The sequence below is a fragment of the Theropithecus gelada genome, chromosome 1, assembly GCF_003255815.1.
Source record: "Theropithecus gelada isolate Dixy chromosome 1, Tgel_1.0, whole genome shotgun sequence".
NCBI lineage: Eukaryota > Metazoa > Chordata > Mammalia > Primates > Cercopithecidae > Theropithecus > Theropithecus gelada.
This window is the reverse complement of record NC_037668.1, coordinates 221,723,115-221,795,203: the sequence shown is the minus strand read 5'-3', so window position 1 is coordinate 221,795,203 and position 72,089 is coordinate 221,723,115. Positions and strand designations below refer to the sequence as shown.

At 38.3% G+C, this 72,089-nt stretch overlaps 3 protein-coding genes and 1 pseudogene across 4 annotated transcripts; all 4 read right to left on the bottom strand.

Annotated features, from left to right (window-relative positions):
* Nucleotides 1-1,260: 1,260 nt before the first annotated feature.
* Nucleotides 1,261-4,222, bottom strand: LOC112635377 (annotated as a pseudogene). Its single transcript, XR_003121901.1, has 3 exons — nt 3,901-4,222; nt 2,958-3,809; nt 1,261-2,439 (listed from the first exon to the last, which is right to left on the bottom strand). The product of XR_003121901.1 is annotated as a bromodomain-containing protein 2-like (transcript).
* A 37,225-nt stretch (nt 4,223-41,447) lies between these two features.
* On the bottom strand, nt 41,448-42,422 carry LOC112614293 (olfactory receptor 2AJ1). Its single transcript, XM_025370715.1, has one exon. The coding sequence runs from the start codon at nt 42,420-42,422 to the stop codon at nt 41,481-41,483; it is 942 nt and encodes a 313-aa protein (XP_025226500.1). The 3' UTR covers nt 41,448-41,480.
* A 12,079-nt stretch (nt 42,423-54,501) lies between these two features.
* LOC112612205 (olfactory receptor 2T8) lies at nt 54,502-56,199 on the bottom strand. Its single transcript, XM_025366415.1, has 2 exons — nt 55,932-56,199; nt 54,502-55,460 (listed from the first exon to the last, which is right to left on the bottom strand). The coding sequence occupies exon 2, from the start codon at nt 55,438-55,440 to the stop codon at nt 54,502-54,504; it is 939 nt and encodes a 312-aa protein (XP_025222200.1). The 5' UTR covers nt 55,441-55,460; nt 55,932-56,199.
* A 14,320-nt stretch (nt 56,200-70,519) lies between these two features.
* On the bottom strand, nt 70,520-71,485 carry LOC112604765 (olfactory receptor 2AK2). The gene has a single exon (XM_025354220.1). The coding sequence runs from the start codon at nt 71,483-71,485 to the stop codon at nt 70,520-70,522; it is 966 nt and encodes a 321-aa protein (XP_025210005.1).
* Nucleotides 71,486-72,089: the final 604 nt, after the last annotated feature.

Here is a 72,089-nt window from a genome sequence, read left to right as displayed (position 1 = left end):
CAAAAAATAAAGAACCCCATTCAAAAGTGGGCAAATAACATGAATAGATGCTTTTCAAAAGAAGACATATATGTGGCCAACAAGCATATTAAAAAATGCTCAATATCACTAACCATTAGATAAACTCAAATAAAAACCTCAGTGAGATACCAACTCACCCCAGTCAGAATGCCTACTATTAAAAAATCTAAATATAACAGATGCTGGCAACGTTTCAGAGGAAAGGGATTGCTTATACACTGCTGGTGGGGATGTGAATTAGTCCAGACATTGTGTAAAGCTGTGTGGTAATTTATCAAAAAACTTAAAACGGAAGTAGCATTCAACCCAGCAATCCCATTATTGGCTATGTACCCAAAGAAATATAAATTTTTCTACCATAAAGACACATTACACATTTGTTCACTGCAGCATTATTCACAATAGCAAAGACATGGAATCAACCTAAATGCCCATCAGTGGTAGACTGGATAAAGGAAATGTGGTACATATACACCATGTAATACTACGCAGCCATAAAAAAAGAAGAAGATAACGTCCTTTGTAGTAACATGGATAGACCTGGAGGCCACTATCCTGACTGAACTAATACAGGAACAGAAAGCCAAATACCACATGCTCTCACTTATAAGTGGTAGCTAATCATTTAGTACACAAGAACACAAGGAAGGGAACAGACACCAGGGCCTACTTGAGGGTGAAGGCTAGGAGAAGTGAGAGGATCAAAAGACTACCTATCAGGTGCTATGCTTATTACCTGAGTTATGATGTAGTCTGTACACCAAACCCCCATGACATACCCGTATAACAAACCTGCACATGTACCCATTAACCTGTATAACAAATCTGCAGATGTATTCATGAACCTAAAAGTTGAAAAAAATTAAAATTTGAAAAAAATGAACAAAAGAATATATCCACACATATTTGAATGAATAGAGATGACTGCCTGCCCTTCATAATTCATGTCTCAATAATATTTAAAAATGTATTTGCCCTGCCCCAGTCATTTTGAATGGGGGCTCTGTGTTCCAAGAGATCACTCCCCAATGGGGCTGGGGATTCAATATTATTTTGTCCATGTCCCTCCTTCAGTAAATGTCCCTGCATCCCTCCCTGACTGCAGAGCCAGCTCTCCTAGTGGGGGGCAAGGGGGTGAGATGAAGAAGTGTCACAGCAAAGGAGGAAAGGGGCGTGTGGGACAGGGTGGTCTAGGGGTCCCGTCCTGTGGAGCCTTCCTGCCCTATCTGACCTGACCCCTTAGCCTGAGTCTGAATCACTGGTGTCTGAAGAAGGGGACGATGAGGAGGAGGAGCTGGAATCTGAGCTGGAGCTAAGGCATGACACTGCTACTTGCTGTGCAGAGGATGACTCTGTTTTCTCACTCACTTTCTTTGGGGGACTTTTTAGGGGAATTGCGTTGTCCACTGACATCTTGTAACCACTTTTCTAATTCCTGCTTTTTCTCCAAAGCGAGTTCCTCCTTTGTCCGTCCCACAGACTTCTTAATGGTATAGGGCCTCTGGGGTTTCTTATGTATGCAGGAAAGGATATAGAACTCAAGCTTTCTAAGTGTGGATGGCTTGAGTGTTTCAGAACCAATCTCAATCTCTTCTGAGTTTCAACCACGTAAAGAGGGCTCCCTGGCTTGGATTATATGCACAACTCAGCCCAGCTTCTCCCCAGGTAATTCGTTGCTGTCCAGGCTCAGCTGCCGCTTCTCATTGTAAGTCATGGGACTGCTCTCTTCCTCCTCCTCTGAATCATAACCCTTAGGCAGGGCAGGTGGGGTTGACTTTGTGGCCTTTTTGGGGAGCTTGGTGCCACTTCCTCCAGAAGGTCCAAAGCCAGGAGGGCCTAAAGCAGCACTGCCACCCCCACTACCACTTGCTTTCTTGGACTTCTTGGGCTAAGGTGGGCGGGATGCCCAAGGCCCCTTGTCATCTTCATCAGCCCCAGCTCCGTCTCAATGCTTCCCTGCCTTTTGTTTCTTATTTTTCTCTTTTTTCTCTTTTGCTCTTGGGCTTGGATATTGGATCCTGACACAGACCAACCAGTTGTTCATGTACTGCCCAAAGCTGTTCCTGTAGTTCTGCTAAGCCATGAGCCCTTTCTTCCTTTAAGTCTGAGCTTTAGCTCTCTTCTTCTTCCTCCTCCTCTTCCTCAGAGGAGCTCTCACTGCTACTTTCCTCACTGGAGGACTCTGAAGATGATTTGGCCAAGCCAAGGGGCATGGCAGTAGAGACTGGTAAAGGCCCTGGTTCCAGTGGTTCATCTGGCATCTTGGCATAACGGAAACAAATACATCCTGTAGCTTTCGTGCCACTGCCACGAAATCTGGGGGTGATCTGGGGGGCTGTACTTATAGCAGTTGGAAAACATAAGCAGTACATCAGCAGCAAACTCCTGTGCATCTGGGTAATCAGGGTTCTCCATTTTCTGCCACAGAAGGAGGCAGCATCAGAAGCTGCACAGGCAGGAAGACTCACCTTTCCCTGCTAACCTCAGACACCACAAAGAGGAGCCCTCTCTTGAGAGCACAGTGGGGATGACCTTAAGGATCTGTGCCCTGGGGTTCAAGTTTGAGGTCAAAGGAATTTGGGTGGGTTAAAGAAATATTTATGTCTAGAAAACGAAGTAATTTCTAAGCAACAAGGGAGGAGGGGAGGTCTATGACTGTTTTTCCACCCCATAACTTCCTTAACCCAACACTGCCACATCATTAGTACTTAATTGTAGATAGATAGTATTGTTCTCAAGACAAAGAAACCCCACCGTATTGTTTCAAACTCCAGGAAATATGAATTCTCAAACACCAGACCTTCTGTCCCACTACTATTTTATAAAAGTAAAATACCAAGAACCAAAGACTGCTGTGTGCCTACATGAGACTTACTGTTTTGCACCTAGGTTCCCATCACTGCCTGAGCATCCCATCTGCCCCATGCAGCGGGTACCTTGACATTGCTGAGGTCCATGGGGTGCCTCATGATGTCGTGGTAGTTACGCAGGCCAAGTGCAGAAGCATCCACTGGTTTATACAAAGGCCAAGCATAGGCTGCATGCTTCTTAGAGAGCAACTCCTTCAATATGCCATTGCAATGTTTTAATTGTTCTGAAAGCTTTCCTTTCTTAGAGCTCTGGTCTTGTTGCTGATATGTCAGGCAAGTCTTTGCGTGCGGGCTTGATGGGGGCATGCGGGAAGCCGTGCTACCTTATGCTCAAGACTCCCAGGATGGCTAGCTGGGGAACCAGGAGCCAGGATGGCTGTAGGTGTAGGGGTGGTAGTAACTGCTTTCCGCTTTATACCTTTTTTCTTGGCAAGGGGTTGAGCTGGAGGAGCTGCAGTAACAGCAAGGAGAGGGGTTTCAGCAGAGTGCAGGGACTTGAAAAGTGGAGAGGAAATGACTGATGAGTGGGGAATGTTGAGGACCATGGTAGGTATCTCAGGTGGGGGAGTATACAGGGCTGTGTGTGACACAGAAGAGATGGCAGGCACCTGATGAGCACGAGTAACACTGTCCTGGAGTGCTGCCAACTTGGCCCCCTTCTTGTGGCTGTTATTAGGGATGGTCACCACCAGTTCTTGTTCTTCTTGTGGCATTGATGGAACTTTCTGTAGGAAGATCTTTTCCAGCGTTTGTGCCATTAGCACAATATTATCAGTGGGCTTGTTGTAAATGTAACAGTTGGTGAACATGGTATTTAAATCTTCCATACACTCTGAGGTAGCCCAATAATAACTGTTTTCAAGTCTCCTCTTAATAGTACCCACGTCCACAGGCTGTTTTATAATTTTGTGATAATCCTCTGGGGCTGGCTATCCATGGGCTGCATGAGGGAAAGGAAAAAGCTAAGAATTTTGGCCAGGTGGTCCTCTCCCAGCCCAAGGTGGGAATTGGTAGACCCAGTTTGACAGCATCCACAGGCTGCCGGAACTGTGTGAACTGATGTTTCCACAGAGCCTCCATCACTACCTTGTGTAGGTATTGCAGCTGGTTGGTAACTCCTTCTGGCTTTTTGGGATTGGGCAAATCCTGGGGTAGCGGGTTGGCAGGGGTCAGTTGCAAAGCAGGTACCAAAGCTATTATGTGGCTCTCAAATCATTCACACAAGAGGGAGAGTTTTCGAATCCTTTTCCCTGGTGCTACTGCTTCTGGGCCCAGCCCCAGCAACCCTCTTCCCCAGGGAGTTTGTTGTGCAGAGCCGTGTTTTGCAGCATCTTGACCGCACGGAACCGGCGCTGCTCTCAGCAGTGGAACGTCTGGGTGGCCTCGACTTCCCTCACCGCAGCTCCAGCATAACCCGGTAAGCAGGGGGAGGCCGTTGCTCTTGGGCCTCCAAGCCACAAACCCCCTGCCCTGCCGGAAGGAAAGCAGTCTCTTCCGGGACCTCCTGGAGAGCTCCGGGAAGGTTGGCTCTGCAGATGGCGGACAGCCAGAAAATGGTGGCGGCCTCAGCTGAGGAGGGCGACTGAGGAGGGACTGACTCTGCACACCAAAAGACGGTCCCTGATCTCAGACACCGTCATCAACATAGCCTGCTGTTGGTCTGCAGGGATCCCCTCTTCTTGTTGGGGACCCTACAGAGTGGAGGAGGTTCCGTTTAGATCTCGGACGGAGGCGGATGCACACGAAAACTGGTTTCAGAAGCCCCGGCTTCCATTTCTGAAATCCTCTTGTGGGCAGAGTAGACAGGGTGCACAGACTCCGAGGACTGGGTGGGCCCAAAACACGGGAGCTTAAAGGGCTTCTATGGGGTCTGTACTGTCCACTGGGAGCTGTCACAGGCCGGCAGGAAGGCCGTTTCCAAGCAGATGGAAGGGGATTGCAATGGCGCCCGGACTACTCCAAGGCTCTGTATAGGTAGGCAGAATTCTCCAGCTCACTCTAGAGGATGCTCCACTGCAGCGCGAAATGGCGCCCCGAGCCCCCCGCCAGCCCTTTATATATAAGCGGAGAGGAGGAGCTTCCCCTCATGCTACACGGGGCTCGAGATTTCCCTCATCCCCTCTGCCACCGCCGCTGGCTGGTGCGTTAAGAAGCTGAGTCTAAGGGGGAGGAACACCGCCCCACGGGAGCTTTTTCTATTGGCCAGCCACAGCGATGACGTCATAAACTTCATTTCCAAGGTGACAGTCCCCTGGCAGAAGAGTGCAACAGAGACCCACAGAGAAGTGCCAGCCCGCCACATCTCCAAGCCAGTTGGCTGAGCTATGGTTCTGGACTCCAGGGAAAGAGGGCGGTTGGAAGGGGTGCAGAAGCCTCCAGCACCCTCTCCCCGCCTCCCCTTCCAACAAAGTCTTCCCAGGCTTCCATGCACAGGGCAACTGGAGACTGCCAAGCTTGGCCAAGTCGTTCCATTCGTAGCTCCTCTGTTGGCCAGACCAGTAGGGAAACGGGAGGGGTCAGGTGGGACCCCTGCCTGGGGCCCGCCAGGGGTGTGGCTGCAAGACGCTGGGCTGGTGGTGGTTCTGGGAGGTAAGGCGGCTGCAGCAAAGAATTCTTAAATCTGGCCGGGCGTGGTCGCTCAGGCCTGTAATCCCAGCACTTTGGGAGGCAGAAGCGGGCATATCACAAGGTCAGGAGATTGAGACCATCCTGGCTAACACGGTGAAACCCCATCTCTACTAAAAATACAAAAAATTAGCCGGGCGTGGTGGCGGCACCTGTAGTCCCAGCTTCTCCGGAGGCTGAGGCAGGAGAACGGTGTGAACCCAGAAGGCGGAGCTTGCAGTGAGCCAAGATTGCACCACTGCACTCCAGGCTGGGTGAAAGTGCAAGACTCCGTCTCAAAAAAAAAAAAAAAGAATTCCTAAGTCTTCCTCGTAATTTGGTTATCTAAATAAGGGTGCAGACTCTGGATCCTAAAGCCTTCCAGGGGGCCTCCAAAATTGCCCTCGGTTTGGTACTGGGTGTGTAATTCCGGGTGTCAACCCCCCGCCCCAAAGCGAAGCCGTGTTGAGGGAGGGGGCATAGCCCCAGCCCTTCCCTTCCCGACTGGGCTAGGGGAATGGGGAGAGCATCGGGCGTGCGGCCACATCAGCAGCACCCAGACTGGGTGACTGGGGTCACGTCCCTGCTGCTCCTGCCCTTTCCCCCAGCTGGAGAACCAGTTTTCCAAAGGTTCCTGAGGGTTGCTAAAGGGGCCAAGGGGGCCGCATGGCCCCAGCCTATGTCCCAAAACCCAGAGCGCTAAAATGCTGCTGCTCCTCCATATCCCCAGCTTCCTATCCCACAGTCGTCACTCTGTCCCGCTACCTCACCTCTCCCTACGGGTTCAGCACGGCTGCTGTGGTGCTCGTTTTTATCTAAAGAGAATAGAGAGTCCAGATGGGAAGAAATATCAGATGAAGAATTTCAGCACATTGTTTGATGATGGTATTTGGATGGTGGAATAGTTTTTCAATGGGCGAAAGGTCTGGAAATCTTTAGAGCCCGTAGGAGTAAGAAGAAATTCTATTTTAAAGGAAGGTGTATCAGCAGACAAATTTTGACATCCTGCCACATCAGTGGGCTATCAAATGTCCTGGTTTGCCATAACTAAAAGGGTTCCTGGAATATGGCTCTTTCAGTTTTAAGTCCAGAAAGGAAAAACTTGAAGGAGCTAACTAGCCTATGACTCAAATAAAATGCTAAAGCCATCGGTTACTCGAATTTTAGGAAGGCACCATAAATGAGGATGAGATTCAAATTCACATATAGAAAACACTGAGGAAGAAAATGAAAAATATAGTTTAAAATAAGTAACATCTTCAGAGATACATTAGATATTAAATCCACAAAAGTAAGAAGTGCTGTTGCATATGAAAAGTTTTAGTTAATATAAATGATGCATTCAGAATGTTAAAAAACAAATCTCAAAAAATGACCCAATAAGTATAATTGACCTTAACTAAAAGTCAAATAAGCAATAGAAAGTATAACCAAAAGTAAAAAAAACAAACAAACAAAAAACAGAGAGACATTAAGAAAGAAAAGATAGGAAACTGGGAAATTGAGGCAAGAATACCAATGTACGTTTAGGGTAGTTTCTACAAATATGTAGTTTCTACAAATATGTAGAAAAGATAGAGAAGATGAAATTGTTAAACTATTTCTCAACAAGACAGAAAGTTAACAAGGATATCCAGGAATTGAACTCAACTCTGCAAAAAGCGGACCTAACAGACATCTACAGAACTCTCCACCCCAAATCAACAGAATATACATTCTTTTCAGCACCACATCAGACTTATTCCAAAATTGACCACATAGTTGGAAGTAAAGCACTCCTCAGCAAATATAAAAGAACAGAAATTATAACAAACTGTCTCTCAGACCACACAATCAAACGAGAACTCAGGACTAAGAAACTCAGTCAAAACCACTCAACTACGTGGAAACTGAACAACCTGCTCCTGAATGACTACTGGGTACATAACGAAATGAAGGTAGAAATAAAGATGTTCTTTGAAACCAATGAGAACAAAGATACAACATACCAGAATCTCTGGGACACATTTAAAGCAGTGTGTAGAGGGAAATTTATAGCACTAAATGCCCACAATAGAAAGCAGGAAACATCTAAAATTGACACTCTAACATCACAATTAAAAGAACTAGAGAAGCAAGTGCAAACACATTCATAAGTTAGCAGAAGGCAAGAAATAACTAAGATTAGAGCAGAACTGAAGGAGACAGAGACACAAAAACCTTCCAAAAAAATCAATGAATCCAGGAGCTGGTTTTTTGAAAAGATCAACAAAATTGACAGACCACTAGCAAGACTAATAAAGAAGAAAAGAGAGAAGAATCAAATAGACGCAATAAAAAATGATAAAGGGGATATCACCACTGACCCCACAGAAATACTACCATCAGAGAATACTATAAACACCTCTATGCAAATAAACTAGAAAACCTATAAGAAATGGATAATTTCCTGGACACTTACACTCTTCCAAGACTAAACCAGGAAGAAGTTGAATCCCTGAATAGACCAATAGCAGGCTCTGAAATTGAGGCAATAATTAATAGCCTACCACCAAAAAAAGTCCAGGACCAGATGGATTCCCAGCCGAATTCTACCAGAGGTACCAGGAGGAGTTGGTACCATTCCTTCTGAAACTATTCCAATCAATAGAAAAACAGGGAATCCTCCCTAACTCATTTTATGAGGCCAACATCATCCTGATACAAAAGCCTGGCAGAGACACAACAAAAAAAGAGAATTTTAGACCAGTATCCCTGATGAACATCGATGCAAAAATCCTCAATAAAATACTGGCAAACCAAATCCAGCAGCACATCAAAAAGCTTATTCACCACGATCAAGTCGGCTTCATCCCTGGGATGCAAGACTGGTTCAACATACGCAAATCAATAAACGTAATCCAGCATATAAACAGAACTAAAGACAAAAACCACAAGATTATCTCAATAGATGCAGAAAAGGCCTTTGACAAAATTCAACAGCCCTTCATGCTAAAACTGCTCAATAAATTCGGTATTGATGGAACGTATCTCAAAATAATAAGAGCTATTTATGACAAACCCACAGTCAATATCATACTGAATGGGAAAAACTGGAAGCATTCCCTTTGAAAAGTGGCACAAGACAGGGATGCCCTCTCACCACTCCTATTCAACACAGTGCTGGAAGTTCTGGCTAGGGCAATCAGGCAAGAGAAAGAAATCAAGGGTAGTCAGTTAGGAAAAGAGGAAGTCAAATTGTCCCTGTTTGCAGATGACATGATTGTATATTCAGAAAACCCCATTGTCTCAGCCCCAAATCTCCTTAAGCTGATAAGAAACTTCAGCAAAGTCTCAGGATACAAAATCAATGTGCAAAAATCACAAGCATTCTTATACACCAGTAACAGACAAACAGAGAGCCAAATCACGAATGAACTTCCATTCACAATAGCTTCAAAGAGAATAAAATACCTAGGAATCCAACTTACAAGGGATGTAAAGGACTTCTTCAAGGAGAACTACAAACCACGCTCAACGAAATAAAAGAAGACACAAACAAATGGAAGAGCATACCATGCTCATGGATAGGAAGAATCAATATTGTGAAAATGGCCATACTGCCCAAGGTAATTTATACATTCAGTGCCATCCCCAGTAAGCTACCAATGACTTTCTTCACAGAATTGGAAAAAACTGCTTTAAAGTTCATATGGAACCAAACCGCATCGCCAAGACCATCTTAAGCCAAAAGAACAAAGCCAGAGGCATCATACTACCTGACTTCAAACTACACTACAAGGCTACAGTAACCAAAACAGCATGGTACTGGTACCAAAACAGGGATACAGACCAATGGAACAGAACACAGCCCTCAGAAATAATACCAGACATCTACAGCCATCTGATCTTTGACAAACCTGACAAAAACAAGAAATGGGGAAAGGATTCCCTGTTTAATAAATGCTGCTGGGAAATTTGCTAGCCATAAGTAGAAAGCTGAAACTGGATCCATTCCTTACTCCTTATACGAAAATTAATTCAAGATGGATTAGAGACTTAAATGTTAGACCTAAAACCATAAAAACCCTAGAAGAAAACCTAGGTAATACCATTCAGGACATAGGCATGGGCAAGGACTTCATGTCTAAAACACCAAAAGCAACGGCAACAGAAGCCAAAATTGACAAATGGGATCTAATTAAACTAAAGAGCTTCTGCACAGCAAAAGAAACTACCATCAGAGTGAACAGGCAACCTACAGAATGGGAGAAAATTTTTGCAATCTACTCATCTGACAAAGGGCTAATATCCAGAACCTATTAAGAACTCAATCATATTTATAAGAAAAAAACAAACAACCCCATCAAAAAGCGGGCAAAGGATATGAACAGACACTTCTCAAAAGAAGACATTCATACAGCCAACAGACACATGAAAAAATGGTCATCATCAGTCGCCATCAGAGAAATGCAAGTCAAAACCACAATGAGATACCATCTCACACCAGTTAGAATGGCGATCATTAAAAAGTCAGGAAACAACTGGTGCTGGAGAGGATGTGGAGAAATAGGAACACTTTTACACTGTTGGTGGGACCGTAAACTAGTTCAACCATTGTGGAAGACAGTGTGGCGATTCCTCAAGGATCTAGAACTAGAAATACCATTTGACCCAGCCATCCCATTACTGGGGACATACCCAAAGGATTACAAGTCATGCTGCTATAAAGACACATGCACACATATGTTTATTGCGGCACTATTCACAATAGCAAAGACTTGGAATCAACCCAAATGTCCATCAGTGACAGACTGGATTAAGAAAATGTGGCACATATACACCATGGAATACCGTGTAGCCATAAAAAAAGGATGAGTTCGTGTCCTCTGTAGGGACATGGATGCAGCTGGAAACCATCATTGTCAGCAAACTATCGCAAGAACAGAAAACCAAATACCACATGTTCTCACTCATAGGTGGGAATTGAACAATGAGATCACTTGGACACAGTAAGGGGAACATCACACTTCAGGTCCTATTGTGGGGAAGGGGGAGAGGGGAAGGATAGCATGAGGAGATATACCTAATGTAAATGACGAGTTAACGGGTGCAGCACACCAATATGGCACATGTATACATATGTAACAAACCTGCATGTTGTGCACATGTACCCTAGAACTTAAAGTATAATAAAGAAAAAAAGAAAAGAAAAAAAAAGAAAAACAAACAAAGAAAAAACAACAATAACAAAAACCCCACAAAAACCTCATCCAAAAGCCAGCAACCTCAAAGATCGAAGGTAGATAAGCCCACAAAGATGAGAAAGAATCAATGCAAAAACGCTGAAAACTCAAAAAGCCAGAGTGCCCCTTTTGCTCCAGATGACCACAGCACCTTTCCAGCAAGGGGTCAGAACTCAGCTGATTGTGAGATGACTAAAATGTCAGAAGTAGGCTTCAGAAGGTGGGTAATAACAAACTTTACTGAGCTAAAGGATCATGTTATAACCCAATGCAAAGAAGCTAAGAATCATGATAAAATAGTACAGGAGCTGACAGCCAAATAGCCAGTTTACAGAGGAACATAACCAACCCGTTAGAGCTGAAAAACACACTATAATAAATCCAAAATGCAATGACAAGTGTTAATGCAAATTAACAATGATATTCAGGACCTGAACTCAGCTCTGGATCAAGTGGACCTGATAGATATCTACAGAACTCTCCACCAAGAAACAAGAGAATATATATTCTTTTCATACATTCTATTCATTAATAGCAGAATAGACTAAGTGGAGAAAAGAATCTTAGAGCTTGAAGACTACTTTCTGAAATAAGACAGGCAGATGAGAATGGAGAAAAAACTGAAAAAAAAATGAAAAAAATGTCTAAAAAATTAGGAATTATATAAAGAGACTGAATCTATTACTGATTTGGGTACCTGAAACATATGGGGAAAATGGAACCAAATTGAAAAACATATTTCAGGATATTATGCAGAAGAAATTCCCCAACCTCTCAAGACAGGCTAACATTCAAATTCAAGAAATGCAGAGAACTGCAGTAAGATACTCCACAAGAAGAACATCCCCAAGATCACTTGGACATGGGAAGGGGAACATCACACACCGGGGCCTATTACGGGGAGTGGGGAGAGGGGAGGGATGGCACTGGGAGTTATAACTGATGTAAATGACGAGTTGATGGGTGCTGATGAGTTGATGGGTGCAGCACACCAACATGGCACATGTATACATATGTAACAAACCTGCACGTTGTGCACAGGCACCCTAGAACTTAAAGTATAAAAAAAAGAAAGAAAGAAAGAAAGAAAAAAAAAAAAAAAAGAACATCCCCAAGACACATAATCTTCAGATTCTACAAGGTCAAAATAAAAGAAAAAAATGTTAAATGCAGCCAGAGAGAAAGGGCAGGTCACCTACAAAAAGAAACCCATTAGACTAACACTGGAACTCTCAGTGGAAACACTACAAGCCAGAAGAGATTGGGAGCCAATGATCAACATTCTTAAAGAATTTCCAGCCCAGAATTTTATATCCTTCCAAACTAAGTTTCATAAGCGAAGGAGCAATAAGATCATTTTCAGACAAGCAAATGCTGAGCAAATTCTTTACCACCAGACCTGAATTGCAAGAGCTCCCAAAGAAAACACTAAATATGGAAAGGAAAAAAATGTTACAGCCTCTACAAAAACACACTGAAGTACACAAACCAGTGACACTACAGAGCAACCACATAAACAAGTCTACAAAGTAACTAGCTAGTGTCACAATGACAGGATCAATTTCACACATAACAATACTATCCTTAAATGTAAATGAGCTAAATGCTCCAATTAAAAGACATAATATGGCAAGCCAGATAAAGAGCCAAGACCCACCAGTATGCTGTCTTCCAGAGACCCCTTTCACATGCAAAGACACTCTTAGGCTCAAAATAAAGGAATGGAGGAAAATTAACCAAGCAAATGAAAAACAGAAAAAAAAAGCAAAGGTTGAAATCCGAGTTTCTGACCAAACATACTTTAAATCAACAAAGACAAAGAAGGGCACTACATAATGGTAAAAGATTCAATTAACAAGAAGAGCTAACTATCCTAAATATCTATGCAACAAATAGGCACGAAGATTTATAAAGCAAGTACTTAGAGACCTTCAAAGAGATGTAGACTCCCAGACAGTAATAGTGGGAGACTTTAACACCCCACTGACAATATTAGGCAGATCATGGAGACAGAAAATTAACAGGAGGTAGAGGTTGCAGTGAGCTGAGATCATGCCACTGCACTCTAGCATGGGCTGGGTGACAGAGTGAGACTGCATCTCAAAACAAAAACAAAAACAAAAAATAATACTGTAAATAGCTCTATGCACATAAGCTAGAAAATCTAGAAGAAACTGATAAAGAAAAGCCATTTTTTTTACATGAGAAAACAAACTAGTATTAAATTATTTTACTACTTTTTTTCAGTTTCTCACCACTGAAATAACAATTAACTTATGTATAGTCCATTTACCAAAGCTTCCCCCTGCAATACTTTCAGTCCTCTGTAAACATGAAGTATCAGCATTAATTTTACTACAAACAGGAAAAATTATAACAGAAAACTATTTGTTTACTGTTACTTAATGAGAGAGAGAAAGCAAGCATTGCTCCTGGGTCATTTTCATATAGGGGAGGCAGGATTCAGGTATAAACTTTGACACACCAACTCCACCAGCATCCCAGACAGGCACCAGGAAGGGTGCCAACCTGACAAGTTCCTGAGGTTGGTATCACCATCTATACTTGATAAGTGACGAACCGACATTCACAAATTTTAAGGGGTTTCCCTGTACCTGGAGATTATACCATAATAACATACTCTTATTCTTCACTTCATGAGAAACGAATAGGCATTCAAAAAGTCTAAGGGCCATTAGAAAAGTCTTTAAAGTAGCTATTTAAACATAAATTCATTTATTTCATTATTTTCAAAATTTATTGTTAATATTATTTTTGATTTGCAAATGTAGTTGTATACATTTATGGGATGCAATGTGATGTTTTGCTATATGCATACAATGTGAGGTGATTAAATAAAGCTAATTAACATATCTACTCTTGATTTATCCATCCTTTTTAAGGTTAATCATCTGAAATGTATTCTCTTAGTTATTTTGAAAAATACAATAATTATTGTCAATAGTCACCTAGGTATGCAATAGTCTCAAAAACTATTCCTTCTGTCTATCTGAAACTTTGTACCTTTGATCAACAACTCCCCGTTTTCTCCCTTTCTATAATCCCAGACTCGTAGCCATCATTCTACTTTCTACTTCTCTAGGTTAAACTTTATTAGATTCCACATGTGAGATCATGTGGAATTTGTGTTTCTGTCTGGCTGATTTCACTTGGCACAATGTCCTCCAGATTCATATGTTGTTGCAAATGACAGGATTTCCACCTCCCACCCTTTTTAAAGCTTTGTGATATTAATATTAGTATTCCATTGTGTCACTTCTTTATCCATTTGTCTATTGATGGTTGTTTCCCTATCTTGGCTGTTGTGAATAATGCAGCAATGAACATGGGAGTGTGGACATCCCTAGGACATACTGGTTTCAGGTTCTTTGTATATATACTCAGAAGTGGATTACTGGATTGTATGGTAGGTCTATTCCTAGGTTTTTGAGGAAGTTCCATAGTGTTTATCATCATGGCTGCACTAATTTACCACCAGCAATGCATAAGAGTTCCGTTTTCTAGATTTCATAAACATGAATTCTTTATTTACGCTAGATAGTAGATGGTGCAATTGTATTTGAAAGTTATTTTATGGTACATGCAATACAATTGTTTCAGGACTTAAAGCTTACACAATTCAGCATCTTCTCCATAGAGTCATGTTTCCTAAGTTCTCCTGGTTTTGCTATGTTCTCAGTGTTTCCCTGCAGCAACCTAGTATTCCACATCCAACCTCTAAAAATTGGTGGAGAGGAGCCTTCACCACATCATTCTCAGCTAAATAATAGTATTTCATGACTCATGGCCTCTAAATGAAGTTCAAATCATGTGTAGTTTTCAAAAGAGTGTCCCTATCTAGGAGGATGTGCAGGTGAATTTGCCCTCCCCCATGGACATTTGGCAATATCCACAGATAGTTTGGATTTTCACAACTGGGGGATGCTATCTGCATTTACTGGGTAGGAGCCAGGGATGCTGCTAAATATTCTACAGTGCACAGGAAAATATCCACAGAACAAAGAAATATCAATGTCAAAAATGTCCATTTTGCAGATGTTGAGAAACTCTTAATTAATACTATGTTTTATTTTCTCCTTTTTTGGTCTTCATCATGTTTACATGCCCTGTCTTCATCTAATAAAATTAGAAAGTGGTAAAGTTTTCTTTAATTTTTTGTCACAAGTTGCCATTTGGTTCTCACAAGAGCACTGTGAGGTTCTCAGTGTAAGTATCATTTTGCCTGTTTCACTAAAGGTTTAGTGAGTGCACAAGGCAAAACAGCAAGTAAGAGCAAGAAGATGAAGCCTCGGGCATCACACAGCAACTTTCTTCTCATGGGCAAAACCATACACAGGAAAAAAACACACTGTCATCTTTTTTGAGGACTTGACTCTCAGTGCTATCTTTGTTCTCCAGATCTTCTGAGCAACCCAGGTGACTTCAGTTCTCACACAGGTAAACCCTGCACAAACCTGTTCCAACAGGTCTCATCCTGACCCTCACCTCTCCACTGGTTCAGAAATCATGTCTGTGCATTAGTTTGGAAAACAAACAAAATACACCCAGACTGTTGTCTGTGCTTCTCCTGCAGGCATTCTGCTGAACACTGCAGTAAATCAAGCAGAGTCAGTCCCATCACCCCACTTCTAATCTAATTTGAAATTCTACATATCTTCAAATTGACCACCTAAAGTACAGCATCATTTCCTTCCAGATTGACAGCCACACTATGAGATGAGTAATTTAAAATGGAAGTAAAATGTCCATGACTATATAATTCACCTATACGGAAACATCTCCAGGTCTTAGAGCAGAAACTCCATTTGAATAACACCAAGTTGTGAACATTCTCCAATTTGCTGCTACCTGCTCCTCTATTCAGAGATTCTGTAGCTGGCTCCTCACATGTTATACCATGTAAAAAATCTCCTTTACCTCTAGTCCTGGAATTCCCTTTCCTGCGTAGTACAATGCCTTAAACCCTATTTGTCTTTTAAGTCTCTTCTTGAATACACTTTGATACATAAATTTCCTTGATTGGGCCTAATAAACTCTTCTGCCATTTGTGGTTCTACGTTATTTTAGCATTCATCACCCACTGTCAAGTTGAATATGTCTGTATTTCACGAATGTGGGACTATTAAGGGCAGATTCTGTCTTATTCCTCGTATTTCAGGTAAGAATTTAATTTAATGCCTCACATCAACCACTTCTAATACAGATGATTTTTTATTAGAAAACAGATTTGAAGGCAAGGTATGTTTTAGGCACAAAGAAATATTTATGTTTTAAAAGGTTCGCAAATGGCCATCTCGTTCCTTATTTTTGAAGAACAGTATGTGACAATGTAGTGCATATTAAACACCAGTGGAGTGAATCAATGAGATGTGGAAATCATCAGTCACTTTTTCCAGTACTTGCTAAAAGGCAATATTCTATTAATTGTAATCAAAGTTCTACTAAAGCATTTGCATGTTTCTTCCTAAAAACAAAGTTAGATTCAATATCTTATCAGCTTGCTAATCTCTGGGCAGTGTCACACGCCCCAGTCAGCAAGTTTGCAAGAGGACTTTCTGTAGAAAAGCGCACACTCACCCCTCAATACTGCACTGGATATTTCAGGCACATCGGTGGAGACACACCTGCACCCATGGCTCTAGGCTTCTCTATGTGGAGGTGAACTCCTGTATGTGTTGTTTTGTTTGTGTTCACCTGGCAAAGCTCCCTGAGACTAGGGCAATAGAGGGAGAGTCAAAAATAGTCCCGGACAGCCTAAGGCCAGTGTGGGGAGAGGTCTGGGGAACCTCCAGATATTTTCACGGATTTGGTCATCATCAGTTCATTGGGAAAAGAGTGGAATGCTATTTATCTGGACTCCTAAAAGTATCATTTTCTTGATGTGTTCTATATTTCTATATTGTGTAAACTAATATTGAGCAAGTGCATAGTTACAATGTGCCTACAAATAGTATTCAATTTGCTAGTTTTTATTAATCTGCCTAACATATCTAATAAAATTAAATGGGATGAATTAAAGACACATACACACACATACCTATGTAACAGACACATACACATATCTAACTGATTTTTTTATTTTTAATGTTTATATAATATATACATTATGGATTTGGCTGAAATATTTAATCTTTTGCACAATTTGAGTGGCATCTTTAAAATTTTTAGTATAAGGTATTATATCTTTTTCTCATTTTTCTGGAAATTTCTGATAAAAAAATGTCTATTAACAAAAGTGAGCATTATTCCCTACAATATGTGTCATTTTGAAAATGCATGCTAATAAAATATTTATTCCAGGTCATAACTCTTTGCTCTTACTGTCTACACATCCCCCATAATTGAATTAATGGTAATGTGGAACCTGTGTCAAAGTTTTGAACTAGAAAATGTTTCAACTCCCTGGCAAAGAAAATTATCTCAAACTAAAAGTTCATAGAACTGTTCATTCCAAGACACTCAAAAGTGTATTCTTATTCGAAAATAAACATTTGGTTTTCCACATTAAAAAACAAAGCTTTGAAGATGCAAACCACGGTCCTTATTTTATCTTTCTTAGAGGACAAAAAGTGTCTGTGATGAAAGAGTGATTGAGAACCTTTATTTGGCCTGTGAAGGGCAGTAGCAAAAACATTCTAAAGGAAAGTAAGACATTTTAGACCCCGCCTGACAACACCCTTGAATCTTTACAGTCACACTTCAGAACGTAATAACACTTCCACAGGATTTTTCCCAGGGCCCCCATTACATCCTTATTTCGAAGACTGTAGATCACGGGGTTGAGCATGGGTGTCACAATGGTATAGAAGACAGACACCACTTTATCTTGGCCTGAAGCATGGGAAGAGATTGGCCTCATATACATAAAAATGATGGCACCATAATATAAGCTGACCACTGTCAAATGAGATGAGCAGGTGGAGAATGCTTTCTTCTGGCCCTCAGCAGAAGTCATTTGGATAATGGTGACCAGGATAAGTGTGTAGGAGGACAGGATGACCAGGAATGGAATAAGAAGCAGAATGGTGGTACTGACCAATATCCCTGTCTCATAAGTCAGGGTGTCTTCACAGGAGAGATGCAAGACACTGGGAAGTTCACAGTAGAAATGATGGATTTCTCTGGGTCCACAGAAGGGGAATCTCAAGGTGTAGACAGTATGTAGCGTGGCATTGAAAGCACCACTCATCCATGAGCCAACAGCCATCTGCCTGCAGAGGGACCAGTTCATGAGGAGTGGGTAGTGTAGAGGCTTGCAGACGGCAACATATCGGTCATAGGACATGAGGCCCAGGAGGATACACTCAGTTCCACCTAGAGCCAATCCCAGGAAAATTTGGGTCCCACAGCCAGGAACAGAGATGATGGTGTTGTGCAGAAGGTAGTCAGACACCATCTTAGGGACAATGGCAAGTGTGAACAGGATGTCAATGAGAGACAGCTGCCAAAGGAAAAAATACATCGGGGTGTGAAGATGAGGATCAGCCAGGATGAGCAGGATCAGGAGGCTGTTTCCAGCCAGTGTGGCAAGAAGCATCGTGGTGATAAGTGCAAAGAGACAGAAGTGAGTTGGGGTGTATTGCAGCAGACCCAGGAGAATGAATTCAGTGACGGTGTGGTTCTCCAAACTTGTCATCACTGGAATCTTCAGAGGTAAAATTGTAAAAGCATGTAAATAAAAACCATTGAACAATTCAGACAGCTATTTGGAAGTTAGCCCATTAACAACATCGTCCATCACATATGAAAATTTCTGAACAAACGGTGACTTCATTAGACTTAAATTGATCAAATGATATTTCTCTTGTTTGATTTAATGTTACACGATGTAAAATAATCAGACAAATTTTTCCAACCTCTAAATATATGCTGGATACAGGCCCTTCTGTGTAAAACAGGTTGAAAAGAAAGATCACTTCATTAGCGGTTTACCAGCACTTTCAGTGATGACTTCCCAGTGAAAGAGAACTAATTAGACGGAATTTCTTGCTCCATCTCTGCACCTTCCCATTGACTTCAGAACTTTTATCTCTAGAACACAGCAAAGCTCTGGAAGCAAGTCTGTTTAAATGATAAGAACTGATCACGGACACATTACTATAGACATGTGTGAATGGGCTTTGTGTTGGTTAGTAGAAGCTAATTCTAAATTGATTTTGTATTTTTAGCTATTTTTCTTGCTTTATATACCTACAATTTTCAATATATAGCAAACATTTTACCTATAATTTCCCCACAAATATTATTAGCATCCATTCTTTGGGCCTTCCCTCAACTTTCAAGAATGGGGAGATGGAGAATATCCATGTGATTATTGACTCCTGGTGATGACGATGCCCTGGGTCGCAGTGTTTTCTCCAGAAATTCTCTCCTGCTACTGTCCCACATAGTGATGGGCACCTTCATCTCAAAACAGGAAAGGCTTTGTTCAAATATGCAACCACCTATGTCCTCTATCACTTGATGAGTTCTTCAGCATGAGAAAAACATTCCTTCAAGAAATGGTCTCGATCCTTCTCTTGAAAAGTATGGGGAATCAAAATGTCGTATTAAAGCATTAAAGAATTTTTTTCTTATTAAGCCAACCTACTATTTAGTACAGTTAGTCAAATTACTGATTCCTAGGTTTCTTTTCAAATATTTTGTGATTTAATATCATCAGCTCTTTTCCAGTAATCTGTACATCATAAAGGTCATATAAAAAAATGATGTTCTGATGGTTTATAAACTGATCAGGGTGGTGGTTACTAGTGAATGCTAAGTTAAGAATATATTTTCATGTTAAAGTTTCAAGAATAATGTGTTCCACAAACTAAGTGTACTTCCATTTAAACATTTAACATAATACTTTGGATAATCAATACGGAGAAACACACCATTGGACAGTAGAGTAAATCAGTAGATATGCATTCTCATTATAAATATTACAAAAAGAAAATGGAAAAATAAAAACAATAGCAGCAGGGTTTAACTACATTAATCTAAACAGCTGAGTATGTGGACACTAAAATAAAATAGCAACATGCTCCTTAGTTCATGACATCCAACAGCTTTATCCTTAGCATGTGTGGCAATTCTTGATTAACTGGAATTAAAACAAACAATAGCACCTGCGGTGCAAATACTATTTTTATGTGAATACTTTGTTAAAAATCTCATGCTGTAAGATAAATGTCTGAATTTTCACCTAAATATACCTATTCTCACAATGCCTTCCCATCTGGATCCCTCACTTTTTCCTACTTTAATATATTCCCCAAAAAATCTATGAAAATCCTCCCAAAACTAAGCAAAAATTCCAATCCCACAACTACCTTATGCCATGACAACCACTCCAGTCCCTGTAATGCCATCCTTTGTATTTTATAGCAACATGGTCATTACTATGCCCCTTAACATGTATACTGCCCCATTACAATTTATACCTGCGGGTAAAGCCTTATTTATCATTCAAGTTCTTATTCCTATAACTAGTATACACTGCTTGAAGCAGTAAATTTTTATCATGTTTCTATTTATTCACTCATAGAGATCAGACATTATTAAATATGTTGGTAGTAGTACCTTTATGGATGGAGAATGAGATTTAGTGAGTCAAGATTCAGTACCCAGGTTTTGTTTTCCACATTTAATGGCTGCATGTTTTGGATGAAGTGCTGAACACACTCTAAGCTATCATTTAGCTTAATTTATCACTTGCAAAATTAAGATTATAAGCCATCTATCCCAAATATTTTTCATTCATGAAATATGTTAAAGGTCAATATATACTTGTTAAATTGTTTAACAAGTATATATAACAATATATGCTTGTTAAATATGTTAAAAAGCAATATATACTTGTTAGATTATAAATTGATCAAACAATGTGATTAAAACATAAACTATTGTAATAAATCAGGAAAATTGATTAGTTCCAGATCTAACTACGGAAATTAAATGGCTTTGAAAGCAATTGAACCACGTGTTTCCATCCATTTTGCCAGTGCTGGAGACTGAACCTGTGCCTCAAAAGAGCCATTATGATGCCACTATTGTGGATTGTCAAGGGTGGATGGTTATTCTTTGCACATAGGTGGCTGAGTGGAGGACAAGTTATTTTTCCTTTTAACACACTTGTTAATTCCCGGTACCAAAGACTGTTCTTTGTATATGATTTTCTCTAATTTTCGGAGCTTTTGTAGATTTTGCCGGTATTTTAAATTTCCCATCACTTTCTTCTCTTTCTATGCCACTAATAAACCGCAGGGACCAGCTAATTGTTCTGTACTGTTCAGAAATACTTACATTATAATCGTAAACTGGTAGCCAGTATAAACGTACTACAGACAGCATTATCAGAAAGCAGGGTTTTCTGTTAGACATATTTTTATTTGTAATCTCACTCTGCCAGTTACAGGCTCATGATTATAGGTCTGCTTATATTCTGCGACTTTTGCTTTGCTCTCTCAAAAATTCAAATTACAATCCTCACCTTGAAAGAAAAACACATTTACATATGACATTTCTTTTTTTTTTTTTTTTTTTTTTTTTTTTGAGACGGAGTCTCGCTCTGTCGCCCAGGCTAGAGTGCAGTGGCCGGATCTCTGCTCACTGCAAGCTCCGCCTCCCGGGTTTGCGCCATTCTCCTGCCTCAGCCTCCTGAGTAGCTGGGACTACAGGCGCCGCCACCTCGCCCGGCTAGTTTTTTGTATTTTTTAGTAGAGACGGGGTTTCACTGTGTTAGCCAAGATGGTCTCGATCTCCTGACCTCATGATCCACCCGTCTCGGCCTCCCAAAGTGCTGGGATTACAGGCTTGAGCCACCGCGCCCGGCCACATATGACATTTCTTTAGGAAAATGGGTGGACCAGAGTTAATGCTAAGAAACATTTATATGATTTCTATTGTCTTCACTATGCATTCTAAATTTCTGAGCAGTTTGCTCACACTATTTATCTCCTTCCATCCTATTCTTTCTCTTTCTTTCTCTCTTTTCCCCTCCTCTCCTCCACTTCCCTCTCTTCGTTTTTCTTCTTTCCTCCTTCTCTTCCTCTTTGCATTCCATTGTGTCTTCAAAAGTGCTAGATTTAATTTCAAAGTTTCTATTTTCTAGTAATTTTCTTTTTGGTAAGCAAATAAATATTCATTAACTTAAAATGTAGATGATCCCTAAGCTTCCTGCCTGACATAGTATGAAAAAGATAATGACAAAAGTTTAAAATGTCATTTATTTATTGATACCTGTGCTATATATTTTACTTATTAGCACATTAATAGATTATGAATATAGGTGCTAGTATTTTAGTGTTAATATTTAAAAAGTAAAATAGAGACACCATAAAATAAAGGTGAGGATTTCAAAAAGATTGGGTTTCAAAAGTAGGACATAGATAATCAATCAAAATGTAAAATATGTTAATAGAAGGAACCTATAATAGACTGCTTTCACAAAGAAGTTTAAAATAGAAGAATGTATATTTAATTCGACAATAATTTGGCATTTAGGCGACTTTCGATAACTCCTTGTTTTATAAGAATTTCTAGATAACAATTAGCCACACTCATGATTTCTCTTTCACAGCCACCATATCTATCTTAAGGTGATAAGGTTCTACTACCTTACCATTATTTGGAGGAAATTGCCCATGTTTAATGAAAATGTAAGATGCTGAAAAAATTTAAGTAAAAAATAGAAATAAAGTTGAATTTTATCTTTGATTGATATTAATGCAATTAAATTCAATAAAAATGATTATTTCCATAGCCCTTTGTAGATACAGCCAGGTTAGAAAGATCATCTGTCCAAGTAACAGAATCATCATGATATGTAAGATCTTAAAAGTAGCAGAGATTCTTTAAATCTTTAAGATTTAGATATGAAATTTAGATTTAAACTGAAATTTAATCATTCAGATATTCTATAGAAGTTTAGGTATTGAGATGTTCTTAACATATCCATTTGAAATTATGAGTTCAGAATCATTCATGTTTTATAGCTACTTACCCGCCTAGTGATTAATTCTTTGTGCAAAAAGACTAGGAACTTATCAAATACAATTTCATCTCCCTTCACTGGGAGCCAAAACATAAATAGAATGTTTAAAATAAGAAAATATGTCCTTAAATAAGAAATATCTTCTATGTTTAAGCACTTACATATGCACTAGAAAAAAATACAAAACAAAGTACTTTAAATCCAGGAATTTATAAACATTGGGATTTTATTTTCCCATGGTAATTGCATCATTTGGAATCCTCTCAAGTAGGATTTTCACTATAAACAAAGGTTTCAGGTGAGAAAAATGCCTAATTGGACACTACTGTGGAATTCTTCTAATTCCCTTACCATGCTTACTTCCCAAGATAAAGAATTACAGGGGTTTAACATGACTTGTGTAAACCATGATATAATGGAATATGTTTACAGAGATCCACACAGTTATTTGCAAAATCTTTAGATATCAAATGAATTATTTTGTGAGAAATGAAGTGGGACTAAGCAGCCTTAACATCTGTCTAATATATAATTGTATAATGCAATTAGGTTGATTAAAATTGCAAACAAAAGTTATCAAAAATTCCTTAGCTGGATTGCTACATAGATAATGATAAACATCAGTAAAACTAGGTAAAATGGAATGGGCCTGTAATCCCAGCTACTCAGCTGAGGAAGGAGGACCACTTGGGTACAGAAGTTCAACACCAGCCTGGGCAACACAGTGAAACCCCGTCATAAAAATAAAAAAAAAAAAAAATTCCATAGAGGGAGGGCTGAGCAAGATGATGAAATAGAAAGCTCCAACAACAATTCCCCAGCAAGGACACCAAGTCAACAACTCTCTACACACAAAACAACACCTTTCTAAGAATGAAAAATCAGGTGAGCACTCACAGTACCTGGTTTCATATCACTGAAAGAAGGACTAAAGGGATTAAAAACAGCCCTGAATCATGAACATCAGCCCACCCCACCCGCCATCAACGTGGCATGATGCGGAGATCATCTCTGGGTGCTGAGGGAGGGAGAACACAGCAATTGTGAGGCAATGAACTCACTGCTGTCCTGTTAGAGCAAAAAGGAAAACTGGACCAAACTCAACTGACACTTGCCCACAAAGGGAGCATTTAAAGCAGCCCTAGCCAGAGGGGAACCAATCACAGTGGTCTAAATTTGAGGGCCTGCAAACCTCCCCACCAAGGACTACAGCACTCTGTGTCTCCAAGTAAACTTGAAAGGCCATCTAAGCCATAAGAACAGCAACTCGTAGGTGAGTCCTACAGCTGAACTAGGCCCAAAGACAGTGGACTGAGGGGCATGTCATGTACTGAGACACCAGACGGGGTGGCCAAGGGAGTGCTGGCGTCACCCCTCCCCTAACCCCAGGCTGCTCAGCTCTAAGCTCCAAAAGAAACCGCTTCCTTCCGCTTGAGGAGAGGAGAGGGAAGAGTAGGGAGGATTTTGTCTTGCGTCTAGAATACCAGCCAAGCCACAGCAGAATAGGGGACAGGTCAGATTTATGAGGCCTCCATTCCAAGCCCTAGCTCCCAGATGACACTTCTAGACACACCCTGGGTCAGAAGGGGACCCTCTGCCTTGAAGGAAAGGACCCAGTTCTGGCTACATTCATCATCTGCAAACTAAAGAGCCCCTGGGCCCTGAATAACGAGCAACACCTAGCAGATACTACATCGAGGGTGTGATGGTTAACACTGAGTGTCACCTTGATTGGATTGAAGTATGCAAAGTATTCTTCCTGGGTGTGTCTGTGAGGGTGTTGCCAAAGGAGATTAACATTTGAGTCAGTGGATTGGGAGAGGCAGACCCAGCCTTAATCTGGGTGGGCATGATCTAATCAGCTGCCACCATGGCTAGGATTAAAGCAGGCCAAGGAACATGGAAAGACTAGACTGGCCTAAGTCTTCTGGACTCCATCTTTCTCCCATGCTGGATGCTTCCTGCCTTCGAATATTGAACTGTAAATTACTTAGTTCTTGGACTCTTGGACCAACACCAGTGGTTTGCCTGGGAATCTCGGGCCTTTGGCCACAGACTGAAGACTGCACTGTTGGCTTCCCTACTTTTGAGGTTTTGAGACTCACACTGGTTTCCTTGCTCCTCAGCTTGCAGATGGCCTATTGCTGGACTTAACCTTGTGATCATGTGAGTCAATACTCCTTAATAAACTCCCCTTCATAAATACATCTATCCTATTAGTCCTGTACCTCTAGAAAACCCTGACTAATACAGCGGTCCTTGGGTGAATCTCTGAGACATGCTGCATTCAGGTGAGACTCAGCACATAACCAGCTGTGGTGGCTATGGGGCAAAAACTCCTTTTGCTAGAGAAAAGCTGAGGGAAAATAAAGGGGACCTTGTCATGTACCTTAGGTACCAGCACACCCACAGGGGTTAGAGCACCAAGTGGGATCTTGGTGTCTCCAGTTCTAGGACTTGACTCTTGAACAGAATTTCTGGACCTGCCCTAGTCCAGAGGGGAGCCCACAGCCCTCAAGGATGAGTCCCAGGCCAAGCAAAATTCACCACATGCTGACTTAAGAGACCATGGGCCTTAAGACAACATTGGTGGGAGTCTGGCAGTACTCCTCGTGGCCTGAGGTGGTGGTGGCTATGGGGTGAGGCTCCTCCTCCTTTGGAAACAGGGGCAAAGATTGGGAAGTATGCCATCATGTGGTTTTAGTGCCAGCTCAGCCATAATACAATAGAACACCAGGTAGACTTCCAAGGATTTTGGCTCTAGTCCCTGACTCCCAGATGGCACTTCTGGACCAATCGGGGCTTAGGGGATCTCACCCTGAAGGGAAGGACACATGTCTTGCCCGCTTTGCCATCTGCTGATTGTAGAATCACAGGGCCTTGAGTGAACATAAGCAGTAACCAGGTTAGGGCAGGTTTTGGGAAGACACAGTGCTGTGCTGTCTTCAGGTCTGACCCAGTATGGTAAGAGTGGTGGTGGCCACAAGGGTAATTGTGTCATTCCACCCCCAGCTTTAGGTGTCTCAGAACAGATATATATATATATCTCTGTGTGTGTGTGTATATATATATACACACATATATATACACATGTATATATATACACACACACACAAACACATACAGACAGAGAGAGAGAGAGAGTCCTGTATGTTTGGGACAAAGTAAGGGAAGGGAACAAGAGATTCTGCTTGGAAATCCAGAGAATTCTCTCAAACCTTGTCCAAGACCATCAAGGTAGCACACTTACGAGTCCATAAGAACCACAGCACTGCTGGACTTGCAGTGCCCCCTGAAGTAGCTACAGCTTAAGATTATAACACCTAAGGGCTTTCAAATATCTGAAAAGCCTTCCCAAGAAGGATGGCAACAAATAAGCCCAGACAGTGAAGACTACGATAAATACCTAACCATTCATTGCCCTGACACTGAAGAACATCTATCACATCATCATCATCCAGGAAAATATCACTTCACAAAATAAACACTATAAGGCAGCAGGGAACAATCCTCGATAAACAGATATATGTGACTCTTCAGATAGAGAATTCAAAATAGCTCTGTTGAGGAAACTCTGAGAAATGAAAGATAATCCAGAGAAAGAATTCAGAATTCTATCAGATAAATTTAAATAAGAGATTGAATCATTAAAAAGAATCAAGCAGAAATACTGGAGCCGAAAAATGCAATTGAGATACTAAAGAATGCATCAGAGTTATTAATAGCAGAATGGATCAAGCAGAAGAAAGAATTAGTGAATTTGAAAACACATAGTCAGAGGCAACAAAAGAAAAAAGAATAAAAACCAATGAACCACGACAATAGGATCTAGAAAATAGCTTCAAAAGGATATTTGCCTTTATATTTCTAAGACTTATTGGCCTTAAAGAAGAGGTAGACAAAGAGGGGTAGAACATTTATCCAAAGAAATAATAGCAGACAACTTATAAAACCTAGAGAATGATATCAATAATACAAAGGTTAAAGAACACCAATCAGGTTTGACCCAAAGCAGACTATGTGAAAGCATTTAATAATCAAACTCTCAAAGGTCAAGGATTAAAACAAAAGAAGAATAATACTAAAATCAGCAAGATAAAACAAACAAAGAACATGCGAGGGAACTCTGACATGTCTGGAAGTATACTTTTAAGTGAAAACCTTACATAGCAGGAGAGGGGGCATGACATACTTAAAATGTTGGAGGCGGAAAAATACTTTTACACTAGAATATTATATCCAGCAAAAATATCCATCAAATATGAAGGAGAAATAAAAACTTTCTCAGAAGAACAAAAGCTAATGGATTTCATCAATACCAGGACTCCGCCACAAGAAATGCTAAAGGGAATACTTCAGTCAGAATGAAAAGGACATTTATGAGCAATAAATAATCACCTGAAAGTATAAAATTCACTGATAATAGTAATACACAGAAAATTACAGACTATCATAACACGGTAACTGTGGTGTGCAAACTATTCTTATCCTAAACAGAAAAACTAAACAATTAACCAATGAAAAATAGCAACTACAACAATTCTTCAAGGCATAGTCAATACAGTAAGATATAAATAAAAATAACAAAAAGCTAAAAAGCAGGGGTCTGAAGTTAAGGCATAGCCTTTTTATTAGAATTCTTTTTGCCTATTTGTTTATGCAAATAGTGTCAAGTTGTTATCAGGTTAAAATAATGAGTTATACGATAGCGTCTGGAAGCCTCATGGTAACCTCAAACCATAAAACATATAAAGGATACACAAAAAAATAAAAAGCAAGAAACTCAATCATATCACCAGAGAAAATCACCTTCATTAGAAGAAGACAGGAAGGAAAGAAGAAAGAGAAGACCACAAAACAACTATAAATCAACCAAAAAATGGCAGAATTATGTCCTTACTTATCAAGAACAACATTAAATGTAAATGGACTAAACTTTCCATTCAAAAGACATAGACTGGCTGAATTTATGAGAAAACAAGACCCATGGATCTTACAAGAAATACACATCACCTATAAAGACACACATAGACTGAAAATAAAGCATGAAAAAAGATATTCCAAGCCAATGGCAACCAAGAAAGAGCAGGAGTCACTATACTTATATCAGACAAAATAGGTTTCAAGACATAAACCATATGAAGAGACAAAGGAGGTCACTATATAACGATAAAGGTGTCAATTCATGTATTAGTCCATTTTCACACTGCTGATAAAGACATACCTGAGATTAAGAAATTTACAAAAGGAAGAGGTTTAATGAACTTACAGTTATATACAGCTGGGAAGCCTTCACAATCATGGAGGAAGGAAAGGAGGAACAAGTCACATCTTACATAGATGGCAGCAGGCAAAAAGAGGGAAAACGTGCAGGAGAACTCCTCTTTATAAAACCATCAGATCTCGTGAGACTTATTCACTATCACAAGAACAGCATGGGAAAGATTTGCCCCCACGATTCAATTGCTTCCCACTGGGACCCTCACACAACACGTGTTGGAGCACCTAGATACATAAAGGAAATATTACTAGAGCTTAAGAGAGATAGGACCCAATATAATAATTTCTGGAAACGTCATGACCCCACTGTCAGCACTGGACAGATATTCCAGACAGAAAATCAACAAAGAAACTTCAGACTTAATTTGCACTGGGGTTCCAATGGATCTATATTTACAGAACATTTCCTCCAAGAGCTACAGAATACATGTTCTTTTCCTTAGCATATGACTCATTCTCATGGATAGACTACATGTTAAATCCCAAAACAAGTCTTAAGACATTCAAAAAAAAAAAAAAATCAAACATCTCTGATCAGGATTGAATAAAAGTGGAAATAAATAACAAGAGGAATATGGGAATCTATGTAAATACATGAAAACTGAACAATATGCTCCTAAATGACCAGTGGATCAATGAAGACATAAAAAAGGAAATTGAAAATTTTCTCAAAATAAATAATAACGGAAATAAACATCAAAACCTATGGAACATATCAAAAGCAGTACTCACTGGGCAGTTTATAGCTAAAAATACCTACATCAGAAAGGAGGAAAACTTCAAATAAACAATTTAACAATGTACCTTAAAGAACTAGAAAAGCAAGAGCAAACCAAACTCAAAATTCGTCAATGAAAAGAAACAATAAAGATCAGATCACCAAAGAATAAATAAATTTTATTTTTTATGAAATTGAAATAAAAAATACAAAAGATCAATGAAACAAAAAGTTGGTTTTTATAAAAGTTAAACAAAATTGAGAAACCTTTAGACAGGCTACGAGAAAAAAAGAGAAGATCCAAATAAATAAAATCAGACATGAAAAAGGATGCATTACAACTGATACTAAAGAAATTCAAAGGTTCATCAGCAACTAGTATGAGCAACTATATGCAAATAAATTGGAAATTCTAGAAGACATGGACAAATTCCTAGATGCACATAACCTACCAAGATTGAGTCAGGAAGAAATCAAAAATCTGAACAGACCAATAACAAATAACAAAATTTAAGCTGTAACAAGAATTACCCATTTGGTTACCCATAAATAAAATCACAAAACACAATCACTTCACTGCTGAATGCTACTAAACATTAAAAACAAAACAAAAAAATTAATACCAACCCTACCCAAACTGTTCAAAAAAAAATACAACAGGAGAAAATACTTCCAGACTCATTCTATGAGGCCAGTATTACACCGATACCAAAACCAGACAAAGATATCAAAAAAAAAAAAAAAAAAAAACAAAGGAAAACTACAGGCTAATACCTCTGATGAATATTGATGCAAAAATCCTCCACAAAAATACCATCACACTGAAGTCAACAACGTATTAGAAAGATCATTCATCATAATAACCAAGTGAGATTTATCCCTGGGAAGCAAGCATAGTTCAACATATGCAAATCAATCAATGTGACACATCATATCAACAGAATGAAGGATAAAAACCATATGATCATTTCAACTGATGCTTAAAAAGCATTTGATAAAACTCATTATTTCCTCATGATAAAAACCCTCAAGAGACTGGGTATAGAAGGAACGAAACTTTATGTTAACATAACAAAACATTTTTAAAAGCCATATAGGACAGACCTACAACTAACATCATACCGAATGGGGAAAAACTGAAAACCTTTCCAGTAAGATCTGGAACACGACACGAATACCCGCTGTCACCACTGTTATTTAACACAGTATTCATGGTCCTAGCTGGAGCAATCAGACAAAAGGAAGACATAGTGGACACACGAATTGGAAAAAAATAAGTCAAATTATCCTTGTTTGCTGATAATATGATCTTATATTTGGAAAAACCTAAATACTCCACAAGAAAACTATAATAACATAAACAAATTTAGCAAAGTTGCAGGATCCAATATCGACATACAAAAATCAGTAGCATTACTATATGCCATGAGTGAACACTGTATAAATAAAATTTTAAAATAATTCCATTTATAATAGCCACATATAAAATTAAATACCCAGGAATTAACCAAAGAAGTGAAAAATCTCTATAATGAAAACTATAGAACACTGAAGAAAAAATTGAATAGGAAACCAAAAAATTGAAAAATATTTCATGTTCATTGATGGGAAGAGTCAGTATTATTAAAATGCCCATACTATCCAAAGTAATCTACAGATGCAATGCAATCCCTATTAAAATTACCAATGACATTCTCCACAGAAATAGAAAAAACAGTCCCAAAATTTATATAGAACCACAAAAGACCCAGAATAACCAAAGCTATCCTAAGCAAAAAGAACAAAAAGGGAGGAATTACATGACTTTACATTATACTGCAGACCTACAATAAACTAAACAGCATGGTACTGGTATAAAAACAGGATCATAGACCAATGGCGCAGAATAGAGAATTCAGAAACAAATTTGCACACCTATGGTAAACTTAACTTCGACAAAGGTGCAAAGAACGTACACTGGGGAAATGAGCCTCTTCACTAAATGGTGCTGGGAAACTGGAATATTCACGAACAGAAGAATGAAACTATATTTCTATCTCTTGCCAAACACAAAAATCAAATCAAAATAAATTAAAGACTTAAATCTAAGAAATCAAACTATGAAACTACCACAAGAAAGCTTTGGGGGAAAGTCTCCAGTACACTGGCCTGGGCAAAGGCTCCTCGAGCACAAGAAGCACAGGCCCCACAAGCACAGGCCACCAAAGCAAACATGGACAAACAAGATCACATCAAGTTACAAAGTTTCTGCAAAGTAAAGATTACAATCAACAAAGTGAAGAGAAAACTCAAAAATGGGAGAAATATTTGCAAGCAAACCCTCTGACAAGGGATTAATAACCAGAATATATATGAGTAGCTCAAACACCTCTATAGGAATAAAATCTAATAATTTGAACAAAAAATGGGCAAAATATTTGAAGAGACATTTCCCAAAAGAAGACATACAGATGGCAAACAGGCATATGAAAAGATGCCTAACATTACTGATCATCACAAAAATGCAAATCAAAACTACAATGAGATGTTACCTCACCGCAGTTAAAATGGTTTTCATCCAAAAGACAGGCAATAACAAATGCTAGCAAGGATGTAGAGAAAAGGGAATCCTTGTTCACTGTTGGTGGGAATGTAAATTAGTACAACCACTGTGGATAACAGTTTGTAAGTTCCTCAATAAACTAAAACTTGAGCTTCCATATGATCCAGCATTCCTACGGCAGATATCAAAGTGATGTCTGCACTCCTATGTTTGTTGCAGCAGTGTTTACAATAGCTAAGATTTAGAAGTCACCTAAGTGTTCATTTAAGATGACTGGATAAAGAAAATGTGGTACATATACACAATGGGGTATTATTCAGCCATAAAAAAAAAGAATGGTGTCCATGGGTAGACCTGGAGACCATTATGTTAAGTGAAATAAGCCAGGCACAGAAGGACAAACATGACATGTTTTCACTTATTTGTGGAATCTAAAAATCAAATCTATTGAACTCGTGGACAAAGAGATTAGAAGGTGGTTACCAGAGGCTAGGAAGGGTAGTGAGCAGTGGCAGGGAAGGTGAGGATTGTTAATGGGTACCAAAAAAATAGAAGGAATGAATAAGACCCACTATTTCACAGCAAATAGGGTGACTATAGTCAATAATAATTTAATTGCATATTTTAAAATAAAAAATATAATTGGATGATTTGTAACAAAATAAATGCTTGAGGGAATGAATATTCTATTTTCCCTGATGTGCTTATTTCATATTGCATGCCTGTATCTAAACATCTCATGTACCCCACAAATATATACACCTACTATGTACACACAGAAATTTAAATAAATAAATAATTTTTAAAAATCAGTAAAGGTAATCTGAAATTTTGTTGCAACCATGCTTTACCCAAAATAGTAGAGATTTCAATTAAAATGGAATTTTTAAAAGATTGGAGGAACACTTTTAAAATATAGTCTTGTTCCTTTATATTATAATTGATAAGGTCCAGTTTCAAAAATATAAAACATTCTAGACATTCTCTAGCTTTGTATCAAATCTCTAGATTTGTATCAATATGTATTTTGATACAGGTGATGATAAAGGTACATTTGGATTTCAGCAGCCTATAAACAGGTAATAGATGTTTGAGGGGTCTGTCAAAAGCAATATGCCAATTATTCATAAGAAACATCTATGATATCTCTTTCCTCTAGGGCCATGCATTGAAGAGTAAATGAATATTTTATTCCATTACCTGTACCTGTTTCTGTATTAAATGCAAATAGTCTGGAATCGGTGTACACATCATTAGCAGCAGGAGAATCATTTTAACTCATTATTATTATTATTATTATTATTATTAACATTTTACACTGCAAATAACTAAAACTCAACTCAGATTTGTGTAATAATTACAGATTAACATTTGGTGTTCCAAATATAGAATATTTTATTCAGTGGATTAAATAATTAATTTGCCATATTTTGTCTCTACTTTATATAGTTTCAGTCCCATGCCAAGTGTGGGTCCTTTTACCATAAAAATACTAAAGCTGCATCACCAGATTCACATCTGCAATTCAGTGTCCACACACACTACTCAGGTTACCATCGGAACAGTATGGGGAATTCTTTATCAGAATGTCCCCTTCAGTAAATAAATACCTGATCATATTGTTAAACAACCTATTGAATGGATAGTTCCAAAATAATCATGAAGAATGAGATTACTGTTATTGGTGAAATGGTTGGTTCACACCCCTGGCGCTGTAAGTTACTTTGTTTACAACTCCCAAATCTCAATGGCTTACAAAATGGGGGTATTTCTCATTTATATTACCTATTGAGTATGAGTCAAGTGCAACTCTTTTTTCCATTTTTATCTTTATTCCTGTTTCTTGTGTCACAAACTCACTGGCTCCCAAACTCACTTTGTCACTACCATGGCAAAGAAACAGGACATTGGTGGGACTAGGTAATGACATCTAAAGCATTTGTTTGGATGTGGAAGCCTTCATGTTTAATCATCTTGCATCCAGAGCAAGTCACAAAGTGCACATCCAAGACATGAGGTGCATTAAAGACAATTTTCTTTGTTTCCAGGTGTTGCAATTGCAGTTCCTCGATCATTTAATGAGATTTCATATATGGTTAAGGTCTGTGTTCGGCTTCATACTGTGCCCTCATACTAGTCAGCCTTTTACTACTCATGATACACAAAGGGCATCCACAACATCCACAACGTATCAGTGGCATTGCTTTTGGTGTTTTAGTCATGAAGTCTTTTCCCATGCCTATGTCCTGAGTGGTATTGCCTAGGATTTCTTCTAGGTTTTTTATGGTTTTAGGTTTTATGTTTAAATATTTAATCCATCTTGAGTTAATTTTTGTATAAGGTGTCAGGAAGGTGTCCAGTTTCTGTTTTTTGCATATGGATAGCCAGTTTTCCCAGCATCATTTACTAAATAGGGAATCCTTTTCCCATTGTTTGTTTTTGTCAGGTTTGTCAAAGATCAAATGGTTGTAGATTTGTGGTGTTATTTCTGAGGCCTCTGTTCTGTTCCATTAGTCTATATATCTGTTTTGGTACCAGTACCATGCTGTTTTGGTTACCAGGGCCTTGTAGTAGGGTTTGAAGTCAGGTTGCGTCATGCCTCCAGCTTTGTTCTTTTTGTTTGTTTAGGAATGTCATGGCTATACAGGCTCTTTTTTGGTTCCATATGAAACTTAAAGTAGTTTTTTCTAGTTCTGTGAAGAAAGTCAGTGGTAGCCTGATGAGAATAGCATTGAATCTATAAATTACTGTGGGCAGGATGGCCATTTTCACAATATTGATTCTTTCTATGCATGAGCATGGATTTTTTTTTCCATTTGTTTTTGCCCTCTCTTAATTCCTTAAGCAGTGGTTTGTAGTTCTCCTTGAAGAGGTCCTTCACACCCCTTCTAAGTTGTATTCCTAGGTATTTTACTTTCTTTGTCGCAGTTGCAAACGGGCGTTCACTCATGATTTGGCTCTCTGTTTGTCTGTTACTGCTGTATAGGAATGCCTGTGAGTTTTACACATTGATTTTGTATCCTGAGACTTTGCTGAAGTTGATTATCAGCTTAAGGAGTTTTTGGGCTGAGACGATGGAGTTTTCTAAATATATAATCATGTCATCTGCAGAGACAATTTGACTTCCTCTCTTCCTATTTGAATATCCTTTCTTTCTTTCTCTTGCCTGATTGCCCTGGCCAGAACTTTCAATACTATGTTGAATAAGAGTGGTGAGAGAGGGCATCCTTGTCTTGTACCAGTTTTCAAAGAGAATGTTTCAAGTTTTTGCCCATTCAATTTGATATTGGCTATGGGTTTGTCATAAATAGCTCCTATTATTTTCAGACATGTTCCATCAATACCTAGTTTATTGAGAGGAGCTAGCATGAAGGTTGCTGAATTTTATCAATGGCCTTTTCTGCATCTATTGAGATAATCAAGTGGTTTTTGTCATTGGTTCTGTTTATGTGATGGATTACATTTATTGATTTGCATATGTTCAACCAGCTTTGCATCCCAGGGTGAAGCTGACTTGTTTGCTGTGGATAAGCTCCTTGATATGCTGCTGGATTCAGTTTTCCAGTATTTTATTGATGATTTTCGCATTGATGTTCATCAGGGATATTGGCCTGAAATTTTATTTTATTTTTTTTGTTGTGCCTCTGCCAGGTTTTGGAATCAGGATGATGCTGGCCTCATAAAATGAGTTAGGAAAGAGTCCCTCTTTTTTAATTGTTCAGAATAGCTTCAGAATGAATGGTACCAGCTCCTCTTTGTACCTCTGGCAAAAAATTCGGTTGTGAATCCGTCTGGTCCTGGGCCTTTTTTGATTGGTGGGCTCTTAATCAATGTCTCAATTTCAGAACTTGTTCCTGGTCTATTCAGGGATTTGACTTCTTCCTACCGTAGTCTTGGGAGGGTGTATGTGGCCAGATATTTATTCATTTATTCTAGATTTTCTTTTTTATTTGCATAGAGGTGTTTATAGTAATCTCTGATGGTAGTTTGTATTTCTGTGGGATCAGAAATTTGAAATATGTATACAAAGACATTTTTTCTCTGAGCTTTACTGAAAAGGAGGTAAGAAAGTATATCGTGTTTTCTTATGGCAAGACAAACTGTAAGAAAGATTTTAAAGCATCTCTATGTAGTCTATGAAAATCGTGGAATTCTGATCCAAATGCCAAATTTTGCAGATTCCTCTTGAGGTATTAAATGGGATATGAAGTGAGGGGATATCAAAAGCAACCTTGGTGAATCTATCGCACAACTTCAAAAATTGTCTACACATGGCAAACACTGTTATACAAAAGGGAAATATTTTCACGTCTCTACCCACTGCACATTTTTATATTAATCCTATACATAACCTTCTTGCATCCATAATTGCCTCAACATACTTATTTAGCAATATGCATCTTTTTAAACATAATTATTATACTATTATCAAATCTAAAACAAGTTATTATCACTTAATATCACAAAATATTCTATGTTTAAATTTTGATTGTCATATATGTATATTTAAGAATCAGAATCTAAGAGAAACCTGCCTATTTAAGTAGTTTAAGAAGTCTATTATGCATTTTGAGACTGATATTATATATAAATATATGAGTTATATAGACGTGAAAATATTTCCCTTTTGTGTAACAATCTTTACCATGTGTAGACAATTTTTGAAGTTGTGTGATAGATTGATTCTTTTAGATTCTATAAATAAATCATATCACATTCTTAAGTTATATTAATACTTATTAAAATTTATAACATTATTATACCTATAGTTTTTATGTCAAATTCAACCCAAATCCTTGAAAACAATTATTGTTGTTGTCTTAAATTTTCCAATTGTGGAAGGCAAAGTAATCAATTTCACCCATTAAAGCTTGCTATGATACTTTTATATTTTGTTAAACACTTTAATATACAACAGTATTTAACTTGATAAAATTAACTTAAACATTTACCTCATTAAAATGTGTTTTTCTAGGTTTTCCTATTAATACAATCATTTAAAAATATTCCTAATAGAAACATTTATTTTTGCCTTTGCAATAACTTTTAGGATAAATCACTAGAAAGGTTTGTATAATATAAAACTGTATGTATACATGAAATAAAACATAATTTTCAGGATATTCTTAAATACTGTATTCATGCTTCTAACAAAGAATGAGAAAATTAACTTGACTACATTCAATGTAGGTATGTGTATGTATATATGTGTATGTGCATGTATTTTTCACTTGAGAAAACCAAAGTGTCAAAACAAAACATTCAATGAATAATGGTAATTTCAAGTGGCGTTGTGGATTTTTTAAAAGAAATTTATTATAAGGCTTGAAATATAATTTTAGGAAGTTTATAAAAATACAGACATTATATTAGTACATGTTTTTAATATAATGGGTTAATTGTATTTTAAATGTAATTCTTATATATTCTTACAATTTTAGTGGGAAGGAGGTGGAAGCTTTGGATTATCTTTTTCTTCCTATAGTGTGTTGGGTGATTGAAACTGGCTTCCACAAAAGGAACAATACATTTTTAGACATCCTTTGAAAAAACAAGCATATGTAATAACTTTATTATTGTTGGGGTTTTGAAAATAGCCACATCTTTCAACACTTGGAAAGGCAGAAGGTTCGGTTTTCTTTCCAGAGACACTAATAACATTCTATAGACATTGAATGTGGAAACAGAGAGAACATACAAGTGAAAGGAATTTTCCTATTCATTTTTTTAAGTAGAAAGTTACTCTCGAGGACATTTTTCATTGACACCAGAACATTGTCAGTGCTAACGCTGTAGATGATAGGATTGAGTGTAGGTGCAAGGCAAGGCAGGCATAGGATACTTATAGAAACATAACCTGGCCTGAAATGTGGTATGATTTAAGTCTCATATACATATGTGAAAATGAATTGAGTCCCAGTACGTTACAACTGCAATCATGTGGATGGAACAAGTGGAAAATGACCTTTTCCACGCCTCTCATAATGTCATCTGGAGGACAGCTCATGGAATTTGGACAGAAGCAACACAAATCATGGAGAAAGAATGATCAAAAATATGATGTTGCTTACATTAACTCCTCATTCATCCTGTAATGTGTCTACACAAGAAAATCTGATGTAGATATAAGAATATATATTTTTTACCTAAAATAAGTTTCAACTTGTTAACTTACTAAGCCAGGTAGCAACTTATTGAGTAGAATGGATTTACTTAGGCACTATACAGACTAATGGCTAATGGCCTCTTAAACTCTCTAAGTGAATATAAAGTTTTACCTTATTTTGTCTAATTAATGTCTTGCTTACTTTACTTATAGCATAAGAACTCCTCAACAGAAGTTGTGTTTCTTCTCAAATCAATTTCCACAGAAGTTTAAAGGACACATCCAGCTACCAGTGACCTACAACGGGATGTTCAGGAGACTACCCGTATCTCCACTGATACCCAGGTATCGGTACACTCACCACTACAAATGCATGTCTTTAGATTGTGATATACTATACCTTTTAGTGTACTAATTATTTCTATGTGCAGTACTTTAGATTTGTGGTTGACGCTTAAAATACCTAACTTTCCACTTCCAATTTCATCCAAGTATGCTTTACAATCCCATGCTGATTGAACCATGCTCTTTACACTGTTTATTAAGAAATATATATGTGTGTGTGTGTGTGCACGTGTGTGTGTGTATGTGGGCATGTTTATTTATATACAGTCTTCTACTACCCTCAATGTAGGACTTTCTATGTTGCTATATCCCCAATACGAAAAAATATGTTTTTTAGCCCTATCACAGAGTATTTTTGAATTTTAATCTGTCAATTCAAAAATCTCTGAATTCTGACTTCTAAATTCCTATATCGTCCTCAGATCTTTTCTGCAGAATGACTTTCTCTTGCTTGCAATAATATCTTGGTAGTGCGATTTTTACTGTCTCTGATTTCATGCTGTTCTTGGGTCCACATTAGGTATTACTATGAGTTGCAAAAGCAGGTTTTAAAAAATATACAGCACATGATGCATCTAATATTAACATTAGCACTTCCAGTCAATTTTGAACTTCTTTTAGCAATACATTTTTATATATCATTATGCTAGTAATTTTTCCCTAGCACACCAGGGACAGGAGACTGTTACAGGTCTGGAATCAAGCAAAAAAAATCTCAATTGCCAGGGAAAAAATGTTATTAATATATAATAATTGCTTATTTTATGTCTAAATCATCAACATTAAATAGTTTTATTATTAGAAGGTAACTTGATAGTTTATTTAAGGTCCTTAACATATACTGCCGCAATGTTCTTTTTAAAATGTTTGTATCATATTTCAGGTACGCCGACAATACGTTATGATGCCCAACTCCCTAAAACATTGTTAACATTTACTACTATTGTTTTAAAATTTCCAATTGTGAAAGGCAAAATAATGATTTTTCATTAAAGTTTCATATATATCTTCATATTTTATGTTAAATATTTAATAATATTTCTCTAGTATAAAACATTTAGTTAACATCCTACAATAAAGTTAACCTGAACATTTACTTCATTAAAATGTGTTTTTCTAGTTTTTACTCTGAATAACATTATTTAGGGGAGAGGCGCTCAGAGCCGGGAGCGGGGCTGAGCAGCAGCCGAGCCTGGGAGAGGAGGCCTCGGAGCCAGCCCCACCCCTGAACTGCTCATGGGGGAGGAGGAGGTCCCTGACCAAGCCCCATCCCTGAGCTGCTGATCGGAGAAGAGTACCCTGAACCAGCCCCATCCGTGAACTGCTGGTGGAAAGGAGGCCCCTGAGCCAGGCCCATCCCTGAGCTGCTGGTGGGAGAGGAGGAGGCCTGACAGTCGGGAGCAAGAAGGGAGACCATCCCCGTCCCCAAGGGGCCCTCTCGCCTGATACCTCGGTCCGGAAGGCGTGCCCAGCTGCCCTTCCTCAGGAGACACCAGTGTGTAGAGCAGAGCCCTTCCTGTCAAGAGGGTCTTCACGCTCTCATCGTGGTCCGCGGTCACGGGAGAGAGGCCATCCTGGACCCACAAGCACGCCCACCACTGCCAAAGACGCCGCGGCGGGTCTTAGAGCAGCGCGTCGTCCAGCAGCCCCGCGAGTGAGCCCAGGGCGCAGGTGCGGAAGATGATAAAGAGGCTCCACCTGGTGGCCGCAGCGGGTCCTGCAGCAACGCGTCCTCCAGGAGCCCCCGCGAGTGAGGGGCGCAGGTGCGGAAGATGATAAAGAGGCGCCACCTGGTGGCCGGGTCGGTGATTGGCTCCAAGAGCAATAAAGACAGCGGGAACCTGGGCCAAGGCGCCCGTGGCAAGGGCGTGAGTGCTTGGACCCTGCCAGATGGACGTCTCCGGTTGCCTGAGGGTCATCTGCAATGTGGGCAACTACCGGGAGACGGCACCGCCAAAAATCAACGCCCTCGAAAAAAGTAAACGAGACGGACTAGGAGAACCAGCTCCTGTGTGTCTTGGGGTGTGACTGGTTCACCCTCCACCGTCCGTGTACAGCACTTTAAGCTCCTGGGCAGGCACACCCTTGAGTTCCCGAAGAATAACTTCCAGCCATTCCCCTCCCACATGTCTGGCACGTGGCCCACCAGCTCTGCACACCCTTAGATTTCTGCATGAGAACCGGCTGACCCACACACCCGTAAACCAAGAACATCCTGCGTGTGGATTCTGAATTACACACCTTCCACAGAGAGCACAGGAGCAATGAGAAGTCAGCGAGGACCACCAGCGTCCGAGTGGCTGACATCCGCAACGCCATCGCTGACCGTGAGCATCACACCGCCATGGTGACGACCGTCACTGTCGCCTGCCTGAACTGATCCTTGATCTGGGCTGGACACGCGCCTACCATGTCCGGGCCATGGGCTGCATTCTCTTTAAGTACTACCAGGTTTCACACTCTTCCAGACCTATGAAAACCAAGAGCACCCGGTGATGATGAAGACCCTAGGGCCCAGCCCATTACGCGTGATCTCCTGTACCGAGAAGCAGAAATATTTCTACAAAGAGGGCCTAGTTTGGGATGAGAACAGCTCGGACGGCCCATATGAGAAGAACTGCAAACGTCTGAAGAGTGACATGCTCCAGGACTCTCTGAAGTACGTGTAGCTGTTTGACCTGATGAGGAGGGTGGTAAAATTGGACCCTGCCCAGCACATCAAACTGGCTGAGACTCTTCTGCAGCCCTTCTTTGCTGGTCACCCTCAGTCGTTGTCCTTCCCAACCACAACCCAAGCAGATGACAGGCACAGGACACCGCATGAGGAGAGTGGAACTGGGCTGCCCAGTCCCCTTTCTCCAGCCCCTACCACTAGGTCCCGGGACCAGAACCACCCAGTGAGCAGCGCAATGTGAAGGAAGGCGGGAGCCTGCAGGGGAGCCGAGGTGGTGCCCAGCTGCCAGAAGGCAGATTTGACACAAGCTGTTCATATGTTTTAAACTGATGAAGTATGTCTTACTGTTTGTAAAAAGAAGAAATAAATAATTAAATGAATTCTCAATAGAAATATTTATTCTCTTCTTTGAAATAAATTTTAGGACAAATTGCTAGAAGAGTTTCTAGAATACAATCCTATATGTAAAAATGAAATAAGAAAATTTTATGATACTCTAATGTATAGTTCCTTCTAGCATAGGATGAATAATTCAATTTTAACACAACTTATATCTGTATATTTGTGTGTACATATATATGTGTGTGTGCGTCCATATACATATTATATATGATATATATAATATAAATATATATATATAATTTTACTAAACAAAGGTGTTGACAAACCAGGCAAACAGTAATGGAGATTTCATATGGAATTTGTGAATTTTTGATAAATGATTGTTAGCAAAATAATTTTACAAAGTTTTGTAAAAATAAACATTATATGGATTTGTCTTTTCTTATACAATAAATGTGTGATTTTATTTTTAAGGATATTCTTACAAAGTCTTACAATTTTAGTGTTAGGGAATAGGACTACTCCTTGGGTAACTTTTACTTCCTGTAACTGTTGCATGACTATAAATGGTACCACAGAAGGAACAATACATTTCTAGTGGTAAATGTTTACAACACAAACACAGGTTATTATTTATTATTAACAAAGTTTCTGAAATATTCACTTCTATCCACATGTGGCAAGATAGAAGCTTTGATTTCTTTCTAGAAAACCTATTACGAGTACTCTTCAGGTATTTAATGTAGAAATAGAATGCACGTTCAGGAATTTCCTATTCATTTTTTATGCAGAAACTTCGTTTTGAGCATATTTTTCATCGCCGCCAGAACATCTTTATTCCTAAAGCTGTAGATTAATGGGTTGAGTGTGGGTGTGAGGATCGTATAGAATATTGCCAGGAACTTATCCTGGCCTGGAGTGTGGTATGATTTAGGTCTCATATATGTAAAAATAAATGGCCCATAGTACATCATGACCACAATCATGTGGAAGGAACAAGTGGAAAATGACTTTTTTCTTGCCTCTGACGATTTCATCTGGAGGACAGTAAGAATAATTTGGCCATAAGAAGCAGAGATCAAGAAGGCAGGGATCACCAGGAATAACACAGCACTTACATAAACCCCTCGTTCATAGTTTGTTGTGTCTGCACAGGACAACTTCAACATGGCAGGGACTTCACAGAAAAAGTGATCGATTGCCCTAGAGCCACAGAAGGGAAACTGCAGTGCGTAAGCTGTGTGGACTGTGGAGTTGAAAACCCCAATAAGCCAGGAGCCTCCAGCCATGAGAGTGCTGGCATACTCCTTCATTAGAGTCGGATAGCGCAGTGGGTGACAGATGGCCACATAGCGATCATAGGACATTGCAGCCAGGAGAAGGCACTCACCACCCAGGAGGGTGAGGGACAGAAACACCTGGAACCCACAACCTGCAAGTGAAATAGTTCTGCTGCCTGACAGGAAGTCAGTGACCATTTTGGGAATGATGTTGGAAACATGAAAGATATCCATAAAGGAGAGATGGCTGAGCAGAAAATACATTGGAGTGTGGAGTCGTGAGTCACTGCGAATGAGGAGGATCATGAGTGTATTTTCTGTTACACTCATAATGAAAATGACAAATATAAATGAGAAGAAAACCAGACTTGTTGGGGAAGAAGAGAACACTCCCAAAAGTATGAAATCGCTGCTGAAAGTGTCATTCTGATGGCCCATCGTGAATTTGCTTTGTTTTTTAACCTAAAAAGAAATAATAAATAAATAATAAATAGAGAAAGAAAAAAAGTGTAAATCTTAATCTCAGAATAATATGCCTGCATAATAAAATGAGAGTGAGTGATGCATGTTTTGTAATCATCGAGGAACTCTTAGGAAGCTTTTGGAGTGGGCATGTTTTACAAGTTGGGCGTTTTTATTTGTTCAAACCAACTGATGATATTTAGTATACTGAGTGGGCTCTTGGCTCCACGTTGAGTCTCATAATCTTAATTAATTACATATAATTTACTTGAGTCTACCCTTTTCTCAAATGTCACCTTCTCAAGGAAGCCTACACTTGCACACCCTTTAAAAATTTGTAAGGCTCCCAGTTGAACCCTAATTTCCTGGTCCTCTTTACTCTGCTCCATTTTCACATGTTTGCATATCACTTTTCACCTTCTCGTACATTAAATAGTAAGCACACTGGTTATATTTACTGTTTATTTTCATTCTCTGCCAGAATTTTCCCTTCACAACGAGAGATCCTTGTTCTGTTCACTGGTATAGCCAACTGCCTGGAACAGAACCTAGTGCATAGCAGTTGCTTAACAATGTTTGTTGAATATTTGAATGAAACAAATGAACCACGGAACTTAATATTCTCTAATGCATTTATTATTTAGATTAAACTTATAGAAAATAAAATGTATAATTCTAAGACTTCCCAAAGTAATAAGTAATAAAATGTTGTAACAAAACCCAATATGTTTGTAATTTGAAACACGATATTTTAAATGTAAAAAATAGAAGTATCATTTAGTCAACATCAACCACGTGTCTTTAAGGATATATTTTTACATTTACCTGTTATGTTAACTTGTAGAAATTGAAGTATAATATATTAATCCTCTATGTGGGGAATAGTAGGTGTTGGTATTATTTATTTATATTTTGATAGTCATTATTTAAATGGTTACAGTTATTTGTGCACCTCCTGTATGTGTAAAATTTCTCTCAATATAAATAAATACATACAAATACGCATGTACATATTAATTTGTAAATTATAAAATTTGTAAATACATTAGTCCAGGTTTCTGTCTTTCAATAAATTTTATAATCATGAAAACAAACAACAAACATTGAAAAATTATTTTCCACCTTATTAACAACTACTTAAGTTTGAATAAAATGAGCTTAGATTTTCCCTTTTGTAAAATAAATGCAAAAGTATGTCGCTGACAATATATAAATGATTTTTATTTTAATTTTTGTGAATATTCAGATTCTTCATAAATAACAGATCCCTTAATCCTATTTTAATTCCCTTGAATTACAATAATGGTGTGCTATGACTTTCAGAGTTAGAAAAGATAAGCACCTCAGTGAGGTTTACAGATGTTTGTGTAATTAGTCCTGCCTGTTTTTTTGTTTTGTTTTGTTTTTGAGACAGAGTCTTGCCCTATTGCCTAGACTGGAGTGAGTGGCCCGATCTCGGCTCACTGCAACCTCAGTCTCTGGGGTTCAAGCAATTCTCGAGCCTCAACCTCCGAGTAGCTAGGACTACAGGTGCCACTACCATGCCCAGCTAAGTTTTGTATTTTACTAGAGATGGGGTTTCCCCTTGTTGGTCAGGCTGGTCTCAAACTGCTGACTTCAAGTGATCTGCCCGACTCAGCCTCCCAAAGTGCTGGGATTACAGGCATGAGCCACCATACCCAGCCAGTCCTGCCTGTTTTTACTGTTTTGACCCATGGCTTGTAAAATTTAATGACACACATAGATTCAAACTTAAGGGCAGTGGTCCCTTGCCTGAGCCAATCATACATAAATTTACAAAATGAAAAAATACTGCTGACAACTCACAACCAACACACCCGTATCTAAGGTTGTTAACTTTTCGTCACTCCCTGGAGTTACATAATTCTTCCCGTTGTACTTTTCAATAAATGATTTACTTTGTTTCCGAAATCCCATGTCCTACTGAATCATCAGTTCTTAGCCAACTTCCTGGCCCATTTTAGGTCTAATGAATTCCTTTTTACAAGAAAGATTTAATTTTTTAAGTGATTTTTGATGTTAAAATATTTTTAACTATGCATAAATTATCCATCTCTGTATTTCATACTGGCTTTTACATGTTTTAGAGTTCATATTATAAACACAATAATACCTGTATTTTTTCTTCAGAAATTGGAAGCAATCCACAATTTATTTCTTATCTTCCTCATCATCTTACTTCCAGCACCTTACGTTCACTACCATGAGGCACCTGCTATTTCTGCAACTTTTTTTTAATGTTTCTTGGCCTAACCAATCAGCGATCTGAAATATACTCCCATGATGATGGAATGATTAATGAAAGCATATCTTCTATGTTATCCAGGAGTATTTCAATTTTGGATGAAATCTGCCACTGTATGCAAAGAGAAATGCTCTAGTAGTGAGCTTCTCAATTCCGTGTTTGAAAGTGGAGAAAACATGTGTCACCTATCCTGTAGCTTGTTCCCCATACATGCAGCTCTTTCCCAAAGTAACATTCATTTCTCACCCATCTAGCTCCAAGTATACTTTGTTAGTAATGTTAAATGTTAGAGAAAAACATAACATACACCCTACATCCATCTCTTTTCTATAAGCTTGGAGATTAATCAGAGAACATGCTCTCCTCAGGATTCTGTTTTAACTTTTTCAGTTTTTTGGATCTGTAGTTTTTAGGAAATTCTTATGCTTTCCAAAAGTCTGTTCACATCTTTATATATACTTAAAGTTTTATCATTTGGAAGGAGCAGTCAGTCAGTCCAGGCTAAAATTTAACCAGTGGACATTATACTTCACATAAACTGAGCATAAGAGAGTCAATTTGATTTGAGGAAACACAGGTCATGATTATGGAGAAAGAAATATAGAATGACACCAGCATAAATCATGTAAATAATTTCATACTAAGTTTAATACAAACAAAAGAATAGACTTTTTTTTTCCAGATACATCATACTTCTTTCAAATGACAACTGTATGTGATTAAATGTCTGCGTGTGGGTGTGTGTGGGTGTGGGTATGCGTGTGAGAGACCTTACCATATCTAAAAATGTCTTCATTTAGGAACAATAATTTAGGCTCCTTAAATTATTTAGCCAATTATTCCAAAAAGTTGGTATGTGTAGCCAAATTGTTTGTCAATGGAACTACCTCAGAGCCCATATGTTTATTCCCATTAGTGAATCAAACTATTCCTATCTGATTGCTGTGCAAATGTTCTGTTGAATTTACCCCTGCTTGGAACTTACTTTCTAGATGTAGACACCATCATACCCCAGTCTCCTTTTGTACTCTTACTCTTCACTCATTGACTCACTACACTCAAATTCTTCTGAGCACTTTATATTTATGAAGATTTTTCAAACACACTACCTAGTCATTAATTTAGACTTAGTTCAACTAAAAATACTTTTCATTTATCTACCATATGTCTAACTATACTGATAAGGCATACAACAAGTTTCTTCAAATTTTGATATTTCTAGAAGTCATTATTTCACTAATATTGATATGACTTTACATTCAAATGTTAGGCAGTTATTTATTTACTTCTACATTCTTTACATTAAATGTTTGACTGCAGGACAGGCACAAGACAAAATTCACCAAATCTATTCTGATAAGCCTAATCATAAATGCTTCAAGTATCAGACTTAATGAGTCAGTGACTGACTAACAAAAAAATGGTCACTGGTAATTCACTGAACTACAGTGGAGTTTCATAGGAGAAGCAAAAGTCAAATACTAAATTAACCTAAATATGGATGAAATTTAACTATTACTTTATCTAGAGCAGATATGGATATAGTAGAAATATAATGGATGTCACCTAGCCCAGGAGTTAGTATGCTATTGATTCAAATATTTTATTAAGAAAATAGCAATAATATCCATATCCTAATGCTTTGAAAAGAGATAAACAAGAAAATTTAATGCAAATACAATAACCTGAAAATATTTTTTCTGTCTTACATGAAACACCAGATACGAAATTATATCTGAAATATTCATTAAATTATATCTGAAATGAAATTCTATTAAATGAAGATCATGACAGCACCTGCCTGATAAAGTTATTTTGAATATTAGATGAGAATCATTAAATACCTCCCACCACAAACACACACACACACACACACACAGACACACACACACACACACAGAGTGAAGAGCGAAAACAGAGGCCTGGCACACAATCAGTATTCAGAATGATTAATATCGTTACTACTATTAATACTATATTAGTATTCTTTTTGTTGTTGTTTCTTAAATTCACATGTAAGTGGTTATATACCAGGGAGTGGGAGACAATGAGAAAGTAAGGGGGAGGAAAAGAGCAGCAGAAAGGGAAGGTATGAAAGAAGAGAGATTCAGGATATGATAGAATCAAATTCTGTAAAGCAAGGTATAACATAATGGAATTGATCAGAAGTATATTTTGTACTCACTGTCCAGAAATTTGGTTCATTCAGCTAGGGAGAAAGCAGCTCACCACATTGAATGAGAATGTTTAGGTTGGCTTCCTCACCCACACGCACACATGAAATTGTGTGATACACAGCAAACTGAGACTTTGAAATCAAATAACCTGAGCTGCTTACAATTTCATTTTATACCAGCCATTTGATGTTTTCATTCATCATTTTTCCCTTCTATTTTTTCAACTCCATACAATCATTACAGAGTGAGTGACCACATGTCTTCTCCTTGTTACTGCGACCCAGTTTGAGGGAATCCTATAATTAGCGTCTCACGGTGACATCAAATACATCACATCATGCACTAAAGTGCTCAAGTAAAAACTACCATGCACAACTGCCCAAGCCAGAAATCACACAGCCATTCTGGAACTCTCTTTATCTCTACCCCCTTCCATAATTGTGTCACTATCGCCTACATGTTCTGCTTTTGTAAATGCCTCTCAGGGGTTATTCCTTCTCATCAACTGGGTTCCATGTGTGGTCACGGTGGCTGTAAAGCACACATTCTATCCTTCTCTTTCAAATGAACAGAACCTGTATGAGCTCAGCACCATCCACATATAATCACACACTACTCGTCACTTCTTGAAGCCAGTAGAGTCTGGCCAACTGATTAAATCCTGGACAACTACAACACATGAGTGGTGGGGACTGAAGATACAGACCCTTCTTGCTTCCTTCATCCTGATTCTTTAGCATATGGATATGATGATGTATGTTCCTGAAATGTTCCTCTGTTTCATAGGGACAAAATCCAAGGTATTAAGGAGCCGAAGATAGTGCTCTACCAGGCAATTCCTGTTGATGACCAATCACAAAACCTGCCCTGATTAGCCAAAATAAACACTTGCTTCTTATAAACAAATTAAAAATGATTCTTGCTTTGAGGGAAGTGCTTCAACATTGGTCTCAGGAAATATTTTATGTATGACCTCAAAAGCACAGGCAACAAAACAAAACAGACAAGTACGGCTATATTAAACTAAAAATCTTCTGCACAGCAAAGGCAACATTCAACAGGGTGAAAACACAACCTGCAAAATGGAAGATAATATTTGCAAACTATTCATCTGACAAAAGATTAATATATAGTATATGCAAGGAACTCAAATCAATAGCAAAAAAACCCATAATCCAATTAAAAATGGGTAAATGATCTAAATACATAGTTCTCAAAAGAAGACATAAAAATAGCCAAGTACTTGAAAAAATATTCAACATCACTAATCATAAGGGAAATGCAAATCAAAACAATGACAAATCAAAAAAGACAAAAAATAACAAATGCTGGTGAGGATGTAGAGAAAGAGAAGTCTTACACAGCGTTGATGGGAATGTAAATTAGTATAGCTATTATAAAGAACAGTATGAAGGTTCCTAAAAATATAGATCTATCATATAATCCAGGAATTCCACTCCTGGGTACATATACAAAGGAAAGGAATTTAGCCTATTGAAGAGACATCTGCACATCCATGTTTAGTGCCGCACTATTCACAATATCCAAGACATGGAATCAAACTACATGTTCATCAACCAATGAACAGATAAAGAAAATGTGTTATATATACACAATGGAATACTATCCGGTCATAAAAAGAATGAAATTTTGTCATTTGTGGCAACAGGATGAGCCTGGAGAACATTATATTGAGTGACATAAACCAGACCACAGGAGGATAAATACTGCATGTTCTCATTCACATACAGAAGGTAAAAAATCGGATCTTATAGAAGTAGATAGTAGGATAGTGGTTACTAGAGGCTGGGAAACATGGGGAGCTAAGGAGGAGAGAGAGAAGTTGCTCAATGAGGACAAAATTATAACTATGTTGGAGGAATAAGTTCCAGTGTTCTATAGCACTCTAGGATGATTATCGTTAATGACAATTTTTTGTATGTTTTCAAATAGCTGCAAGAGAGGATTTTCAACGTACCCAGCACACATGCATGCACACACACACATACACACACAAATGTTTGAGGTGATTAATATGCTAATTACCCTGATGTGATGATTACACTTTGTATGTATCCAAATATCACTCTGTACTCCATAAACATGTGCAAGTATTATGTGTCAATTAATTTTTTAAATTCGTGTTTTATGTTTAAGTCCCTACTTACCAAGTCTCTATTACTGACGACAAAACTGAATTCTCTCTTATTATGCACTTAATAACCTTATGATGGCATTAGAAAAAAGAAAACTATTTTCTCATTATAGTGGAGGTAATTAAAGGCAAAAACTGAGGTGATTTCCAGAAACTAGGGAAATGTATTTTGTGTGGTAGTTAGCAAGTTATTTGTTAACTCTGTTACATGTTCTACTATAGAATGCATAGCAAAACCCAGCAAGTGTGAGATGAACCATGCTAGAGTTAGCAGAGATAAAACAATAAGCATTGCGGGTCAAAGATTCATCTGCCTAAAACATGAAATAGATATCACCCAAGTCTCATACTTAGAAGCCTTGCAGGACTAAAAACATTAACTGGGGTTGAATTGAAATGAAGGCAGCTGCAAGCACTAGATGGCGAGTGTCAGCCTGACAAGGAAAAGACTCCATGGCTCAAACCTCATCAAGCACTTTCCCTTGAGAACGCTGCAGAAGACATTAGGTACCTTGCGTGTCACAAAGAAGCAAGTTACGTTTGCTCCCACTGAAGTCTATTGTTGAAACTATTCTCAATGCAGCGGCATTTAACTAATATTGGGAATAATCAAGAGATTAAAAACTCTATCTTAGCAGTAGATTTTGATGGATATTGGTTTCAAATGGAAATGAATAGACACAAAATATATTTTTAGAAACAGCAGTACTGTCAAAGGAAACCTAAGTCTGTTTGGTACCACTCTGAATGTGCGTGTTGTGGAACTGTAAGTAACTCCCTAGACTGTTGAGATTGCAGTAGCAGGAATTTGGCCACAAATTGTATGCATCAATGTACAATCTCCACTTTCATTTGCAGATTAAAAAAGCGATAGGATTATGCTGAGGGAAAGAAAATTCAATGCCAAAGGCAATGTCAATTTTAAAAGGACACAGTGGACAAACAATCTTTTCAGAGGCCAAAACGAGGGGTATATAAAAAGTTAGCCAACATGATTTCTCCACTGACAGCAGACAAACTCTTTACCACTCCTGTCAATTAAAGATCTTTGGATTATTGTTTGTTAACGTATTAAATTTCAACTGGATGTGCAACAATTTAGTCAACTATGATGTTACTTGTTACATTTATATAACCTTTCAATTTTAATAGTAAAAGTAATGTAATAAGTACCACTGTGTTTCTAACTTTTTATATTTGAATCAAAACTAAAATTCTGTGTTAAAGATAATAAGTTTATATTTCTATTAAGTCATTTCAAATAATTTCAATGGTGTATCATTTATCTAAATAAAATGAAACTATTACGTTTGCTTTATTGAATAATTTGTAAAAATCAAGCCTACTATAGGCGTACCTTAAAGTACTAATTCACTTTAGTGCATTATGTACATATGGATATTATGTTAGAATGTTAGTCATTTCGTGATCAGAATATACAGCAGAAATATATTAATGAGAAAGGGTTAGTGAAGAAGGCAAGTGAGTTGATCTGGGAATAGAAAAACTAGCACAGTGGTCTGTGATAATCGTTTGCTACCCTTAACACATCTATTAGATTTTATATTGAGGGAATCTTCAATCTATAATTCCAATATGTTTTACTCAAAATATTTAGCACCTGCTTTTATATGATAGAAACACAAATATTGTAATATTATAATGACAACTAAGTTAATTCCCTGCCTCAGATTTCTCCCCATATAAATACATTTCAGTCCTAATACTAGATTCTTCTTTCTGGGACCACAGTTTTGAGCCTGCAGACATTCTCCTGGGTCACACTTTTTAAAATTAAAAAAAAAAAATCATAAAATTTGCCTGAGTTTAGTTCACATTTCTGGTGAAACTGAAGTATTTATATTTACAGAAATTGAGCTGTCTTGCATCTTTTTCATAAGTTGGGTTCTTTCTTGCACATAAACACTCTTCCCCAGCACTTCTAAAGGCTTCAATTTCTTCAGTTTTCCTAAAATTTTGCATGTAAATCTTCCCTCCACGGAGACTTCCTTGTTCTCTTCAAGGGGATGACTCTCTCCCCCTCAGAGCCTGTTCTGTCAGAACGTCACGTTTAATCTACAGTTTAGCTGCTTACGTTTATGTGGACTGTCTGCCCCTTCCTGATGAGGGCTGACTGCAGGTGGACCCTAGAGCACCCTGAACATCTCCTGTGCCTTCCTACATGACCTGACCCTGAAGTCCTCCTGGGGTCCTCATCTCCCACCACATTTGACCTTACCAAGTTCCGCTGCTCACAGGACATTCCAGGCAGGGCCTTTCACATTTAGCACACTGGGCTCAATACCCCTTCCTTCCTCATGGTGTCCAGCTGCTGTTCGTGCTACTCAGATGTTTGTTTCAATGTCACCTCCTTGAGAGTGACTCAGAGGCATTGGGTGATACTCAGTTCAGTGATTTCTTTCTGATTAGCTGACAGTTTGCAGGGAGAAGGGGGATATGTGGTTTGAAAGGAGCAAGGAAAAGGATGAAAGACACCTTCCCAACAGGAAGTCCTGTAGTGTGTGGCTTCTGGGAGAGAAAACAGCCACCCTTTCATAGGGCACCATTAGGAGCCATGTCCCTAGGGGATGCCTGAGAAAAGCGAGGAGAATCTGCCGCAATAGCTTGTGTGAAAGGAGGAAAACCATTTGACAACATCTTGAACTCTAGTGGAAGAAATGATGGCGATTTCAAATGAGTGTGCATGTGTATATGAGTGGGATGGGGGCAGTGCTCACTGAAACACTGTGACAACTAGCTCTTTCCTGAGTGCAAGCTTTTTAAAGGGAGACAACTGGATTCAGGTCTATATAAAGGTAAACAATGAATTTTACCCCAATAAGCTTGTCTCCATTGTTTTTAAAAAAATGAGAATTAACACTGAGCCGATTCTGGAAGGTTATGGTTATAACTAAAATAATAAAATGAAGGTGAAATATTAAGCAAAATACATTTGCAAAGTAAGTACTAAATGAACAAGAGGTATTTCTGTTTATTACTATTATTATAGTTATTATATAAGAAGTTATACTCTACTTCATCTAGGCGAGGGTTAAAACAATTCACTTAATGTGTCTGAAAGGATATGGAAGTTGACTATTTGATGAAATTACTCTATGATCAAATTATACCTGTGTTTATAGAAATAAACCAGGTTTAAAGGGTAATAAATTGGCTTTAGATACCCTAAAGCACAACCTGCAGGCCTGGGGTAAATGCCTCAACCAGCCTTTCTTCCACAATCCCCAGGGGCCACCACTTCCACAGTACTGCAGGGACCTGCCAACCTGGATCTCTCTGGCTCCTGCTCCCTGAGAGCGTCTGCTCTACATTCCTCTGCTCCTTATTTCAAGAAAAGGAAAAGTTGTGAAAGAAAAGATTCAGACTAAAAAAAAGCAAAGTTAAAAAAAAAAAAAACTCTAAATATGTGAAACTATTGTATTACAGTTGATTTTTGGATTTAATTTTTTGTTTTTGGAGATCACATGAGTATATATTTATAAATAAATTGATATAGAAATAAATGTATGTTTATTGTTGTTTCCTTTGTAAACTCAGCAGTCTCTTTAACAAGCCAAATTTCTTGCCTGAAAGTTACTGTATCTATATAATCATTTACCAGTAAAGGAGTGAAAGACATGCCATCCCCCAAATAGCAAATTGGAATACTGATTACTTTGAGTTAAAAACATAGGAGCAGCGGTTGTTTCAGAAAGGGCCAGCCGATCATTCTCTTCCTACATGCGCGAAGCCATAGAGATCCCTCGGCAGGTACACCCTCCATGTACCAGCTGAGAAAATAGCCCTCACACCAGACACTGGGATCTGCACTGCAATGGATCAGAATGAATACACTTACCTAAGTAATCCTTCTACAAGTTTTACTCCCCTACATATACCTCCTAATGACTCACTTAGAAATGTATTGCTGTTAGCCGATCCCCTTTGTCCTGTCATTTCTTCTCGGGAAATATAAAATTGTCTCTCTTTGGCCACTTCTTCAGACTCCATGCTCTTGTGAAGAAGTCCCTGTATATGTAAAATTAATAAAATCTGTGTGTTTTTAGTGGCATCATTCCTCCAGTGAAGTGGAATGTTCTGTTACAATTCATAATTAAAACAAACAGATTTATAGCTTTAAGCAGAATGCAGGAGGTGGAAGAGATGTACTAAATACCTGGTTTAATAAAATAGCAAAGCTTGAGGCATTGAATGATAACACGTGTCAGGAAATATAATAACAAATAACCCAATATATGATTTTATTTCCAAAATTCCAAGTAGTCCTATGAATGCCATAGATTGCCTATTAATTAATAACCAAGTTGTTTTTGCTTTGGAAGCATATACAGATTTTTTTTCCCAAAAACTGAAATAGACAGTTTATATCACTAGGCAATAGAAAATAAGCTAATGCAAGAGGCCTCACCATTATTAGTCATCAGGAAAATGCAAATTATAAGCAAACTCAGTTCCTACTACACTCAGAAGAATTGCTAAAATGAAGAAAACATCAATATTTGGAGCAACTGGAACTTGTGTGCATTGTCAGTGGCAGTATAAGAGTAAACAATCACTTTGAAAACAGTTTACTAGAGTTCATCAGACACCTACCAAGAAAAATAAAAACATATTATTACAAATAGGAGATTAACAGACATTTCAATCGTAAGAGCTTCAAACTTATAATAGCCCAGATGCCCATCAGCAAAATAATGGATAAACAAATGATGAAATTTTCCAAAAACGAAATACTACTTAGCAGTAAAAGAAGAGCAACATATCAATGAGGTAAAAATGTGGAGGGATTTTAGAAATATATTCAGCTGAAAGAAGGAAACAAGATTCAAGACAATACTACTGGTTTCCTTTGATATGAAATTTTAGAATAGCCCAAACTAATAAACAGAGATAAAAATTAGAGCACTGGGTGTATCTTAGGCCTGGGGTATCACTGGAAAAGGGCCTGCAGGACCTTTCTGAGGTGGTGAAAATGGTATCTCTTGATAATGCGTAATTACCAGGGTAGATATTTGTGGAAATCAGTTGAAAAGGAACACCTTAAATGTGAGAATTCTGCTGTGTGTAAGCTACACCTCAATTTTAAACAAATGGCAACAATTAACCTTCAAAGCTGTTTGAATGGTGAATTCATTCTTTGAACAAAATATTATTGTGAGGTATGATGTAAAACCATCTTACTAAAAATTAGTGATTTCACCGATTTTTAACAATTCACAATTTGATTGGATAATGATAGCTGAGTAAATGAACCCAAGGAATGAAGATTTATCTGCAATTCAAAGCAACACATACACACACACACACAAACACACAGAGAGACAGAGAGAGACACACACAACAGAAGTAGATATAAAAGTGTATATTCCTCATCTCTAGGAAATTCCACACAAACACTTTGCACAGTTTAGAATGTTGGAGCAAATATATACACTCTTATTCATGACTTAAGGCCACACACCGACCCATACACCTTGTCAGGGCTCCCTTGACCTCACTGTTCCTCACACTGTAGATGAGGGGGTTTAGCAAAGGGGTGAACACAGTATAGAAGGCTGACACAACCTTATCGTGGTTCGTGGACCTATGAGATTTGGGTCTCATGTAGGTAAAAATGGCAGCTCCATAAAAGAGTCCCACCACAGCCACATGTGAAGAGCAGGTGGCAAAGGCCTTCTTGCGGGCTTCTGTAGAGCGCATGTGGAGAAGAGCGGCGAGGATGAGACCATAGGAGGACAGGATGAGGGACAAGGGCACCAGGAGCATTAACACACAGCAGATGTACATGGCGTTTTCGAAGACTGAAGTGTCAGCACAAGCCAAACGCACCAGCACGGGGGCCTCGCAGAAGAAATGATCGAGCTCGTGCGCCCCGCAATACGGGAAGCTCAGGGAAGCAGCAGCCTGCAGGAGCCCGTCAGCTGCACCCAGGAGCCAACACGACATGGTCATCCTCAGGCACAGCTGCCAGCTCATGAGCATGGGATATCGGAGTGGGTGGCAGACAGCCGCGCAGCGGTCATAGGCCATGGCTGCTAAGAGGAAGCACTCTCCGCCCCCCAGCGTGGGGAGGAAGAAGATCTGCGCACCGCAGCCGGCGCGGGAGATGGCCTTATTTCCGGTCAGGTAGTCAGCCGCCATTTTGGGCACAGTGGTGGAAACCAGCATCATGTCCATGAGGGAGAGTTGGCTCAGGAGGAAGTACATGGGCGTGTGGAGCCGGCGGTCCCGGTGAATCAGGAGAATCATGAGGGCATTGCCAAACAGGGAGGTCAAAACAATGGCCAGAAGCATCATGAAGAGGACTTGGTGGGCTGTGCTGTGGTTAAAGAGGCCTAGGAGAATGAAATAAGAGGTAGAGCTCCCATTTTCCATGATTTCACATAAGAGTGACACTGCAAATGGAGAAAAAGATGACAGTGTTTATCCTTTATGGTATTCCATTTGAGTTATATAGTTCTTGAAAAGTAGTTGTGTGAAAGCGATGAAACCTATGTCAAATCTTTCATTTGCCACTTGCAAATTGTTCTAATTTGTGCATAAAATTAATTCAACTTTTTCTCATTTCCAAGGATTAATTATAAATTCTTCTCAGGCTGAGTATTGATTAATTTTATATAACAAATCCACGTTCTGGATAAGTTGCAAGTGACCTGTCAGAATGATTTTGCTTTATCTGATACCATCATAAGTGAGTGGGAATGAAATGATTCACATAATTTGTCATTTTATTTGTGCTTGAGTTACATCATGCATAGTCAATATTTTAGGAGCTGAATTAAGTCAATATATTTCATTATATAAAACTACATCCTTGATTATGAAGGTTGTGGGTCTATAACATACCAAAACTCATTGAAACCTACCAAAATCAGGTGGTTTCCCCTGACTTAATCCAAGAAGACTTTTTTTAACTTTCTAAACAGGGTGACTTATGTTCTTAGGTCTGGAAAGACTAAGTCTGCAAATGAAAACATACTTAATTTGGAGTTGCGAACACATTTAGTCCTCCTTTATAGGTGATAGACTGAAAACAGTACTGACATTCTTGGATATTTTTTATTTCTTTGCAATTTAAGAGTATAATGGTAAATACACATTTTCATTAACTGTACAAGGTACTTCGTTGCAATGAGACTTTTTCTCATCAGTCCACAAGCATAACCTTTACCAGGTAAAGGAGGAAAAAGAAAAGTAAAATCTTTATCCAATCACAGAGATAAATTAGTTTTTTCTTCAGTCTCAAGAGAAATGAAATCTTTATAGGCATTTTCCTCTTAGATCTGCTGGTGCAGGATGTTTTCTAACTTGTTGAATAAATGTGGCCACACCTGCATATCTATGCTGATTCAATCTCAAGGATATGGTCTAATTCAGTAAAGTTACATGGCAGAAGGAGCCCATCTCTTCCATGGGCATTCCCTTTGCCTCCACTTTTTGTATCCACCCTAAACTCAAATGCCAATCGTGACTGGGAAATGCAGTGCAATTGGGTCAGTGGATACCAGGGTGCATTACTTGAGCATCATAATTTTACTGGCAGCACAATACCTGAGGGTTTTATTTGGTTGTTTAAAATATCATGGAAATACACATATTTCCTTCTTGACAAATAAATCCTACATTTGACAAAACTTTGTGATATTCACACCCTGGTATCTCTAACATGCACATTTTTTTTCTTTTTACTTCTTAGAAAATGCAATAACATGTACTTTCTACACGTAGGTACTATACAAAATCTCTAATTATAGTCCTCAGTGTCACTTTGCTGAAAGACTTCAAAGCCTCCTAACTCATTTCTTTCACTTGATATCTTCCATTTCTCTGTTTTTTCAACCTTCCTTAATGTTGAAGATTGATCAAGTTTAAATATCTTTTAAAAAATCAATCTGTAATGTCATAACTGTAGGGTGTTGGACAAGTTTCTTAAATTATTTTTTTCCATCATATTAACTATTTTTAAGTGCACAGTCAGTACAGTGTCTTCAAGTATAATCATATTGTTGTATGACCGTCCACAATATCCATCCACATTGTGTGTGTGTGTGTGTGTGTGTGTGTGTCTGACTGGCTTATTTCATTTATCATAATATCCTCAAGTTTCATCCCATGTGTCAGAATTTCCTTCCTAAGGGTGAATACTATTTCATTCTCTGTATATATAACAGTTTATTCCGTTACCCAGTTATAGCCATTAATGTTGCTCCCACTCACTTCAGCTGTATGCTTAAGGATCAATGTAGTGGCATGTTTGATAAAAGATGTTAGTTGTTGTTGCTGTTGTTGTTTTTGGTAAGGTAAACATATATAGCATAAAAATATAGCAATTTCAATTAATTAGCTGCTTAAATTATGCCAGACTGGTTCATATGTTTTCAGAGAATAATCTCAACAACATGCACGACTTTTCAGTTCAGGAAATACATTTTCTTATTATGAAGTTCCTACTATGGTTAAGTAGTTTGTAAAATTTGATGTCATTAGCTTGTACCTTTTCAGTGAAAATAGATAATATTTCTATTCTTTATGTTTAGGTGGAATGAAAATTCTTTATTTCCAGGTGTATAAAAATTATCAGTTTTTACCGGTCTAACTGGTCATCATGCCATAGCATTCAGATTATTTCATGAAATGATCAATTAAATGTGTTAAATAAAATTAGTAGATAACTGTATTTTTCTATGATGTGATAATATTAAATTATTTGCTTTATTAAAATTACTGTCTCTATTTTTATGTTACAAAGCTGAGATAATTTGCCACTAATTAAAATGTTTATGAACCTACAAAAATGATTATTTGGGATAATTTTTTTTTTAAATTGACCATGGAAACAAAGTATAGTTAAATGAAAAATGAAGAATTAAATAATCTTACTAATAAAATGTCTATAATTTCATTTAAAAGGTTGAAAATTCAAGACTGACTAGTGTAGAAAGAAGTATGATAAAGTATTACCCTGAAAAATAAATATTTTTCCTTTTCTTTCTTCACTATAGCTTAGAAAGCTAAAGAATTTTGAGCTATATTTTCTTCTGTCCCCATAGTTTCTTACTTAGAATGGTGATAAAATGTGGACATCTTTACTTTAAATCACATGGATCTCTTTTGCAATGCTCGTAGAAGGCATGTATATATCCCTTCCTTTTTCTCATCAATAACTTGTTGAGTAATCATAGAACATTGAGAACAATGCCTCTAACATTCCATTCTGTACTTTTCTGATCCCTGTTGCCAAAACTTAATAGTAAAACTGTAACTCTCCTCCCCAAGATACTGAAATGATTAATCAATTTGTTCTGTCAGAAAATAAATTGGAAACAGCCAAATCATAAATTTGACAAAATTCACAGGTTATTACAAGAATTTAACCTGATGACTGTGTCAGCTAGCAGGTTTTGATTCTTCAGGTTGTAGAATGGATAATAGAATTTTATTTGTAAAATATATAAAGATGTATAGCTGTGACTTCTCTGGAGTTCAAACTTTACAGGAAAATTATTAAATATTAAGTGATTAGTATTTACAGAATCACAGATTGTCTACTTACAGAAGATAAAAGTGATGACTGCTTCCAAAAGGCTGGATCCTGTCTGAGCAGCATTGTCTTAATGCCTCTTTGGGTGGAGAAAAGCTCTTCCAGCCTGGCTGTATTGGCTTCTCTTATATCAGTGTCTACAGTCTACTTCTTAGGGGTGTGGCCTAAATTAAATCTGATTAATAAACCAGAGAGGCATAAGCTTGCCACTTTGGTTGCCAAAGATGTTTAATTTTGGGGGACATTTTATAGACACCCATAATTTTAATATACTTCCAAAATGCTTTTGGAAAGCTGTCATTTATTGAAAGAAGAGAATTCTTTAGGATCAAAAATGACATGTAAACAGATGTTCATGGAAAAAGATGATGCTTAAAAATACATTAAGGGGGTGAGGTAATGTGGCTCTGGCATTGTCTGTAGTTTAATATGATGGGAAGATTAAACAGGTGTGATATTGAAAGATCAGCTGTTGTCAAAGAGAGTAGTTGAAATAAAAAGAAACCGTGGTAGAATCCATGGTAGTTTCCTTATTGAACTAAACTTGACAGAATCTCTGCTGCATTATAAGTATCAGTATTTTTGCATCTCTGTGATATAATTGTATTTTTTAATATTTTATATGTGTGTATCTATGTAATAAAATCAGTGATAACAACAATAGTAACAACAGATTGTATTCACTGTGCCAGGCACTTTGTGATTTGATTTTATCTGGGGCTGCTTTTTGTGATTGTTATTTCTTCTTAATATTTTCTACTGTCAAGCACCCTTGGATTCTGGCTCCACCTTTTGCAAGTTTTGTGAACTAGGGCTTCACTACTAGTATATATAAATCTCAGCTTCCAAAACTGTAAAAAATATATATATTTAAACAAAATTTCTCATGGAATAGATCATGGGGAAAGCTGCTCCTACACAAAACATGAGAAACTGTAATTGCTTATTCCAAGTGAAGTTGTAATTACCATTGTTTTTGTTTAGAAGGCAAGCCCATTATAGATTTTAGTGACATCTCTGCCTTTGCATGTTGGATCTTATTGAAGTGGGCAATCCTACTCTGATTTAGAATGTTATTGATCACATGCAGTCTACAGTTAAAGTCAGGTTATCTTATTTCCTGTGAAAAAAACCAAATTCCTGGCTAAGTGCAAGCAGTAAGTCATAGATATTTAGTATATCAAGTTACAAATAAAACTTTCAATGAAAGTTTACCTATGACTTACAATAAAAGTTTTATCTTTCCATGTTCTGAACACTAATGTCTCTGGGTCCCAGGGGTATCAGTATGATGGTGTAGTAACACAGGGCGGCTACTGTCCGATGGAGGGAGTGGCCTTTTGCCTTAAGTAGATCAGTCTCTCTGAAGGACTGTAGTGTGTGAGAGAATTAAGGGCAGACAAGCTGTGAGTCAGATGAGAAAAAGATGTATGTACTGCCCAGAGTGCCACAGAAAAACATAAAGGACAGTGATGCTGGGTAGCTGAGTTGAGATTAACTACTATGTGGGCACAGTTTACAAAAACCAAAGAGAGGCTATGCTGAGTCCCTACACCAGCAAGACCTTGACCTTCTGCCCACTCTCCTCTTGATGGCATGTGGGGATAGACCAGCTTCCAGATTACAGATGGGCTGTGTGGAGGAGGCCACCTCAAAGGTGACCCTGCCAGAGGGTATAGTCAAGAATCCACAGATCAGCAAGCCTGAGCAGGAGAAATAAATATCACTTAGAAATTCCTGAAAAAAAGGCTGAGATGGAGATTTAGACATCCAGGAAGCTGACCGAGGAGTGTTCCTAGTGTCAATTCCTGTGGCCTTAATGAAGCAAAATTGGGCACAGGGAGAAAATGAACTGTGATGCAGTCACAACTATGGTCTCAGCTACTCCTTGGATGAACTCTGAGATTACCCTTCCATGTTGTCTTGTAGTAGGCAAACGTCCCAGTGTTTGTGTTCCCACAGAAGAAATTTTTACATGTGACTTGCCCACAGAAAGCGAGCATAAGCTTGGGTGAGGCAGTTTACCTCAACTGGGAACAGTGACTTGAGAAGGACTTAGCTGAGAGCTGTCAGATACTAATTCTCCTGGCAGCTGGAGGAACAAGTACTTGAAGTGCTTCCCACTTAAGTGGGAAGTGTGGAGAGCACATGACACTGTACACTGTACATTACACTGCATGAGCCAAACTCGATCAGAAGTCAGTGTGAAGGGAGCCCCTGATGCTATTCACACAGGTGTATTCCTGTAGCACAGAGCAGGGGGGTCACTTGGAGGGCAGGTATAGACGACATCTAGAAACAATGACCAGGGCACTAAAATATGTTTGCTTGGAAGTTCTAGTTCCAACTGAAAGGTAAAAGTTGGTTTGGAATTTGCCAACTAGGAATATACGGGCCTGAGGAGCCGAAATGGAAACAGCTTCCCTCTCTTTCTGACCAGGCACTCCCTTGCACCACGCACACTTATCTTATTGTATGCTTGTTGAAAGATTCTAGGGACTAATTTTGAAACAAGCCAGGCATGGAGACCCAGCCGCAAATTCTCTCCCTCTTAAAATGACCTCAAGATAGATACTCTGCAGCCCAGCCACACTTGAGATGGTGCCAGCTGGCACTCTAGGTGGACAATAATACAAGATACCATCGCAACAAGACACACAGACCCTGCACTCTGCATACCCCTGCACACCTCCCACACCACGTTTCCCTTTTTAAAGCCCTACCCTCAGCTCAAAGCTTTGAGATGTTTTGTTTTGTTTTGTTTTGTTTTTTTGTGAGGCTTGAGGCAGCCCATCTCCCATCTCCTAGCATTTAAAAAATAAAACTGATTTCCCGTCACTGCATCCCGCCTCTTTTGCAGTTAGCTTCCAGGTGGTGATCAGCTGGACTTGCATACAGTTCCAGAAATACAGGAGGTCTAAATGTACTTTCTACAACATTAAGTCTATAATTCAGTGAAGAGAATTCTCAGCAAAGAAAAACAAAAGGACTAAATAGAAACGTAAGAGCCAAAAAAGGCAGACAAAATAATCATAATAAAAAAATCCTCACTGTAGTTCAGCGTAATAACAAAATATAGATGACAAGTGGAAGAGTCGGCAAACTTAAAGATAAACAAATAGGAATTACACAATGTAAATATAATGAGGAAAAAGATTGAAAGAGTGGTGAAAAGAGCTTCAGGGTCCTGTGGGACAATAACAAGACAATTTTTGTCATTACATGTAATTTAAAACTTGTTATGTATTTTTGAGTATGCATCTCATTTATTATTATGAACTGCCCATAATTAGCCTGAATCATTTTTCTTGTGTGAAGTATGCAGCTAATTCGTGGTATCAGCATAACAAATCTCCATCTATTATTTATTCTCTATGTGAATCTTTATATGTAAAGTGTGTTTGTGCTAGAATAATTCATCATTGTTATGTATTTTGGGGCATAGTACCTGATAGGTAGTTTTTGATCCTCACCCTCCTCCCACCTACTACCATCCAATAAGCCCCGGTGTTTACTATTACCTTCTTTGTGTCCATGTGCACTCAATGTTCAGCTGCCACTTATGAGTGAGAACATTCAGTATTTGGTTTTCTGTTCCTGTGTTAGTTCACTAAGGATAATGGCCTCCAGCTGCATCCATGCAGCTGCAAGGGACATGATTTTGTTCTTTTTTATGGTTGTGTAGTAGTCCATGCTTTATATGTATGAGATTGGTGCAAAGGTAATAGTGATTATTGCCATTGGAAGTACTCAGTCATGGGATTGCTGGTCGAATGGTAGCTGTTTTCAGTTTTGTGAGAAATTTCAAATTGTTCCACAGTGGCTTAACTAATTTACATTTTCACCAGCAGTGTATAAGCATTCCCTTTTCTCTGCAACCTTCCAAGCATCTGTTGTTTTGATTTTTTTTTTACTTTTTAATCATAAATAGCCATTCTGACAGGTGTGAGATGGTATCTCATTGTGGTTTTCATTTGCATTTCTCTAATAATTAGTGATAAGCATTTTTCCGTATGCTTGTAGATCACATGTCTGTCTTGTTTTGAAAAGTGTCTGTTCATGCCCTTTGCCTATTTTTTTAATGGAATTCCTTTTTTTTTTTTTTTTTTTTTGCTTGTTGATTTGTTTAAGTTCCTTATAGATTCTGGATATTAAACCTTTGTCGGACACATGGTTTGCAAATTTTTTCCCATTCTCTGCCTTGTCTGTTTATTCTGTTTATAGTTTCTTTTGCTGTTAGATGACCTTTAGTTAAATTAGGTCCCACTGGTCAATATTTATTTTTGTTGCAATTGCTTTTGGAGTCTTCATTATGAAACTTTTGCCAAGGCCTATGTCCAGAATGGTATTTCCCTAGGTATTCTTTCAGAGTTTTTTTATCTTTAAGTTTTACATTTAAGTCTTTAATCCATCTTGAGTTGATTTTTGTATATGGTGAAATAAAGAAATCCAGTTTCAATCCTCTGCATATGCCTAGCCAGTTATCCCAAAGTCTGTATTGAATAGAAAATCCTTTCCCCATTGCTTGTTATTGTCGACTTTGTCAGATCAGTTGGTTATAGGTGTGCAGCTTTGTATCAGGGTTTTCTAACCTGTCCCATTGGTCTATAAGTCTGTTTTTGTACCAGTACCTTGCTGTTTTGGTTACTGTAGCCTTGTAGTACAGTTTGAAATCTGATAGTATGATTCCTCCAGCTCTTTTCTTTTGGCTTGAGATTGATATGGCCATTCGGTTAGTTTTGGTCTTTCGGTTAGTTTGGTCATTAGATTAGTTTTTTCTAATTCTGTGAAAAATGACATTGGTAGTTTGATAGAAATAGCATTGAATCTGTAAATTGCTTTGTACAGTATGGCCATTTAGACAATATTAATTCTTCCTATGTATAAGCATGGAATATTTTTCTATTTATTTGTGTCATCTCTGATTTATTTTGGAAGTGTTTCATAATTGTCTTTATGAAATGCAAAATCCAAGCATTTTGCATTCATCATATAATTGCCCTTCCAAACAACGTTATGAAAGTCTGCTTTCTACTACCCAATATACAACCTCAGGAGTTACTTTAAGATAATTTTGGAAGAAAACCTAGAAGAAAAGAAAAACAAAGAAGGGAAAGAAACCCTTGGAATCTTTCTACTGGGCTGCCACAAATAAGGACAATCATTCAAATTTCACTCAGGAAATAGAAATAAATTTTCATTGTGTAGTTTCTTCTCTCTCATGTACCTAATTGTCACACATTAAGATCTTCTCAATTTAGAGACTCAGTTTGAAGCCACATGAGGCCATTTATGTAAGCAACTTACATTGTCAGTTCCACATTCTTCCTTCCTCATTGAGTTTATTTGTTTGACTGAATTAATTAAATCACAAATTTAAAAAAGAAACTTCAAGAATAGCACCTAAATGATTTCTTCTAATTTAAAATGTATTCTTGAGAACTTTTTTTTTTTACATTTTGAAGCACACCAGAATTCTAGAGGTAACTTGATAAGATATTTAATTGATGGCAGCTGTGTCTTCATTCTGACTTGGGATTTTTCTCTTTTCCCATACTTGCCCATATAATTTATTGATAAACTGAGTAAATAATTTATCCAGATACTACTGAATGTATTTAATTAATTAATGCATTTCTCTAGGTTTAAAGACTATTCACTAAAGAGGATGTCTACTGTAATTGTGGGAGGATTTCCGTTTCTAGGACTTTATTAAAGAAAATGTTTTGAAAGAATATGTTAAACATAAACAGTGATTATACTTCTCTTTCAGTGAGACAACTGCCATGTCCTAATGGCCTCTTAAGATCTTTAGTAAACTCTGATGCAAGGCAAATATATTTCCATTTCATAAATATGCAAAACTTTTAGTTTCTAGTAAAACTGAAAGATGAAAAACAGAAAAAAAAAAACACATGGATTTCAGATGTTGGAACGTAGTGTGTGATTTAATTTGGTGGAATTATCTATACATTATGAACATAATGCATTTTAAAACTGTCTCCAAAGTTACAAATAAGGAGCAAGAGAATGGCATGGCAGAACAACCAGACAACAGGGGGTGATTTTGTCTTCTTGCACCAGTTTCACAGCACACGGGCTGCCTGGATTCCCTTCTCCCTCACCATACTAGCACTCCTGTTGGTCCCGTTGACAACATCACAACATCCTCATTTGGACTGACCCACTCGTCCACCGCCCCATGTATTTTCTGCTCAGCCCATTGTCCCTCATGGACCCCCTGTATATGTCCACATTTGTCCCCAAAATGGCCCTTGACTTTCTGTCTGGGGACCATCATATCTCCCTCCGCCATTGAGTGTGGCATTCAGCTATTCCTCTTCACCACCTTGGTGGCAGTGGAGGGCCTGCTGCTGGCCGTCATGTCATGGCTTACAACTGCTTTGTGGCCATCTGTTACCCACTGTGCTATTCCATCCTCACCTTTGTGCTACTCCATCCTCAAGTATCTGACCATCTGTGTCCTCATGCTGCTTGCATCTTGGCTGAGAGCACTGCCCATTGCCTTGACCCATGTAGTCTATACTGTGCCTCCCCCTTTCTGTGTCGCCAGAGAAATCCATCACTTTTTTGTGAGATCACAACCCTACTGAAACTAGTCTGTGCTCACACTGCCTGGTATGAAAAAGGTCTTTTTGTCAGTGGTGTTATTTTTCTCCTCCCACCCATCTCAGCTATTATGGCCTCCCATGTAAGCATATTATCCATTGTACTGTTGATAGACTCAAGGCTGGGGCTCAGGAAAACCTAGGCTACTTGCTCTTCTCACATGACCATGGTGTCTTTATTCTATGGGGCCATGATTATCAGGTACTTTCTGCCAAAGTCCTACCACTCCCCTGAGCAGGACGGCATGGTCTGCATCTTCTACATCATCCTAACTCCAATGTTCAACACTCTCTTTTACAGTTTAAGAAACAAATACATTATTCAAGCCTTCCGGAGAGTCCTTGGAAAAAGAAGAATATGACATTTTCTGTTTCCAATGAAAATACAAAACAATGAAAGCATGTGCATTGAAATGGAGGGATTTATGAATGTGCATTTAACTCTAAGAGCCAAATATTTTGAGAAACAGACAGTAGACCAAAAAAAAATCCTGTCACCAAAGTTGATATGCAAATCGGTCATTTTCTTATTTATATCTTCGTATTCAAAGATAACATAAATGAAGTCTGGTCAATTCATATGCTATATCAAATGGACTTTTCTTATTCCTATTTAATCATATTATTTGTTCATTTTTACTTATTTTTATCTTTTGAAATTTATTTGTATTTGACAAATAATAATTCTATTTATAGAGTACAATATGACTTTTATCTATGTATACATTGCAGAAAGTTTAATAAAGCTAATTAACATATCGATCACCTTACCAACTTATTTTTTTGTGGTGAAAATGTTAAAAAAACTATTTTTTTTTTTTTGAGACAGGGTCTCATTCCATCACCTAGGCTGGAATGCAGTGGTGCAATCATGGCTCATTGCAGCCTCGACCTCCTGGGTTCAAGAGATCCTGCTGGCTGCCTCCAACTCCCAAGTAGCTAGTATTACTACAGGATCACACCACCACACCCAGCTAATTTTTGTATTTTTGTAGAGACAAGGTTTCCCTATGTTGCCCAGGTTGGTCTTAAACTCCTGGGTTCAAGAAATTCTCTTGTTTCAGTCTCTCAGTGTGCTAGGATTACAGGCATGAGCCACTGCTCCTGACCTAAAAATCTATTCTTTTAGCAGGTTTGCAATATACATTCATTGTTAACAGTGGTCACCATGCAGTGCAACAGGACACCGAAACTTTTCCCCCCACAGGACTCCAAAAGCATGAGAAACAAAAGTGAAAATGGAAAAGTGAAATTGCCTCAAACTAAAAACGCTTCTGTACAGCAAAGGAAACAACAGAGTAAAAAGAAAACCATAGATTGGGAGAAAATAGTTGTAAATGATTAATATTATTATAAGGGGCTAATACCCGAAATACATAAGGAACTCAAACAATTCAATAGAAACAACATTAGATCAATAGAGAAATGCAAATCAATATCACGATGAGATACCATCTCACATCAGTCAGAATGGCTATTATTAAAACAACAGATGCTGGCGAGATTGTGGAGAAAAAAGAACAGTTTTACACTGATGGTAGGAGTATAAATTAGTTCAGCCATTGTGGAAAACACTGTGGCGATTCCTCAAAGACCTAGAGGCAGAAATATCAGTTAACCCAGCAACCCCATTACGAGGTATATACCCAAAGGAATATAAATCATTTTATCATAAAGATATATGCACGCGTATGTTCATTGCAGCACTATTCACAATAGTAAACACATGGAATCCAGCAAAATGCCCATCAGTGATAGACCAGATAAAGAAAATGTGGTACATATACACCATGGTTACTACGCAGCCATAAAAAGGAATGAGATCATGTCCTTTGCAGGAACATGGATGGAGCTGGAAGCCATTATCCTCAGCAAACTAACACAGGAATAGAAAACCAAACACTGCATGTTCTTATTTATAAGTGGGAGCTGAATGATGAGAAGACAAGGACACAGGGAGGGGAATAACAAGCACTGGGGCCTGTCAGAGGGTCAAGGGTGGCAGGAGGGAGGGGATCAGGAAGAAGAGCTAATGGATGCTGGGATTAATACCTTGGTGACTTCGTGGAATTGTTTTTAATAATTATAATAGGATTCTCAAAAACAATATATAAAGGGCTATTTGAGATTCACATTCAAATAGGCAGGTAATTACAGGAAGTCAGTGAAGTGAGAGAGGGGAGGAAAATACCAAAAACAGAAATCAAAAGCTGGTAGTTCTGAACACATTATTAAATAAAAAAATAATAGAAATATTGATAATATTGAAGAACATTAATAGTATCAATAAGTAAATATATTAATTTTGTATTAAGGAATGACTAAATGATCTGCACTGTGTCTAAGAGTTTATTCGCATGATTTTACTTCAGTTGCCCCGTAAAACTGCTGTTATATTTGTCTCCCATTTATAGATGAGGAATCTTGTCTCAATAAAGTTATGTAACTGCCCAAAATGAAACCATGATAAGAATAAAATCTAGGTTTCAAACCAAGGGCATTAATTTCCAGGTTGAAATAGTGAATGAATCTGAAAATATTCTCAGAATATTTTCTGAGAATAAAGGCAGAGGGAAAGCAGTCCTGTAATCCCTATCAAAGGCACTTGGCAAAAGTGCCTGGGTGTGCCTGGGTGTGCACCTCGTGTGTGTGTGTGTGCGCACACATGCGCCTGCACAAAGGGTATTATGGTGCAGGAGGAGAAGAGTCACGTCAATAGATACTCTTGTCTGTTTTTAGCCCTACTCTCTTTACCACCATCTGTCCTGATTTTCCCTCCAGATACTGTAAGCTTTGACTCTTCCCTTCCTCAATATTAGAAAACAGTGATTTCTCTCCTGTTAATACATTATTAAATATTAATAAATATTAGTCACTGGATTTTTATAAAGAAACTTTCATTAATAAAGCATGAAAACCACAACAGAAAAACAGAAACAGAATAAATGAGAATATATTTAAATGTTATTTAACTGGGTCTAAAATGTAAACTTTCATATCAATATATTTTTGGGTAGTGATCACAATTCTGAAGATTACTCTGATTTGTTTTGCCGGCAATATAGCACTGTGGTTCCTGACTTTCCTAGGACTCTAAAGAAGAGGGAGTGTACCTGTCCATACACAGGTGAATTGTTTTCTCAAAAAAAACTTCAGAAATCTGAAGTTATTAAGTAGTCTGTGACACATTTTTTGTTAGCTTTTCCCTTCCTCTACCCTCTCCCCAATACATGATAGGTTGTTACGGCTGAATTCTCATAATATCTACAAAACTTAGCTCCCATATCATGTTTTATTGTATAATTAGCTCTTCATATCATGAAGGATCTTTCTATAACCCTGTTGCCACAATACTGGCTCCCAATATTTGACATAAGTAGTTTCTTTTTCTTTAGCTTTGTTACCTACGGTCTTTTGTAGGGTGCCCTAGATTCTGTCTGGATTATTCTTAAAAGCTTGAACTCTTTGTAGAATCCATATGATGTGCACTACCTAAACACTATAATCAGTCCAGCCATCCACACTTACTCATACATTTCTTCCCTTACACCAAGTTGACTGTGATGTTACACCATTTACTATTCCTGAGGAAGTGGATTGTCATAACACTAGCATTGCTTCAAAAATGAAAAAAAGAAAACCACTGAAAAATGTATTAGTGAGTAAACATAATTTACTAAAAAGAATTTTTTTACACTGTTCCAAATTATTAAATCATAAAAGAGTCATTAATTTGGGAGGAATCTGAGAATCAGGCAATATGAGTTCATGTCAGGATTTGTCTGTTGATCAGTGAGTTGTTCATGGAGTTCTTAACCACCATAAACTTTGGTCTCAGTCTATATAATGAGGATAACACAATGGCACTTGCTTAAACCATTGAATAATGTTTTTGTGTGTTTATGTTAATTAGAAAAATATGCTTTCTGAGTTTGCGTAGCACTTGGTTACTGAAAAGTGTTTAGGATGTGGTGTTGTTACCCTCCTAGTGAACATCTAAAAGCATAACTAACTAGGGAGCACTCTGTTACATAATGCAATAGCACGCCATCAATCACTGAAATCACTGAAATCCTGGTTTTCATAATTCTTAGTACTAAATTAAAATGCGTTATTGAAGTAATTATATTTTTTTTATTTTTTTATTTTTTATTTTGTTTTTTTTGAGACGGAGTCTCGCTCTGTCGCCCGGGCTGGAGTGCAGTGGCCGGATCTCAGCTCACTGCAAGCTCCGCCTCCCGGGTTCATGCCATTCTCCTGCCTCAGCCTCCTGAGTAGCTGGGACTACAGGCGCCCGCCACCTCGCCCGGCTAGTTTTTTGTATTTTTTAGTAGAGACGGGGTTTCACCATGTTAGCCAGGATGGTCTCGATCTCCTGACCTCGTGATCCGCCCGTCTCGGCCTCCCAAAGTGCTGGGATTACAGGCTTGAGCCACCGCGCCCGGCCGAAGTAATTATATTTTAAATGTTATTGAAGCATATAGATGGATAAAATAAAATGAAATCATGATAGGAAAACAAATCCAAAGGAAACACATGTTCAGAAAGGTGCACGTGGTCTAAGCGAAGAAATTAAAGATTCTTCAGTTGAGTATTATTCACCTGGGGAAAGCTGTCCCTGCAATTCAGGGATGACCAGGTGGCATCGGTTGGGCCTCAGTGTTGCTAGGAGTTGGCCTTGGTGTTCTTCTGTTAAACATACACCATTGCACAAAACATTAAACACATAGGGAGAAAAATGGTCCACCAAAGAGGTCCACGTGTCCTAACCTCTAGCAATTGTGAATATGTCAGCTGCTACGGCAAAGGGAAACTAAGGTGGCAGATGGAATTAAGGTTACTAATCAGCAGAGATTTCTGTCAGCTTTTATTTTATTTACTCTCACAAGACCAGTCCCTGTAACAGTGTCACACACAAAATTAAGGCATTGAAACACCTGAGTGCATGAATGAATGAATGTATTCTGCATTTTTCTATTAACTTTGGTTGTTATATAGATTATCCTGATGTTAAGTGTTTGGGTAGATTTTATTTTTATGGTTCACATTTCAGATATTCAAGAGGGCAAGTCAAAATATTAAAATGCCAGGGTAAACACTGGGTTGAGAAGGCTGAATTCTACTGCTTTAGAAATTAAACAAGTTTGACAAACACTGCTTTTGCGGCTTCTATACAGAAAACATTTATTTACATCTTTCCAGATAGTTTTCAGGAATAGCTTTTAATGTTGTTAATGCTCAATCAATACAAGGTTCTGAAGTCATATTTTCTACGGCATATCCATTATCCCAACAGTCTTCTCATTGCCCCTGTGACTTCCTTATTTCGCAGGCTGTAGATAAATGGGTTCAGTAGGGGTGTGATAATGGTGTAAAATACTGCCACCGCCTTGTCCCGTGTAGGGGAACGCAAGGAGTGTGGCTTCGTGTAGGTAGCGAGAGTGGTTGCATAGAACAGACTTGCCACAATCAGGTGGGAGGAACAAGTGGAAACAGCTTTTGCCTGTCCTTTTCCCGAGCTCATCTGGAATACCACAATAAGCACACGAGCATAGGAAGCCAGAATGGCCAGGAATGGTAGCAGTAGGATAATAAGTCCACTCAGGAGGACTGTATACTCATAATGGGAGGTGTCCTGACACACCAATGACAGTAGAGCTGGAATTTCACAAAAAAAGTGGTTAATCAGCCGAGACCTACAGAATGGAAGTTGAAACACATACATTGTATGTATGAAAGCGTTGATAGAACCACTGGCCCATGCACATGCAACCATGAGACAGCAGATCTTCTTGCTCATAAGTATAGGATAATGTAAAGGGTAACAGATAGCTACATAGCGATCATAAGACATAAAACCAAGGAGAAGGGCTTCAGTTCCACCAAGGGCCAAGAACACATACGCTTGAATCTCACAGCCCATAAATGTAATAGTCTTACTCTGTGAGAGGAAGTTGACCGCCATCTTGGGCACGGTGGTGGAGATGTACATGAGGTCAATGATGGAGAGCTGACTGAGCAGAAAGTACATTGGAGTGTGGAGTCTGGTGTCCAATCGAATGAGATGGATCAGCATAATATTTCCTGTCAGAGCAACTGTAAAGAGGGTAGCAATGACGACAAAGAGAAGAGAGTTTGTCCAGCCGTATTGGAAAAGACCAACAAGTAGAAAATCTGTCCCAAAACTTTGATTTTCTGCTTTCATGGCTGAAACCAAAATATCAAAGCAGATGACATCTGAAACGTTCATGTAATAATGTTGACTGCCCTTTAAGAGAAAGCAAAATGACAATACTAAATACAATAGAATTATCTGGACTGTCTTTAGGATGAATTTATATCTCTCCTATTCATCACATGGAATGTATCCATAGAAAAATTCCCATTTTACAAATGATGATATGAAAATAAGTGTTTAACTGTTGGTGGGATTGTAAACTAGTCCAATCATTATGGAAAACAGTATGGCGATTCCTCAAAGATCTAGAACTAGATGTACCATATGACCCAGCCATCCCATTACTGGGTATATAACCAAAGGATTATAAATCATGCTGCTATAAAGACACATGCACACGTATGTTTATTGCAGCACTATTCACAATAGCAAAGACTTGGAATCAACCCAAATGTCCATCAGTGACAGAATGGATTAAGAAAATGTGGCACATAAACACCATGGAATACTATGCAGCCATAAAAAAGGATGAGTTTGTGTCCTTTATAGGGACATGGATGCAGCTGGAAACCATCATTCTTAGCAAACTATCACAAGAACAGAAAACCAAACACCGCATGTTCTCACTCATAGGTGGGAACTGAACAATGAGATCACTTGGACTCGGGAAGGGGAA

Excerpts from the sequence above, each read along its gene's own strand:
- LOC112614293 (XM_025370715.1), bottom strand. The coding sequence starts at position 42,422 with ATGGGCCATCAGAATGACACTTTCAGCAGCGATTTCATACTTTTGGGA.
- LOC112612205 (XM_025366415.1), bottom strand. The coding sequence starts at position 55,440 with ATGGAAAATGGGAGCTCTACCTCTTATTTCATTCTCCTAGGCCTCTTT.
- LOC112604765 (XM_025354220.1), bottom strand. The coding sequence starts at position 71,485 with ATGAACGTTTCAGATGTCATCTGCTTTGATATTTTGGTTTCAGCCATG.